The following is a 71,760-nucleotide window of genomic DNA, read 5'->3' on the forward strand; positions in this document are numbered from 1 at the left end:
CCACATAACTAAGAATGTAAAATAGTAAGTAGTACTGTGGTAATATTTGAAAAAAAATCTGCCATCATTCTCTCAGTCGGTTTTTTCCTCCTTGAATACTTATATACTAGTTTCACGTTGGCCAGCATCTATGCTAATTTACTGTTGTTTTGTGAAATTACAGCTGTTCTATTCTTGAGGATAGGGGAACGTTCATATGAAAAAAAGCTGCTCAGTTTGCAATTTGACATTCATTTTTCTCTATGTGAAGTTTTCATGGACACAAAGAATAGCATTTGACTTTTAATATCAATATCCATTAATAATACTGGATTATTAATCACCTGATGCTATTGGAACTACTAGATACAATAACCCTTGAGGTGATACAAAGTGTGTCCCTTGTTTAGAGCATAGAAACTAAATTCTTAAAATGCCAAACCAAATCAATGCTTCCTTAACAAGTTACTTCTTTTTTAAAAAAACCTTAGAAACTTATTCCCACTTTATAAAGCACTCGTTGCTTATCTGTAAAAAGTGATACCTCTTTATACACCACCTAAAGAAAAGGCTGAATGCAATCTGTGCTGTGTTCCTTTTTGGAAAATTATTTTTTTTAGAATATAAATCTAAATTTACTAATGATTTAGTTAGAAATAGATGCAAGCAATGTAATTTTAAAAACATTCTATGAAATGTAAACAAAGCTTCTGCATTTATTTCCCTGTTGTGTTTCTGCACAATTTTGTGCTGTTTTATGAGCAAGAGAAGTCCCACCTGTTGGGTGGAAGTGGTTTCCGTTTTGCTTTTCTATTCCTTAATGATTCATAATGAGACACTACTCATTATGTCTAATCGCCTCAAGTCAGATTTCTTTAGCTCATTCTAATAATGAATCACAGTGACCTTTCATTTGTCACCTCTCAGGAAGGTAGCCAGTAACCAGAAATGAAATATAGCAGTACTAGGAAACAGCAGTGGGGAGAAGGAAACAGCAGTGGAGAGAAGGAGAGAGTCCTAGAAGTGATTATGCCCAACCTTATGGCAAGGTGGAGACTCACAGAAGGTGAAAATTAGATGCTGGAATTCTATTCCACAGTTGTCTCCTCTCCAGTATTTTTTGATCTTTGCCTTTCTATTAGGTAGTTCCTTTTCCCTGTATTGCCAGTTATGCCCCTATATTCCTTAACAAAGCAACAATATTTAATGATAAACTCTACCAACTTGCTAAGTCTGGTGTGGCCCCAGGGTCTGCCTTCCCAGGTCATGGTTCATTATCTCCTGTTGCTCTGTTTAGGACAGCTGTTCCTCCCCATAACTCGTTCCATCCCCCTTCTCTCCCAGTGTTAGTACACGTAGACCCAGGGAAAGGTCCTGGGACTCAAAATATACCTCTGTAAGCAAAGCACAGGGAAGACGGAAGAAACAGACTGGCCACCCTGGTGGAAATTAATAGCGTTTACCAAGGGGAACTTACATACAAAGTGTGTCTTGGGCAGCTAGAAGAGGAAATGGATCCCCAGGCTTCTTGGCAGGTGCCAAAGCATCATAAATAGGGTAAAAGGAGGGAATAGTCACGGGTACTAACTAGTACATTAATGCTACCAGGTAGGGAAAGTTACTTTACATGCTTGACCAGGTCAAGGCAACGGCCTTTACCAGGAACTGGTAGTGGGAGGCAGGAGAGGGGTGCTGATTTATGTCAGAATGAACATGGATTATGATCAGACAATCTCTAATGGGGCTTTGCAGTAAGCAAACTGTTCTGGCTCGGGTCCAGCTCTTGGGTCTGGCAGCGGTCATGTCATAGCACAGCTTCTCAAACTATCTGTGGTGAAGGATCAAGTGTTTTGTTTCATTGAAAAAAAAAATCCAATACATCATGTATTCGTATTTTAATAAAATATAATAGAAGAAAATTACATGAAAAAGACGTGCAAACAAAAAAAATTCCAATACATCAAGGATTGGTATTCTAATAGAATATAATAGAGGAAAATGACATGAAAAAGACATGCAAAATAAAACCCACATTTTACAATGATTAGATTCAATAGTCAACTGTTGAAACAGCTATAAAAATTTCTAAACTCTTACTCATTTCTGTACTTACTTTCTGGTGGATTGAAAGCAAGCAGTTTGTGGGCCATACTTGGAGTAGCGCAGATTTAGGGGATACACAAAAATGAAGCGCAGCTGCAAATCGATCTGGTTGCTGGTCAATTGAGGGGACCACTTTGCCCCCTGGGAGCAATGATCACGTGGTACGAACACGCCGTTTTGGCTGGAGTCTTTGGTTGGGGGTGCTTTCCAGAGACTGGGGCGAGATACACGCAGGCATACTGTAGGAGCATACATCTTTGCTCTTTGCCTGGCGGCCCTGTGAATGCAGCGCCTCAGCAACTTCATTTGTTCAGACTCCTGAGCAACCCCCATATGCTGGAAATTGGAGGCTTAGAGTCACAGCCTGCAGAGTACGTACGTGTTCCATAACACACAGAAAAGAATCTTCACAAAATATGTGAAATGCTCATTCATTTGAACGCAAAGATGAACAAGGTCAGGTCTCTACCCTCAAGAGCTTACAGTGTACACAGCTTTGTCACAGACTAATTTACTTTTCTACCTGGTCACACATGAGAAAAAAGCTCTTTCCATTTCTTAGTGTCCAAACCAAAAAAAAAAAAAAAAAAAATCGTGTTTATAGGCAATGTGTAACACTTTCAGCTCATCAAAGCTGAGTTCCTTCCATGAGTAATTTATCTTTGTATATATACCATCCGTTTCCTTGTGTGGAGAGTCCCTTCGAGGTCTGTATCATAAACCCATCATTCTTCGTGCCCAGCTCGCTAACCGTTGGCCTATATTCAACATTTTAAAAACACTGTTGGTGGTGGTTTGTGTTGATGATGAAAAAGCAGCAGGGATGAGCACTTGGGATCAATATCTAGTTTTGAGTTACCAATCTATGTAATGAAATTAATAACGTGTGTCTACCTCACAGAACTGTTGATTCTAAGAGATAAAAGTAAATAAAAGCATCTAGCACAACACTCAAGTGCCGAATAAACGTGTGTTAAAGCTGTTTAGGAAGTCAAACCATGGAATTGTCAGGAGTTATTTAGTTAATAAGCGAGACTTCCTTGAGCATGTCAGTGGGTATCAGAGCCAAGCATGCTAATTCATGTTTAAAACTATTGATCAGAAAAAGGTGCGTTATGCCTGATGTCATTAAAAAAAAAAGGCAGGCAAGTGAGCAATGAATTTTAAGTTATTTCAAAAAATATGTAAGAATGGAATTCTGGGTAAAGGTGACAGAATGAAGCTGGACCACAGAATCTCCTTCTTCTAATACCTAATGAAATGAATTAAAAATGTTATAGGCCACAAAAGGTTACGTGAAATCCAGATCTGACATGCAAGGAAATGCGTATTTCTGCCAGGTATATTAAGATGTCTTCACCTTCCCCTATAATCATATGACCCTGTGGGAGATGTTTCCCCGTAAGTAAGACCGAGCCGGACCATCAGCTCTAATGCGTCTTTCAGAGCGAAAATTAATATAGAAGATCGGGTCTTATGTTAAAATAAGACCGGGTCTTATATTAATTTTTGCTCCGAAAGATGCATTAGAGCTGATGGTCCGGCTAGGTCTTATTTTCGGGGAAACACGGTAGTTGCCAACAAATATTTCAAAATTAGATTATCAAGTTTTTTTCTTCTCTAGAAAGAGAAGTTCTGTTCACACTGTATCTGCTTGCCCATAATCAGGTACTTTCTAGTTTCCCACAGTTCCCCCACTCCTACCTTGGTCACCTGTCTCGTTCCTCTAGTCAGTTGAGTTTGCAACCTTTAGGTGGGTATCAACTGTCACTTTTACAAAGAAAATTGAGGCTCAGGGAGAACAAGTGGCTTGCCCAGTGTTAAATAGTGGCAGAGGCTGGGTTTTCCACCTAGGTATTTCAAATAAATTCTATACTCTTTCCACTGGACTGACCGAAATGAGACAAATTCACCTCATTTATCTCATTCCACTTACTGCTCTGCTTTTCCCTGAGCCAGTCTATAAACATGGGAGTGGATGTTTCTCCTAAGTGTCATTCAAGTATGTATACTCTGTGCCTCGTGGCTACAAAAGCCATACAAAATAAATTTTATATTCTTTCTGTCCAGAAGTACCTGACTTGCTACATGTTGTATGTTTGTCCTGGGGTAGACCAAGAACCATCTGTGAAACTAACTCAAAACCGCTTATTTTCTTGTTGTATCCAAAAAGCAACACAGGATCATACTTGTTAAGGGCTGCACTTTTAATTTTATTAAAAAACAAGCAAACACCTTCAACATATCAAATGCTTTAATTTACATTTGTCTGTAGGCAATAACCACAACTATACAGACCCAACACAACAAAAGCAATTAACACAGGGTAATTAAGTGGTAGGTACACAGTTCTGTGGCCAGAGGGGGAGAAAGAGCAAGGGGCCCACTGGCTGCCTAGTGAAGCCCCACAAGTGTCTTCAACACTGGATTCAGAGATCTGATTCAGTCAGTTCACCTGCAAGGTTGATCAGGGCCAAGGACCCAGGGGGCTTTAAACGTGTATAAAACAGAATTACAAATCAGAGTGCCAATTTACCTCCAGGGCTCATTTAAGCAGATCAAATTCAAGAGAAAGACTGCTGGCAGAGCCTAGAACTGGAATAACAACAAATGTTCTTACGAACCACTGTCATCCAGATTTCACAAAGGCCCCTCCTTACTCCAGGAATTTTCTCACAGGTAGCCCAATCTCATGTAATTGGGATGCCCTCTTGCCTGGACACGATTAGAGGAACAAGGAAAACCACCTAACTTTCCAGCTCTTTTCACGTCAGTCATGAGATGTGCATTCTGCTTTGACACCGTCCTTCCTTGGTGAGGTAGCCCAGGGCATCCTTGCAGAGACCAGGAAGTATTCTAGGTCTAAGATCAGCAATACAATTCAACTTCTGTATTAGAGGATGACACTTTTTGATTATTTCTCTAGAACCTTGGAACGTACCTTTTTGAGAACTGCAAGTCTCATGAACTGACTACAGTCAGGGCCATGAAGGAAAATGTGTGTGTGTATTTACATAACTAAAATTAAATACACAGACCACTTCTATACTAAAATTAGAAATATGAGAAGCAGGCTAAGCCAGTGATTTACTATTCAACAAAATGCCTTTAAAATTTGTGAAATAGCCAAGTGGCCATATTCCAAGCAGCAACTAACTGAGACCTCCAAAATATTCTTTTCACGAAAAAAAGGGGGTTTCTGAATATGTAAAAATCAGTAGAAAATTAACACGGTGACAGAGTCATTAGAGTAGTGGCCTCCAAACTCTTAAAAAAAACAACACAGTGGAATCTTTTTTTGAAAGGAGGAAATGTTTTATCGACTGAAACCTTGTCTTAAGCAGCACTCCAGCCTGGGGAGGCACTGACTGACGTGAGAAAGAGGAGCCTCTGTGCCGTCCACTCACGGGCTCCTGCAGCACTGCGTCTCCGTCCTCCATGGATCGCAGTCCAAACCCTATGGTTCCCCATCAGAATCTGAGGCACCAATTTTTATGTACTAGAGTTTAGATATGTATGTCAACTTGGATAGGATATGAGCAAGTTTTTCACTGAATTTCTTTTAAAAGAAAGATTTGGGGAGAAGAGGGCAGTTAGTGTAGTGAAGAAAAAAAATTTTTAAGAACATCCAGTTAATTCAGTTTTCCTACGTGGCAGCCATCTGGCAAAAGCCCCGGGGAAACACAAGGCACAGACCAGTAGCGTGAACATTTCAGTGTACACCAGAAGTGCCTGAGGTGCTTGTTAATAAAACCAGAGATGCCGGTGTCCCATCTCCAGAGACACTGATTCACAAAGGCATATCCACACTGCTACCCAGCTCTCAGGTGACTTGGTGGGTGCAGATGGCCTGCAGATCATATTGGAGAAACAGGAGCTAGGCCTTGAAGGGAAAATTTGAGGAAGTCAGGGACATACTTTTAAAAAGCAAAACCAAAACAGCCTTTTCTGTCTTGTTGCTGAGAACACACCTTCATTCAGAATGGGGTAGAGTAACAACACTATTTTTTCTTTTTTAAATGTCTAGATTTTTCCTTTTTAAAAATAAATCTACCTACATTTCATTGTTCCAAGTTAGGTAGAATTAAAAAAAATCCTAATATAAAGTGCTGGGTCTTGCTTCAATATTATCATTTCGAGGAAAAACAACATAAAACTATTACGCATTTTAAGGAAAGTATAACCTTTTCAGCTGAACAAGTACAAATGTATTCGGATCCACAGGAATCTGTAAATTATAACCTTTAAAGTTTTTTAGTTGGTGCAAATTTAAAATTAACATATGTTAAATACAACTTTATATTACAAATGCACACTATCTTTTTTTGACATGTTGGTAGTATTCCTTTTTATAGCACAAAAAAGCACTTTACAATTTTGGAGTCACAGTATACTTTACAACTCTAAGTAGGCAAACGTATTTCAAAAAGCAAATACTACATGTTTTTGACACACCTTAAAAAATAAAATAATTTTGACTATAAAATTTTTATAAACATTAGCTTATAATTAAGGGTTCACAGCTAATTGTTGCAGAAAAACCTAAAACACACTTAAGATTATGTAATCTTCCCATTAGACAACCTATATTTTAAAACACAAGTCAGTTTGATTTCTATTAAACGTAACAAAGTACTGAAAATTATCACCATCTACTTCTATGAGGGATCCATAAGAGCTGCCAGGTATTCAGTGTTTAAGCCACTAAGTTTACCAGGAGTTCGGAATGTATGAGGACAGTAAAAGATGAGAGAAATTGAAACAGACATGGAGATATGCTTTACTTCATATATTTCTTCCTGAGAATATAGAAGCTATGATTTTAAAAAATCAAGACCATTTCAAATGGAACAGGGAAATCTTATGGCAAATTATCTTCTGTAAAGTGTAGAATCCCTGGTAATGTAAACAATTGGTACCTTAATATATAACTTGCAAACATGAGTCTTATAAATTGTAATCATTTAAAACAAGACACATGCCTGTATATATTTATTTGAAATGCTGAATGAATGTGCCTAAAAAAGTGAATTTTGCTGAAATAAGATAATGTTTTATAATATGGTATTCCGAAGTAACTTTCCTAAATAAAAATTAAGTCTGAATGAGGAGGAAGGCAACAGAAAAACTTCATGAAGGGTCAGTGGGGAAAAAAAACACTGATTATGAAAACTGAAAAACCAATTTGTTTAAATAAATGACGGTGTTGCATGTAAACCTGTTCTAAATGCAATGTAACATTATGGTTAGAGTAGTTTTAACAACTAAAAAACTACAGTTATTTTATTTTAATTCTGATATCCCAAATTAACTATATATTCTGATTTTATAATTAGCACTATGAATTATAGATAAAATAGTCTAAAGCAAAGTGAACTTAACAGCATTTTTGTAAAATGTAATATCAACCGATTTTGACCATGAATTAAAGAATAAAACTTGTTATAATAAAAACATGATCAGCTCATAAAAGAAAATCTACAAAACTCCCTCACCACAATAGGTTACCTACCAGGAAAGGTGTATGAATAAGGTGAAACAGATCTGCTCACAAAATCTTTCAGTACTAGAATTTAGCATCTCCCGTTGAGATCTGGAAGAGGTTAATTGAAGCAAAATAAAAAGTATTTTATATAATGTACAGACTACAGTATACAGCACTAAGTTGTTCCTGGACCTGAAGGTGACTGATTTTTAAGTTTACAGCAATTCATGGATGACAGATTTATAATAGATCCTTCAGGAGAGCTAATGGTGTTTTGGGGGATACATTCTAATCTTTCAGAGATTAATGTCATGAAAGACCACCAAGTACACAAACAGGCTATTTGTTAGAAAAACAACAGATGGGAGGCCCAATGAGTCTAACTACAGGACCTGAAGGAGTAAGGTGGTTCACAAGAGAAGAGCACCCTCTAATGGGTAACCATGAGACTAGTCCTTCAGTAAGTGTTTGGCAGTTGAGGGTCAAATAAAACAATGAAACAAAACTGTCAGTTATCCAAAAGCAGTTTGCCAGTGCTTTCGATCCCCTGACGTTTTCTTTAAAAAAAAATTTAAAAAAATTAACGAGTATTTCTGAAGAATGAGAACATCTGTCAGGAGAATTAAATTACGTGTTTTAATTACTTAGTTAATAGGCTACCTTTCTGATTGTGACTAGAATTTATGTGATCAGTTTAACTTATTAAATAAAGCCATGTATTGTAAACACTAAACATGTTACCACAATGAAGAAAATAAATAAGTAAAAAAAATATATCTCTCTCATTTTAAAATAAATATGATATAAACATTTTAGCAGAGGATTTGGAACTTCCCCAGGGGAAATTCTGTTAAGTACTTTGGCTATAAAAAACTACCGTATTTTAAACTACTATAAGATCACTGAAGTTTTAAAACTTATGAAGCATTATTTAACTGTTTTTGAGCAATTAATATGACTAGTAAATTTTCTTTAGTACATTTTTTTTGAATGGGTGACATTGTCTTTTAGTCAAAAGAGATTGGTGTGCCCAAAAGAGATTGGAACCCATGACTTTCAGAGTGCTCTCTGAAAATTTTTACCAATTCACCTATGTGGTTCTCTTTGGGCTATATTGGGTTGGAAACAAGGTACTGAATTTCAATTCAACATGGTAATTTCCAGGGGTAACCAAACAACATTTGGGGGTCTGGAAATGCTCCCAAAATAAAAATCATAATACAGATTTTAAGTATTGTCTTTCTTTTACATTTCTCCTTGTAGGATTTCCTGGAAATAAATACGTGTGGACCCACATGGTGCTGGGCTATATGTGGGCATCTAAAAAGGCTGCAGGAGGGCATCCTGCATCTGAAACCGACCATTTCCATTCAAAAATGTAAGTTAACTTTTAAACGTTATGGTGGCACCACATTACAAATTAAGATGGAAATGATGTTTCCACTCACATCTTGCTTGGTGTATAATATGTCCCTCAAACGAATAACGGGTGAGAGTGTACCCTTCAAAGCGAACCTCACTCTCAAACGTAAAGCCATGAAAAAACACTTCACCTTCACACAACCTTCTGTGACTTTTAAAAAATGAGTATTATGTGATCAAAGTGTTTTGCTGAAAAGAACAGGCATTTGTAAATACCTGGAAGTCTGGCTGTTTTTGGAATGCTATTTACAGAAATGTATACTCATTATACTACTGGTGAAATTAAGACTAAATAGTTGACAGAGAATTTCTACTTTTGGATGACAGTGTATCTGCTTGTTCATAAGGATTCTATAAAGTTTCATTTCCTCGTCCAGCTACTCAGTTTCTTTTATGTCCTCTTGATCTGAAGTACTAGAGACATCATCATCTGTTTGTTCTCCAGAGAAATATAGCATCAGTGCACGTGTCTTGTGAGTTATGGTGACAGTACAGGGCCCTTGGGCCCAGGGCTCTCCATCTACTTGCATTGGCATCCGGGAGCACTTCAAAATCAGCTGGTATCCGGGAACAAATAATGAGAAAACAGTCAGTCCCCAAAAAGTTCTGAAAGGTCTTTCTTAATTACACCATCCATAGTCCTTTAACCCTTCTTAGGGACATTTCTTAGCAAATTAATCTGAATATATCTTTATTTACTGATTGTTTCAAGGAGTCTTTTCCACTGAACGCTTTATTTCTTCAACTGGATCAAGGGCCTTATTTCCTGTTTCTCCCCATCCCACTCCAGCTCCTGATGGAGGGCGATCAACAGCAAGGGCTGTAAACCACTGTTTAAGGAAAGCTATAGTATGTCTGTTTTTTTGTACATTTCAATGGCTTAGAAATGGACTGGGACAAATTAGCCTGTTAGAGTAATATTCACCTACCCGCACTGTATGCGCTTGTCCTATGCGAAAAGGATTTGCCAGTTTCACTTGAATCTGAGCACAGTGGAAAGAGCCATATACTCCAACAATTTCCAGTAAACCATCGTCATGCCTAAAATTGGAAAAAGGAAACATGGATTACATGATGAAATAACATAAAATCAGCCAAGTCAAGACAATTAGTTTTTAAGGTGGGTGGACCTCAGTTTATTAAACATTTATATTAATGAGATATATGAAAAAGAAAATTTGAGGGAACAATTTTTAACAGTTGAGTCTATAAAGAACAGACTGCTTTAATGAAAACAGACATAGACAAACAACCAACCAGATTGCAAACGCACATACCTGGCTAGAGGGTAAGTCTCGTCTCCCATCCCTTCCCAGAGCCTGCAGCCGCCGCCCCAGTAACCGATGTTCAGAACTATAATACCTTCCAAATTCGGCAGTTCTACTCGCTCACCATCCAGTTCTAGCTTTAAAGAAATCCAAGTAGTTAATTACTACAGGGTACATGATTTCCAGACATATCCACTTAGAATGGACATCCATTTTCATATACATGAGATATGAGAGGTGCACATATAAGAGAAGACTACTTCCTGCCCCGTACTCAAGGTAAACTGGCTTTCCCACTGGTCTAATGTTTATTATAAATCAACTATAACAAACTATTATTATTTTTTTTCTTACCAAGGTCAACAGTGATGTCCTGTTTGTTAAATTCCATTATTTTCTTCAGGCCTTACCTGCCTTGCTGTTTCAGCAGCACCTGACACTGCTGACCCCTTATCTCTTTTTCTGAAATACTCTCTTCTTTTGCTTTCTGGGCACCAGACTATTCCTCTGGATATTCCTCCTCAGTCACGACGGAGAGCTCCGTGTCCTGCCTCACGCTGCTGGCATTCCTCACAGTTATCTACCAGCCTCCTTTCTCTTCTCATGCTACAGACTCTGGAGGAAAATCTTAGCTACTTCTTCTGTATTGTTAATTGCCATCTCTGTGCTGACAGCTATATATTGCTGTTCCATGAAAGTGAACTGGGCCAGATCTGTGTATCCAACTGCCCACAAAACACTTCCAACTGACGGTGGCACCTAAAACTCCTACATATAAAACTGAGTTAAGCATCTTCTCTGCATCCCTCCCTACCAATCTACTTCCCAGGGAAGAGTAGTACTGCCCCCCAACCCCCCAGGTGCCTAAGCCAGGAATCCAGGAGTTCTCTTTGATTTCTTCGCCTTTATACTCCATGGCCAATTAATCACTAAAAACAACTGATGTTACTTCCAAGTCTCTGTCCATCTCCATCCTTCCTGATGGCACCCTAGTCCAGCATAGTGTCACTCTTCCCGAAGATGTTCCTCACTGCTCTGCCTCTAGTTTTTCTCTCCTCTTAGGCATCTCTCACAGAGCAGTTGAATCAACACTCATAAAACGCAAATTTGTGTCATCCCCCAATCACAACCCTTCAATGGCGTGACTCGGTGCTCATGATGAAATCCAAGTTCCTCAACAGGCCAATAGGAACCCCTCTGCCATTTGGCCTCTATTTCTCTGTCCAGCCTCAGCTCTTGCCACTTTCCCTCCTGCAAGCTATGCTGCAGCCTGAACTCACTTGAATATGCCATGTTCTCTCTTGCCTCTAGGCCTTTGCACATACTGTTCTTGGCTGAGAACAATTTTCACCTCCTTCTGCACTTCGCTAATTCTTAATGCTTACATTCCAGCCTGTCACTTCCTCCAGAAAGACTTCCTTGTTACAGTTGTTGTCCCTAGTGTTTCTCCAACCCCTAGTTTATGTATTACTCTTATTTATTCCTGTAAGACTACATGCCTTCCTGCCTTCCTTAACACATCACTTTTCAAACTGTATTGCAATGTGATACAGTTTCTTCTCTTTAGACTATAACTTAGAGCAAGGGATTTTATCACTGTATCCCCAGTACCTAGGACAGTGCCTGGCATTTGTAGGCGGCTTCACACGTATTTTTTTCTATAAATAAAATACCAGACAAAAAATAAAGCGCTACCTTCTATGCTTCATCTACTAATGCTGTCAAAGGCTAAGTCAAAGGAAATATGATGAATCAGAAGGAAACTTTTTAAATGGAAAACCTTGCCATTTTCCCTGTGCTATAGCTGCAAAGGCTGTGAGCTAAGTGTCTGCCTAACTGGCTTTCCTTGGCTTATGTATAATCAGGCTCGTCACTCTCTGCTCATTCTTGTCACTCTGTTCCCAAGCTGTTGATTGTTTAGCTCTTCCCCTTTTACTTATTTTACTAATTCTAGGTTTCCCAGTATGATTGTCTTTGTCATTGCTATTAAGCATTACAGCTTCTTCTTGGAAACAAGTGAGGAATATATACAAGACTTTGCCACATCATGATGTCAGGGATACGGTAGCAATAAACAATAATTAAATATCCCACTTTTACTGCTCATACATCTTTATTTTGCTTTAGTGTGTAAGAGAGCTACATCACCGCCACAATATGAATTGAACTTTGGGTTTAAACTTCCTCTGAGTGCCATGATGAGTCCGGCACGGTGTTAGATACCCTCACATTAGTCATCGCATATGAACGCAAGCTGTTTAGCATGAGAGTTAAACAGACTCTAGAGTTACATAAACCTGGGTTCAAATGCTGATTACATGTGTATGTGGGCAATTCTGCAAAGTGGGACTGTAACAGTACCTGCCTTATAGGGCTGTGGGGAGAATTTAGTGGGATAATGCGTATACAACACTTAGTAAAGTGCCTGGCACACAATAAATACTCCATATATGTTAGCAAAACATGTTAATAGATAATTCAGCACTTTTATTTCAAAATGTTCATAACACAGAGACCACCTAAACTTTAAAAGCTTACCTCAACTTTTTTATTCAAATCTTTACATTCTTGCACTAAACAATCTTTGGTTCCATAGAATAAGTAAACGGCCTATGAGAAATGAACAGAAATTGTGATATGAAAACAATCTAACAAGCCCTGCAAGAAAAAGACACTGTACCAAAGCTCCCAGACATGAGTGCTAAGTCATGTTACCTTAAGAGTGGATTAGATACTGATGGGAAGAAGGGGCCCCATTACTTTGGAGTTCAATTAGCCATTTTTTAGGGGAATATGGGATAGGGGTGGTTTGTGCCTAGATGGTGTTTTCTCCCCGTTATCAAAAAAGCTACATTTTTATAAAGAAATACTGTATTAAAATTAGAAAATTCCACCTTTTTCTAGCACTTCAGATTACTTAATGAAAGTAATACAGATAAATCTAGCAAACATTTTATAGTCACTTTTGAATATTCAAAGGTTGATGGAAGAGCTGAGAATGTTAATTACCAATTGTATAAACAGCGATACTTACTGCTTTAGGAAAACCTATATCAATAAGAGGATACTATTTGGAAATTCGAAATATTTGTAAAATAGAACCAGGAACAAAACTGTTTTTGCATTTATTTTTCACATCCTATTGCTCAATCACCAACAGTCATTAAAAAAAATTCCAAGACAAAACGTCCACCAAAGGAATCCACTGTATTAGAAACCAGAGCAATGATCCCCGTTAAAAGCCACGGTAAACAAACTGCTCCTTCTCTTACCTTTTGGAGTGTTTTCAAGCCAATGGAATCTATTTTTCCAATAACAACTTCACCAAAAATTTATCCTGCCTAAAATTTCTTTCCAATTTTAGTTGCCATTTAAGTAAGATAAGCTATCATATATTCCACTTAGTTGCCCTCTAAGCAAAATATGCTGTAAAACATTTCAACTTTAAATTTAAAAAAATGTGCTATGATAAAATACTTTAATAAAATACATTTAAGGATCTAATTTGACAGTCTTACACAAAGCAGAGGTCAGTGTTCTCATAAGTTAGTTCTATCTGAATCTACTTGAGAAAGTGCTAGATAGAATTGAACCATTGATTTTTACTGTACCTTCGGTGATAAGCAGGAAATGTTATTTTATCCAACACACCTTATTAAGAATTCTGCTAGAAAACAGAGATGGTGACTTCTCACGATGAGCATGAAAATTGAGAGCCATGAGAGCATCAGGTCCAATAGAAAAATAGTTGTTCATTGTGAATTCCTATGGAAAAGGGTAATAATAAGCACCAGATTATGCTTCAGCCCAAGTCTGTGTCAGATATTAAGTATGTAAATCTTAGTCTTTATGTTCTTTGTGAAAATTTAATACTTCCTGCATTTACCCTTCACATAGAGCTATTTTATGCTATCTAGTAATAAAACTTCAGTTCAAAGGCTCATCAGTATAGATATGAATTTCCCTTCCATTTCTGTTTAATATGCTAGACCTCAGATCTTATCACCTAGGATGGCTCTACTCGGCACCCAGGCTTTCCACTCCTGCGGTCCCGTTACATTTGCTTCTGTCAGTCTCAACCCAGGCTATTGGTCCCACCTTAGCTTCTGACTACCCAACCAGCCTGGGTTCCTCAGTCTACATCTTCAGCTCTGTCTTGTTCCTGAGCAATAAGCCTGAATCTCCAACTTCTTGTTCAAGGCGCCACAGCTTCAAGGTTGATAGGCCCAAAATCTAACTCATTTTCTTCCATCTCAAACCTGAAAGTCTCTCTATTTTTCTTATCTTAGTTAATGTCCTTTCCATACATTCAGCCATAAAAACTAAAACTCTGGTAGTAATGTGTTATTTTTTCTCTTCCTCTAATACCAATGGGCTGTCAAGTCTTGATCAAGTCTACCTCTAAAATGTCTTTGAGTTTTTCTCATCCTAAGATCCCCCTTGTTTTGTTCTTGCGCAGGTTTCTAAGCTCTTTTCACACTATCTCCAGAGCATCTTTTTAAAAATACAGATCTGCTCTCTTTGTATTATTTGCTATTTGCTAACCAAGAACTGTACTGTCTGGTCTTTATTTCCTCTGCTGGGAAAGTCTTGTTCTTTTCTCTGTTGATCTAATTTTATTTACCTTTTAAGGACCGAGTCACATGTGACCCCCCCTGAAGTCTTTCCAGCCTGATCTACCAGGGCCGAACCGAGCACCCTTGCCCTGGCTCTCTCCCACAGCACTCTTTACAATCCCACTCGGGAGCTGTGCACATGAGGATCTCTTCTGCTCTCTAGAGAGAAGCACCAGGCCTGTGTCCCATCTCAGTGCCACGTCTCATACAGTGGAGGCACTCCATCATGTTCGCTGACGCTACCTGCAACCGAAGCCCTAAAAACATACCTTGGGTTTTCTCAAGTTGTAGTATCCTTTATTTGTTACTTGAACTTTCCACCTAAAAAATAGAAGTTAAAAAAAACTTTTGATGATTTCCAGATTTCCAACTTAACTGCCAGTTAATTAAAATTATTATCAATCAACTCTAGGTGCCTGGGAGTGAGGTCCTTCCATTAAAATAACATTTGAAAAAGTAAGCACATCTAAGTGAGTATGTGAGTACGCAAAATTTGAGATAAGTTAATTGGCTATCTTATGACTTCAGTCCTTTATAACAACAAAATATACAACCACAAAATAAAACACCAGCAACTACATGTAAGTACAACTAACGTAATCTTTTACTTTTAAATTACATTTAACTTTCACAAGAGTTTATTTATAAACCAAACAATACTCTCAAAGCTCAAGAAATCTACTTTTTGGGGGAAGTGTAACTTACCTGTCCAGTTTAACTCCATCTGCTTCCATCACATTTCTTAAGACCTGTGTGACTGGGATTTCTCCTGCATAACCTGTACCCCAACCCAACGTATTGGATAGATCGTTGCCTGTTCCCAGAGGCAAGACTGCAACTTGTGGAATGTATTTTTCTTGTCCCTAGAATATGCAAGACATAGCTTAGATTTTTCTCTTCAGACTGTTTGTAGGTCAATAATATTTGGTCAATAAAACTTAAAGACCAAAGCAATAACAGATACAAATATAACAACTGTATGTTGTTTTGTTAATGCTAACTGCTTAATGCAAATATTCAAAATTGGTAATGTCTTCTCAAATTCATCTGCATAATAAACATATAACAAAAAAATATATTGTACAGTTATCTTGGAAGTACTTCTGTGAAAGGCAAGTATGTTGTAAAGGTAGATACCTTAATCTTCATTTCATCGACTGCATCCAGGACCCAGCCCACAGTCCCATCCCCTCCACAAACAAGTACTCGAGCAGAGTAGTGAGGAAGAAGAGTACAGAGTTGTAGGGCTTTGAGAGGGGGAGTTTTAGTTACGTCAAAAACCTAGACATGAAAGAAAAGAAAACACTTATTTTCATCCAGCACTGTCCTCCATTTGTGAGGAAGATTTCCCTCGAGATGAATACAGATGTGGTTAAATAACAAGACTGCCTACAATACATCCATCTTTAACAATATGCCAGGCTCTGTGCCAGATTTCTTTTTTCCTTTGCATCTTTTAAAACTTTAAAAACAAATTAATTTATTTTCCAATTATAGTTGATATACAATATTAGTTTCAGATGTATAACATAGTGATTAGACATTTATATAACTTATCAAGTGATCCGCAACTAGTCTAGTTCCCATCTGACTCTATATAGTTATTACAATATCGACTGTATTCCCTATCCTGTACATTATATCCCCATGACTGTTTTCATAGCAGGCAATTTGTATTTCTTAATTCCTTTCACCTTTTCATCCATTCCCCTAACCACCCTCCCATCTGGAAACCATCAGTTTATTCTCTTGATCTATGAATTTGTTTCTGTTTCGTTTGTTCCTCTATTTTGTCTTCCAGAGTTCACATGTAAGTGAAATCATATAGTATTTGTCTGTCTCAGTCTGACTTATTTCACTTGGCATAATACCCCCTAGGTCCATCCATGTTGTTGCAAATGGCAAGATTTCATTGTATTTTTTTTCTTTTAATGGCTGAGTAATAGTCCATTGTATATGTACCACCTCTTCTTTATGCATTTTTCTATCGATGGACACGTAGGTTGCTTCCATATCTTGGCTATTGTAAATAGTGCTGCCATGAACATGGGGGTGCATGTCTTTTCGAATTAGTGTTTTGGATTTCTTCAGATGAATACCAGACTCTTAATATTCATTGTGGCTCATCCCAATACTGTCCCTACAAAGCACGAGTAAGCCTCATTCTATTCACCAAGAATCAAGACACAGAAACGTTCAACAGCTTGCCTACGATTCCCCTGCTAATTAAGTGCTGACATACAGAGTCAATCCTATAGTCTATTATACAACATTCCTTCCTTCCTGTTCACACGAAACCAGAATTTACTAAGTTCACCTTTAACTAGTACTTCATACTTTACACTGGATTTAAAAAATCCAGTATTAGTGTTAAGTCAGTACACATTTCTGGAAAACAATTTTGCAATATGAATAAAATGCAAGGTTATATAAATGCAAGGATCCTTGATATTTATAATTCTGTAAATGATCTAGGAAAATATTCCAAAAGATAGAAATACCATGAATAAAGGTATTCAATGTGGTGTTATTTATAATTGCGTAACCATAGAGACAAACTCAACTTCCAACAGGAGACTGGATAAACATGTTATATCTATTCTAGTGATTAGTTATTACATCTGTAATTATGAGGACTTTTTTATGACATGACTTTTATACTTTTATACTTTTATGACTTTTATACTTTTAAGTAAACAGAATGCAAATTTGTACTTAGATTATTGTTACAGGAACGTTAATATGTAAATGTGTAGATAATTCATGGAAAGAACACAAACAAGTGAACACAACTGAGGTGTTTATGTGGAGAAACTGCAGGTGATTTTCTCTCCTTTTTTATTATTTTTATAATTTCCTTAAGGTGTGTAATGTTGAAAGGGAAAAATACAAATTAGAAGGAAAAACATTATTGCATTTCTGATCATTGCACAATAGGTTCTTTAGTTCTTTGAAGTAGAAGCTGCTAGCATGTAACCTCAGTCTTAATGTTGTGATCCTTTTATTCTTATTTTTTTAATTGAGGTATAATTTACATATAATGAAATCCACCCACTTCAAGTAAACATTTAAGTGATTTTTAGTAAGTTTCCTGAGTTGTGCAACCCCCACCATAATCCAGTTTAGAACTTTCATCTCTCCACTGAGATCCCTCAGTGTCCATGTGCGTGACTTCCAATTTCCAGGCAACCATGAATGTACTGTTTCTACATTTGCCCTTTGTGGGCAGAGCACATTAACCGAATCATACAATAGGGACCCCTTGGCTTCTTTCACTTAGCATGTTTTTGACGTTCATTCATTTTATGATGTATCTATCAGCAGTTAGTTCCTTTTTATCACTGAATAACATTCCACTGTATGGGTACGTAACATTTTGTTTTGATGGACAGTCCTGTTGTTTCCACTTTTTGGCTATTATGAATAATGCTGCTATGAACATTTGCATAAAAGTCGTTATAGAACATATGTTTCATTTCCCTTGGGTAGATTCCTAAAATGGTATTGGTAGGAGGTATGGTAAATATATGTTTAACATTTTAGGAAATTGTCAAACTGTTTTCTAATGTGGCTACACCATTTTAAATCTCTACCTTTTTCTCCACATATTCAAATGGTTTGATACTTTTATAATTATCATTCTTTTTTATAATCATTGATTACTGGTCTAAAGCATTAACAACTATTACAATTTAGGAAAAATGAGAAGCTAAAAATGAAAAGATTAATATGGAAAGGAAGGTTTTCTCTTTAGTTACCTGGACTGGATTTAGAAGGATCCTGAATTCTCCCAACAGCCCTTCTCCCATGTTAGTTCCACTACGAGAGTTGGCCAGGATTATCAATGGAGTCCACTGCTTTCCAAGCTTAGAGGCTAGCTAAAAAAATTGAAATGAGTGAAAATGGTTAAGAATCTCAAAACTGGTGAGCAACAAAGTTTTCACTTCCTGATAACAACAGTGCTGTAATTTACTGAGAGAAAAATAACTATCCTAGTACATTCAATACAATATAAAAATCAAAGAATTCTAAGAATGAAAAGGGACCTTAGAAATGAACTAATTTAACTTCCACTTAATGTATCATATAATCCTCTTTCAGATTATTCTAGCTAAGTCCTCTAGTATACGCACGGATACTCATGTAAGAAGGAAATCACTAACAGACAGCCCCATTTCATTGCTAAATCGAATTATTAGAAAGTTTTCAATTAAATTGAGTTAAAAATATGTCTTTCAATAAGTTTTATTCATTGTTCTAATGTTGCATCCTGAAGCAAATAGAAGTAATTGCAGTCATTTTTGTTCTTCCCTGTAACTGTTATGCTCAAACACCTGAAGCATTATGCCTTTCGTTAGTCTTGTCTCCTAGGCAATGCATTTTAAGTTCTTTCAACCCTTCACAGAATGGACATTGAGTTTCTCTGCTCTTTTATCTTGACTGTCCTTTTCTGGATATATTCTAATGTATTTTAGTTTGTAACTCTTTTTTGTTTTTTAAATTTTAAATGGAGTCCTCAGAAATAGGTTCAAGAATCCAGATTTGTATAAAGTCCAAAGTCAAATGAAATTGTTTTTCTAACCTAACAATGTCTTTCTTCTCCCCTTCACTTGTGGATATAAACACTAATGAAGGTGTTCTGTGGTTTTTCATAGTGGTTCTCATCCCTTGTGATTGCAGATTAAATTCAGACTCGTAAGGGGTTGTATATTTAAAAAATATATATCACAACATTAAACATGTTTTTAAACTTTAAAATGCCTTTCTTTTGCAGGAATATTGACAAAGATGACATTTAAGATATAAAATCCTAACTTGGAAAAGACACAGTTTGATTTTAAAATAGTTCAACTATTTTGGCATACTCAAACAGGAAATTAATGCAAATTTTTATAGTGATTCCTAAGAGCTACATAAAGACTGAGAGATATATTTACATTGGTTTTCACACAAACATACTGTAAAGTGTTGTTAACAGCTTTAATGTTCAACATTATTTGTGGCAGCATTTAATGTGCAATGTAAACTTATCTGTAGGCACCCTATGTAGAGCTCCAAATGGAAAAATTCTTTCAGAACAATTTGTTTTTTTTTTGTTGTTCTTTCAGAACAATCTATGTTTTCTTTTCACTGACAATAATCATGAATGCCAAACTTGGCTCTTCATCAGAATCATCTGAGGACCTTAAAAAAATATGGATTCCTGGGACCTTCCCTAGACCTACTAAATCACAAATGGTGATTGGGGTGGATTCAGGAATCTATATTTTTAAAAAGCTCCCCAAGTGATTCAGATGCAGGCAGTGATTTAGAAACCACTAATATAACACTTCCAATTTCCCTTTAGACATGAAAGAATTTAAGAGCCAAAATCTGTGGCACATCTCTAGGAACTGGGTAGGGTTTTATGGTTTACCATGATTCTGCTCACACATACACAGTCATAACTGGCTCACACATGGACTTAAACTACTTTCTGGAAATCAATTACATAAGGAAAAATAAACTCTGATTACCACTGCATAATCTGTTCTTTTGTCTTTACGCATCTGATGGATAGAGGTTAAATAACTCGGTGGAATGATGAGGTTTTTGAATTCTCCAAAATCACACTTTTCATTCTTTATGCTATTTTTCATGCACTCATCATGTACTGTTTTCTGACACCAAATGCACCTGAAGGAGGGAAAAAGCAAAGACAATAATTAGTTTAAAACGATAATCTTACTGATCTAGAGACCTATAATTTTTCTCAAAAAAAAAAAAAAATTAAAACAGTAATTTCCTCACTATTGAACATAAAATCTGGCAAATAAAAGATTTATAACTGTATTTACGTAGTGAAAACAGAGCAATGAAGTTTGAACATACTGGGCGGTTTAATTTAACAGTGGTTCCTAAAGTGTAGTCCAGGGTCCCCAAGATCCTTTCAGGGCTTCTGTGAGGTTAAGATCATTTTAATATTAATAACAACACTAAGATGCTATTTCACCCTCATTCTCTCAAAAGTGCACAGTAGAGTTTTCTAGAAGCGGTATGACATATGCTGCATCAATAAATTGAATGCAGAAGCAGATAGGGGAATCTAGTTGACTTCAAAGCAAAGCAATATACCAAAAATGTAAAACAATGTCACTGTTCTCATGAACTTTTCATCTGTTTTATTTTGATAAAAATACATTATTTATGTTACCATTATCAATCTCTGAAAAAACACTTAAACAACTTCTCAGTTTAATAATAATTTATAACGTGGTGAATATCAATGGATATAATCCACATAAACAAAAGGTGGTCTAGAACAGTCGTTCTGTGTATTATTTATTTGTGCTTTGGCTGAATTAGGTCTGTGAGGCCTAAAGTCCTTACTGCTTAAATGCCCCACTGGCCTGCGTCCTCGAAACGTTCCTCAGGGTCCAGTTTGAAAATATCTTCACTATATAACCATCTGTGAACATTAGTCAATATAGTAAAATAGTCCATTTCTTATTGGCAGTTAATACAAAACTAATCTATAGGCTTGCATGTGAAATGACAGACAGAAGACAGGTACGTTCAGTTCTGCCTCTACATTTGAAGCCAGCAGGGACTAAGCTGGCAAAGATCCCGGTTTCTATTGCTAATCTGCTAGTGTTTCATCCTCTCACAGCTAAGGCAGCTCTGTTCGGACAAAAGCAGGCCAGCACAAAATAATGGTCATAATTAAATGAATAATTAAAAAACGAGGACAAGGGCTCTTTCACTCCAAGATCGACTCTCTTGGTCTTCTATTTTAAGGTTGTTTTTTTCTGGGTGGATGTTCAGATTTGTCAAGTAATTACTGCTGTTTACTGCTGAAAGAAGAGTTATCTGCATGATCCGTTAAGGAGAAAACTGCAAAATAACTTGCACATAAGCTTTGTTGATAGTTGTTTTCAAACTGTAGTCGATTACCTGTGCGGCTCAAGTTTGGTTCCTCCGCCCACTGCTCTACTATTGACTTCAACATAGTATGTTGTTATTGAAAATAATCTGAACGGACACCTACCGTATTATTTCACAGTGGTTTCCTTTGGGAAGAAAAGTGGGACTGAGGGATAAGAACATTCACTTTTTACTCTACATTCTTTTATAAGTTGTTTGAGTTTCTAAAAACCAGAATATATTCGTGAACTGCTTGTGTAACTTTTTAAATTGCATTTTAAATTAGATAATATCAGCTTATGCTTGAGAATTTAGGAAATATGGAAAAACACAAAACTCATCCAAATATAGTTACTCTTAACTTTTTGATGTACTTATTCTCAGTTTTATACCACCTAAATGTTTGGTTTTCAGGTTAGGGATATGATATATATGTATCTGAATAGTACTTTTCTTCCCACACTGTATCATGAATATTGTATACCATTAAATATTTTTTAAAAACATGGTTTGTAAAGAATATATACTATCACATCATATGGACATACCATCATTTATTTAACCCGTTTTTGTTTTTTCCCCAAACATTGAGATAGTTTACTTTTCTAAGGATAAATACCATGGTGAAAAACCTTAAACATAAATGAAATTATTTTCCTGGGATCTTAGAAGTCAAGTTACTGAATCAAAGGACATGCATTTTCCTAAGGTTTTTGATACTGTGTTTCCCCCAAAATAAGACCTAGCCGGACAATCAGCTCTAATGAGTCTTTTGGAGCAAAAATTAATATAAGACCTGGTCTTATATTGTATTATATTATCTAAGACCCAGTCTTATATTATAGTAAATAAGACCGGGTCTCATATTAAGTTTTGCTCCAAAAGATGCATTAGAGCTGATTGTCCAGCTAGGTCTTATTTTCAGGGAAACACGGTATATCTGTCCAATGTGCCTGTTATCAGCGCAGGAAGATATCCACCATATCTAACACCTGCTAATGCTGTTCCTTAGTACTTAACATTTTTTCTTTAATAATTTGATAGACAAAAAAAGTATTTTGTTGTTTTAATTTGGAGGTCTTTGATCACCAGGTGAAGGTGAATTTTCTGTCATATTTATTGCAAATTTATTTCAGTTTTCCTTTAAAGTTACTTTTTAATATACTTAAGTTTATTTTTTTTTTGATAGATCCACATTTCCCTTTGTGGTTTATTTAAATGCTTTTATACTGTGAAGTCCTTTACTATTTTCAAATTAGATAAATACTCACCTATATTTATTTCCCCACCCCCCCGCCTCACAATTCATTTTTCATATTTATGTCTTTAATTCAGTGCTTCTTAACCTTCTGGGGCTATAGTCCATTGAGAATCTCATTAAAGTATCAGGCTTTCCTGGAACCTTATCTACCTATGAACTAAGATCCCCAGTTTTAATCTATCTGGAGTTTATTTTGGTGGATAATGTGATAATTGGTGTGATACAAAGATCTAACCCTTTTTCCATCAGCGAGCACTTGTCTTAGCGTGATTTATAAAATAATCTTTTCTATCCCCACTGATTTGTGCCACCTTTATTATTCATTACTAAATTCCCTTAGATTTTCAGAAGAGATTCTTTTACCCAACATGATGGCTATTACCATCCTTTGCTCTGTAAAGGTAAAGCCAAAATACTTACTGGTTATTCAGCACTACACTTTTCCTTAGAAATACCATTCAAAACTGAGACCTGTTCTCTTTAAATCTTTGGTAATTCGTATTTAACTGGATATAAATTTAACTTGGGAAAACAAGCCATTACTAATAATGTCTTGATATTTTAGTTTCAGTAATCATGTCATTGAGTAATTGCTTATGATCATTATTTTTCCCCAACTTTTTACTCTGAAAAATTTTAAACTATGTAGAAGTCAAAAGAATAGAAAAATGAATAACCTTAGACCAACCTTTCACTCTGATTCTTAATTACATTCTCCCACAGTTGCTTTTTCTCTTTCAATATAAACTCATTTTGCTGAATCATTTGAAAGTAAATTGCAGACATTACGAGATCTCACTTTTCAATACTTCAGCTAGCATTTCCAAAAAACAAGCATAGTCTTCTTGCTTTTTAAAAATGTTTTACATTAAAATTATTTTTTTATATTGAACACAGGTATATTTAATCCATCTTATTTTTGGTGCATTTCAAGTAAATTACAGATATTAGAATACTTTCTAGATACCTCAGCAAGCAGGTGTCATTACCTAGATTCGTTATTTGTTTATAGGGTGTTTTATTTTCATGTAAAATTTACATACAACGAAATGTACAAATATGTCCATTTGCTGAGTTTTGACAAATGAACATATTCTGTAACTCAAACCCTCATCAAGACATAGAAAATACCCCATGTGCCATTCTTATGCAGGAGTATGACTGCTTTATTTAAAAACAACAACAACAAAATTTCATAAGGGCGGGGGGAAACTGCTGGCAACACTGCTTGTTATTTTCTCTACTGTTACCTGTTCATCATAGCTCTCTTCCATAGTATGCTAGAAGCAGCTGCAAAATTATATGAGAAATTGAGATGATCATTTTTGAAATTCACACTAGAAAAGGGGTCAACAAACTATGTATACATCTGCTGCCTGATTTTGTGAATCAAGTTTTACTGGAAGATAGCTACGTCCATTCATTTATGTATTGTCTATGGCCGGTTTTGTACTACGATGGATGGTAGAGTTAAGTAATTATGACAGACCATATGGTCTGCAAAGCCTAAAATGCTTAGATATGACTTTTTACAGAAAAAGTTTGCCTGTCTCAGCTCTAGATGATTTGCTATCTTTCATTGTTTCAGATAATTAATGAAATGAATAAACACATATCAATGGAACACAGAAATATAAAATTGAAAATCAAAGCTGAGACCAAAGCTGCCAATGTAATTACCTTCTAAGAGTCAGAAGCTTTATTAATCACTCTGTGTGTGTTTATGTGTGTGTGTGTGTATGTGTATGGAATGGAATGTAATGAACAAAGGCCTTATAAATAAAAAGGCACCTTAAGTTTTCTTAATGAGACAGAACACTATAAGGAATAAAGGTTTATTTAATAAACGTAATGAATACTTAAAAATATAACCGAATTTCCTTTTAGTTAGATGAAAAAAAGGAAGTATAATAAAGAAAGCGTGATTAAGACACTAGGTGCAGAAGTATTTTGTAGTGCTTGGGAGTAAAGGCAGGAAAACACTCAGGCACACAAAAAGCTATAGGAAAAGTAGAATCCAGCACAGTGTCTAGCACAAAATAGATGCTTGATATATGAAAACTAATGATTGATAGAGTATAAATTAAAAGGCCTTTGTCACTTATCTGCAGTTTAACTGGGCTGCAGACTTTAAAACCAGGTATCACTTGTCATTACCGCCCTTTGAAATGCTGACTTGTTGAACAGTCTTCATAATTCATTTAAAATCTCAGACTGAGACCCCCCTCCACCCTGCCCCCATGCTTGATAAAATCCAGAGAGAGACAGTCTGGTCTATGTTTAAAAGTTCTAAATAGATATTTATCTTGTTTCTCATTCTAAAATATGTCATTCCTACAGAAGGTCATAGCTGATTGTAATACTGAATAAAATTACTGGCTAAAATAAATCAGAACACTGCAGACTATGTACCCCTTCAGGATACGGTGCTCTTCTCTCCTGGGAATAATGAACACTTCCTAAATTACACAGAGATAATTTCTACCATGGGTGAGGGATTCTAGCATGCTTGGAACATTCTGCTAAGTAACCAGTAAGAACAAGCTGATAAGGAAAAGGACATCTGTCATCACAAACATTCACTGTGCTCAAAGAGGAAGGACACAAAATTAAGGACAGAGGCTCATGTTTAAAAAGCTACATAAATATCCGCAGTGGTTCTCCAACTTCAGAATTACCTGCAGGGCCTGTTAAAGCAAAGATTGCTAGTCCCCAGCCCAAGTTTCTGATTCATTGGGTCTGGGGTACAGCTAGCGTTGCCAGGAAAAACAGAAGATGCTCAGTTAAATTTGAATTTCAGATAAATAGCAAATAATTTTTTGGGGTAAGTGTGTCCCAAATAGAGCAAAAATTTTATTTTTATTTTGTTTGCTAAATCTGGCAACCTTAGAATGTACATTTCTAACAAGTTTCCAAGTGATTCTGATGCTGGTGGTCTGTGGTCCTTACTTTGAGAACCACCTAGAAACAGGACATTATGTCATCAAGAAGGAAAAATTGGGGGCCTGGGGTGAGTACATCAGGCAAAGGTTCCTGGAGGAAAGGGTATGTGATAAGTCTTCAAGGAATCCTAGAAGCTAGCCAGGAGAAGGATACTTAAGACAGAGAGGAAAGCCTTGAGAAAAAGGACAGAAAGAAAAAGTCTGATATTTTAGGGAAACTACATCCAGCCTGAGGTTGCTGGTATACAAAGTTTAATGCAGATGGTGGTAGGTAAGAATAGGAGGGCAGGCCAGGTCCAGAGAGCACGTAGGACCTTGTGTACTGTGTCAAGTAAGCACTTTGGAGTTTACACTGAAAGGCAATCAGTGCATGTGATGGGGGCAACTGAAGGGTTTTCAGTAGAGCAGGGACCGCATCGGATATGAATTTCTAGAAAGATCATTTGAGTGGAGGATCAGAGCACTATGATTATTTGTGAAGGAGTATGTGAAATGCAGTAAAGGTATTTATGGAAGCCACTTTTATCCAATTCTGCACAGACACAAAGAAGGGAAGGAAATAAAACATACTCAATTCACGTCTTGTTTCGAACTAATCCCAACTCTCGAAGACTAATGCGTATCTGCAGAAAGAAGTATGAAATTGGTAACCTCGCTCTCACTCATGCTAAAAGGACAACATCTAAATTTCAGAGACCAAACAAAAATGAATGGTCACAAAACTCTGTAGTTGTTTAAAATATATTTTTTGGAAAAGTTTTCTTAAGTCTAAAACTATTTAAAATGAGATTTAAAGAGAGGTGTTGACCTAACAGTGCTCACGCTAATTTTTTAAAAAAGGGATTTAAAAAAAAAAAAAAGAAAAGTAACTTGCTATCTAGTGCCAACTTTCTATTTCAGTTCTTAAACATGTTCAGCAGGCTTTCTACTTGTCAGAAATAAAACCCATCACAATGAAGATATCCAGATTTAGGGCTGAGACAAGGCTAGGTATTAATATTATTCCTAACCCTGTTCTGGGGTTTAGAATTTCTGGATGCCTGTTCTATTTTATCACTGAGTAAAATTCTCTCAACTGTAAAATGAGTTAGAATAGAAGATTTACAAAGCAGCAGCATCCCCTTTTATTACCAATCTCTAACATGAGCAAAGGACATCTTCACCTATTTTCAGACAAGATTTAAGAACACAGATGTGTTTCCCACAGTGTATTTAAAAGTCATTAAAATATTCTTGGCTTAATCAAAATCACTCGCCTAAGATGCTACATGTCCCTTTAAGTGTACTCCGCCACTATAGCACCAAAACCTATATTTGAAAAAGGTGCTTAAAGCGCTGCTTTGGAATGACACTTGTTTTCCTCGTACATTCATAATACAACACTGAGGGTGAATGAGTGTTGCGACTGTAGGGAAAAGTTAATTTGCCCATAGTTCATGTTTCCTTCCGTAAAAAGGAAATAATCAACAGGAACAAAAGCTAAACTATAACATACAGTGGTCATGAAATATGCAGCACTTAAGAGACCTCCGTATGAAAGCCAAGAGCCTACAAAACAGCAGACAAAACAGCAGACAAAACAGCAGGTTGGCTGAGGAGCGAGGCCAGATGCATCATCTCGGCATATGACTTGCAAAGCTGCCCTGCTTGTACAATACCAGGGATATTCATTAGCTTGTTTCCGCCAAGTGGGCAGTTTGAGCCATTTGTAGAGATCAACGCTGGCCTCTACACCCACGCCATGAAGTCCTGACTCTTACCACGCATCGTGGAACAATCAGCACTCACAAAGGTCGTACCTGTAATCGCAGAGCTTGGGCTGACTGCCGCACTGCTGCTTGCAAACCACACAGTAGCTGCACAGGGGGACGTTGCCCCGGATCCAGTGGTGGGGCATGGCGTCCAGGGCCCTGCCGTCATTCTTGAGCATGATCTCCTTGCACTGGAAGCGCTTGTCGGCCTTCTTGAGGCAGCCCTCGTCCACGCGCAGCCCGCAGCAGTCGCAGAAGGCGCCCTGCAGGATATGCTGCGCGCACACGCAGCAGTAGGTGGGATGGCTGAAAAGGTCCGTGTCCCGCCACCCGTGCTTGCTCTTGCGGAAGATGTCCTTGCGGTGCAGCTGCCGGCGCGACCGCTGAAGGCTGCACCAGAAGGTGATGAACACGGGCAGCAGGACCGCGCACAATGTCCACAGGATCAGGTGCCCGTCCGCAAACAGGCCCTCGGAGGGCTGCGGCCGCTTCTCCCCTTCCATCTTCTCCAAGGACGATTCCTAGTTAGGAGAGACACAGGCGGGGTCCACCGCGGGCTCGCTGTGTCAGCCCCGATCTCCTTCCGGATTTCAGGGGATGCTCAAGTGGCTCTCAGCTCCCTTCAAAGGGGGAGCACGCGCCCCGACCTCAGAGCCTCCCGTTCGCCCAGCCCACGGACTGGTCGCGCCGAGGGGGCGGTGCCCAGCGCGGTCACGCTCGGTCCCCTCCCTCCTTCTCACTCCCCAGCCGCCGCCGACTCACCTGGCCTGGCACACGACAGGGCGCAGTAAAAATTGGCTGCGCTCCGCCGCAAGCCAGGGGCTCCGGGCGCGATGGCGCACGTGGGCCGCGCGGCGCGGGATGGCGTCGGTAACCGTTAGCTCCGGCTCCGCACTCCCCGCGGGGACGCCAACAGATGCAGCCGGCCGCTCCGGGCTAGTGCGGCCCCCGGCAGGCCCCCTCGCGCCCTCCCGCCAGCCGCGCCGCCCCGCGCCCCCGTTCTATCGTGAGGCCTCGGCGACCTTGGCCTCTGCCCCGCTCGCTTCTGGGGCCCTTCCTCGCGCTGGGCGGAGGCGCGGTTCCGGGCGCCAGGCCTCCGGCCGCCCTCTCACCCTGGCGACGCCGCGCGCAGGAGCCCGATTCCCGGCTTTCCGGGGGCACCGATACCGGTGAAGAGGCCGAGCGAGTCCGCAAGCACAACGAGTCCGGGTGGGTAGGGGCGGGGGGCGAGGGGCGGAGCCCGCGGCTCGAGCCTGGGGTGGGGCGGAGGTGTGAGGGATGCAGGGGCCCTTAGGCCCGAGGGGGCGGGGCCTTGGGAAGAGGGTGGGGCTGGACGGAAGGGGCGGGGCCACGCGGGTTTGGCTTCGGGAGAACGGTGGGCGGAGTAACAAGAAGGTGGGGGTGTTGGAGGGGATGGGTGGTTGAGCACTTTAAGTCTGCAGCCGTAGGGAACGGGGGGCCATCAGGTAGGTTCCCAATGTTTTGTTTTGTTTTTAATAACTTATTTATTAGCAACACAGTGTTTTTGCTCTCACCCAAATGTTTATGAGATTCTTAGTGAGTGGCAATGTGATTCGATGTGCTTCATTATTCTTGAAAAATCTTGAACACTTTGATGCAATTCAAAAGATTTGTTCTGAGTTCATTTTCTCTTAATGCTTAGTTTCATGGTTTTGGGAACTAAAAAGGCACTTCAGAAAGAAATGTGGACCCAAATGGAGAACAGGCCATAGAAAGTTCTAGTATGAATTATTTACAGTGTGGGTTAAGATTATCTATGACCCTCAACTTCCCCTCCTTACTGTCTGATGGAGGTGGGAGCTGGCACAATATTGATGTTGGAAGGGAGAAAACTGGCAGTTTTGAGAGTATTCTGTACTAATAGAGTGAGACAATCCAAGTCAAAAGTTGATATATGTCACTTGCGTTTTTGCTAGTTATTTATTAAACTCATACTGGCTGAGGGCTTGCTATTGTGTTTCCCCCAAAATAAGACCTAACTGGAAAATAAGCCTTACCATGATTTTTCAGGATGACATCCCCTGAACGTAAGCCTGGATGCGTCTTTTGGAGCAAAAATTAATGTAACACCTGGTCTTATTTTTTGGGGAAACACGGTATGTGCCAAGCACTGTGCAAGGAGCCCCAGCTCTCACAGTTCCAGGCATACTGAAACATCCCTACCTAACAAGAGGCATTTATTACACCCCAGCTTCCATCTCTGTACTTGCTAGGCACCATGTTGAGTTTATCATCTCCACTTTACAGATGAGGAAAACCAAGGCACAGAGCAGTTGAGAAACATGCTTAATGTTATAAAGCCAGTGTTGGGACTGAGATCACTTTGTTTTAACTTGGTTATTCATGTTACCTAAAATCTAAATTAAGCCATCAATGAGAGACTTTCTCTTATTATTGCTGTTTCTCTAAGAAACTTGCCCTGATGATCTTGTTAAAATGTAATTCCGATTCCGTTTCTTGGGGAAGAGGCCTGAGAGCCTGCATTTCTAATAAGTAGTCAAGTGATGCTGATATTGCTGGTTCCTGGACCACATTTTGAGGAGCGATGCCAAAGTAATTAACAATCTGGATTGTCACGATTGAGGGGGGAGTGTCGTGAAATGGGAAGAGCATTAAATGGGATGGTGAGGCCTGGGATCAGATCCTGGCCCTCACACATCTCTGTCCTCCTGTGCTTGTCAGTTCCCTCTCTGAGCCTCAGGTTCCTCATTCGTAACATGGGAGGGTTAGGTGAGATCTCTAGCGTTTCTTTTGCTCTCATAGCCTGTTCTGTACATGGAAATGTCATCGTCTTTTATGAATCCTAGTTGAGGTAGAGTCCTTAACTTAGTTTAAATTTAAATTTAAAAGGGTAACAAAAGAATATACTTTTAAAAAGTGAGATTATGAGTTACTTATGGGCTATTACGTATTTTGGAAGACTCTAAGTCTGTTTAGACAGGTGTACATACTTGCCAAAACTCATTAAATTATACCTTTAAAACTGGTGCCTTTTAAGGTGATTGGATGCTGCTTTTCAGGTAACTTGATGGTGTCTTGTTGGCTCACAAATAAACTTCGGATGTTCCCAGGGAAATCCTCGGGGGGCCAGAGCTTCCAGGAAAATCCAGGCGGTCATCTAGATGGTTCTCTCCTGCCTCAACTGAAACAGAATTGTTCCTCTTCTGGGCCCGGAAGGCTTTGCAAAGCAGAGATAAGGCTGGGCCATTGAGGGAGCCAGGAACAAACTACGATAGCTTCACCTCTCAGGCAAAATCTGGAAGGCTTCTGAGCATTTTGAAAATCAGTACCTGTGGGGCCGTGGTGTGTGAGTGTCTGTATGTCGTTGTATTTTTCGGAGCAAGTTTTCCTTTGAATTGGAGCCGGTGTTTTCACAGATGGGGTCATAGCAGTTGCTTGAGATATCACCCTCCTTGCTCGTGTACCTATCTGTCATGCCCAGTTCTGTGGGTTTTGATCCTACTAGTTGAAAACTAAAACTGTAAATCTTTCCAATCAGTGAGCAAGAACACGGATAGCCACCAGGGAAGACCGGCCTCGGCTGGCCGGAATTGACAGAAACCTTTGTGTAATTGTAGATGGAACTGGAAAGGGAGCACATGATTTAGAGATGCCTGTTCTCCATTTGGGTCCACATTTCTTTCTGAAGTGCCTTTTTAGTTCCCAAAACCATGAAACTAAGTGTTAAGAGAAAATGAACTCAGAACAAGTCTTTTGAATTGCTGCATCAAAGTGTTCATCAAGATTTTAAAAAAATAATGAAGCACCTTGAATCACATTGCCACTCATTAAGAATCTCATAAACATTTGGGTGAGGGCAAAAACATTGTGTTGCTAATAAATAAATTATTAAAAACAAAACAAAACAAAACATTGGGAACCTACCTGATGGCCCCACACTCCTGCCCTGTCAGGAAAATACTATCCTAATCTTTGAGTTCTTCATTCCCTTGCTTCTCTTTATAGTGTTACCAACCCTGAAGGTATCCCTAAACAATATAATTTTGCTTAGAAAAACAAGCCAAACCTGGCTCTGTCAGAAAATAGCAGTAAAGTCACTAATATATGAAGGCTCGTTGGAGGACATAAGCTGAATGGGGCCTGGGACCGTCTGGATCCAGCTTCCCAGAGAAGATCCCACCTGGGGAACTCAGTGGACTGGGCTTGGTCCTGAGAAGATTGCCAGTCACAGTGGGGACAAGTGGGCAGGACTTATAGTTTGAACATCAGGCAGAAACATGGCCGGGGGAGGGGCTGCTTTCCATTTTCCCTCCTTAGCTCATTAGGATCTCCCATCAAGTTCTTAGCAAAAGGTTAACATGGTGCACTCCTCAGGGAGAAATTAGCATCTTCCGCTAATCCAGGCAACAGCACAGGGCTGGAGGAGCGGGAACCTTATCAGCTCTTGGTTGTCAAGAGAGACAAAGTACAAATAATCTGTCCCAGGTTCACCCAAACAGTCTGTCCTCTGTGTCGGCACATCATGGTGCAGATGGCACCTTGTGACAATCCAGACCATCTGCCCTGTATGTCGGAGCACAGTGATCATCCTGGGATATCCCTTTACCACCCTCCTGTTTGCATCTTCTGTTTCCTGGGTCCGTGGCTTCCTCTTTCTTTTTTTTTCTTTTCTTTTCTTTACTTTCTTTCTTTTTTTTTTGTGGAACACATCTGCCAGTAACTTTTAGGCCAAGGGTACATGGGAGGCATGTTTTTTAAGTCCTTGCATGTCTATCTTTGCTTTTATCCTACCCTGCATACCTGATTATTTATCTGGGAATAGAATTCTAAGTTGGAAATAGTTACCCTTCATGACAACGAACACATGGCTCCCTTTCTGCTTGCTCTTAATGTTGCTGCAGAGATGTCTGGGGTGATTCTTTCTTACTCCTTATCCCTTGAATGGGACTGGTTTTTGCTTTCTGGAAGCTTGTAGAATCTTCTCATTTTCTCTACTGTTCTGAATGATCAAAAAGATGTGCCCGGATATGATTCTGTTTTCATTTATTTTGCCAGTTGGCTGGGCCCTTTCAGTCTAGCAGCTCATGTGCTTCTGTTCTAGAATTACTTTGTTGACTTCCTCCTATTTTCTGTGTTCTCTTTTTTGAAACTTCTCTTATTTGGATGTTGGACTTCCTACACTGTTCTCTCTCTCTCTCTCTCTCTCTCTCTCTCTCTCTCTCTCTCTCTCCCTCCCTCCCTCCTTCCCTCCCTCCCTCTCCTCCTTTTTTTTCTAGGGCAATTTCAGGTTCACAGTAAAATGGAGTGGGAAATCCAGAGTTCCCATATCCTTGTCCCCTCACATGCACTGCCTCCCCACTATCATCTTGGGGCACCAGATGTACTTTTATTACAACTAATGAACCTACATTGACACACCAGCACCCAAAATCCATAGTTTACATTAGGGTTCATGCTTAATGGTGTACAGTCTATGGATTTGGACAGATATATGATGACACATATCCACTATTATGGTATCGTACTGAGCAGTTTCACTGTCTTAAAAATCCTCTGTGCTCCACCTAGTCCTCTCTCGCCTCCCTTCTAACCCCGGGTGACCACTGATCTGTTCATTGTCTCCATAGTTTTGCCTTTTCCAGAATATCATATAGTTGGAATCATACAGTCTGTATGCTTCTCAGATTGACGCCTTTCACTTAGCAATATGCATTTCAGTTTTCTCCATGTCTTTTCATGGCTTGATAGCTCATTTGTTTTTAGTGCTAAATAATATTCCATTGTTTGGATTGTCTTTTTATCCTTTCATCTACTGCAGGACATCTGGGTTGCTTCCAAGTTTTGTCAGTTACGAATAAAACTACGGAAGACGCCTGTGTGCAGCTTTTTGTGTGGACGTACGTTTTCAACTCATTTGGATAAATGCCCTCTCTTTTTAAAATATTTTTTTCTCTCTTGTTTCTTTTTTAAAGATCTCTCTCTTGCTCTCATTTTTTTCTAAAAAATTTCCATAGCTCTAGCCTTGAGTCTTTTTACTGACTTTTTCATTTATAGTATTATTTTTTAATTTCTAAGAACTTTTAAACATTGATTTATTTACTGAATATTCCCTTTTATAGCATCCTGTTCACGTCTCATGGGACCAAAACATTTCCTTTATCTCTCAGAGGACATTGTTAGTTGCTGTTACTGTTTTTCACCTCAATTTGCATTATCTTTGCTTTTTCCCTTGGTTTCTTTTGTCTTAATCTTCCACTTTCAAGGCTTTCTCACATGTCTAGTGAACCTCCAAGTGACTGTTAGCACATTAAGTTTTGAGAACTGCTGCCAGAGTGTCTCTTAATCTCTCCAAAGCATATTATCCCAACTGAGATCCCACCGAGAAAACAACACATATTCCAGTATTTTTTCCCCCAGAAGAGCCAGAGCGTTTCTCTCCCACTTAAAGGCCTAGCACTTTTCCTGAATGAAATGTAACATGACAGTAACCTTGGAGACGGTTTTACAATGCAGTCAGTCTGTGCCCCTGTATTTATTTGGGCCACCTTACATTCCTACACCTTTGCCAGTGCTCCTGTCATTGCTTTGTAGGTTGGCGAGAAGCCTGGTACTGGCCATCAGGAACCTGATGCTGACCTTGACTCCCCTTACCTGCTGGGCAGACGTAAGTTGAGGCCAGTGTCCTGGCCGAGAGCAAAAATTATAGCCCCCTTGGGGAAGCATGCAGCAGGCCGGAAAGGCCTCTGTTCCAGGCCAAACCATGTTGCCATTGTATTGCTGCTCCAAACAGGAAGGCTTGTGTTTGTGTAGAAGTACTGAGGGTATGAAAATGGGACCCAAGGGCATGGGGTGTGGAGACAGAGGGGGAAATCAACTTGTATTTAGAAGGGGCCATATTTTCTTTTTTAACAAGGGTGTATATTTATTTCAACAACATGTAAAATTATGTATTTTCATATGTATTTGATAAATCTCCATCATTTGGTCATTCTAAAGATATTTACAGACTTTCTATCATGTGCCTGAGATTGGGGTGCGTATGCACATATGAGTAAGGGTGATTTCACAAAGAGAAGAAGGAATAACAACAACAACAGTGGTTTCCAAGTATTAGATCCTTACTACATCTGTCACATACTTTACATATGCTTTCTCTTTTAAGTCTCAAAACACCTTAAGAGGTAATTTTCATTGTAATAATTCTTTTTTTTTTTTTTATAAATGAGAAAATAGTGATTTGGACAGCTAGGAAGTTTGCTCAATGTCATACAGCTTCAGTGTAATGTAGGTAATAAGTTTCCGAGCTAGGATTCTTAAACCCACAGTCTTGGCCGTTATACCACATGGCCACGTAGTAGATATTTATTCACTTTTGAAGGAAGCTTCTGCCAGGAATCTATGATTAACTCAGACCCAACAGCACCCAGATTTGGACACACTAACCATCCTGGCAGAACCCCCTGTGTCAGTTAGCTGTTGTCAGAGTAATGCTGTGTAACAAACCACTCCTAGACTCGGTGGCTTAAAATAACAATGATTTAATCTCAAGGTTCTTCAGGTTGGTGGTGGCTCTGCTTCAGGCAGTGGTAGCTGGGAGCCAGCTGAGTTAGGCCGGGCTGGGCTGAGTGTGTCTACTGTACGCTGCACATCTGTGCAGACTTGGTTCCTTGCTCAGGTACTTTCCATGTGGGTTAATTCTTAGACTTAGCTTGAAGGCGAGCACCGATCTTGGGGAAGCTCTTTTGGTAGCAATGGCAGAAAGGCAAGAGGGCCCACCTTATTGCGCAAGCGCACTTCATACCCCTGTTTGTGCATGTCTGCTACCACCCTATTGTCCCAAGCAAGTCACGTGGTTGAGCACATGTCAAGGAGCAGAGGGGCAAAGTCATATGGCAAAGAGCATAGATATACAGGGGTGGTTGTGAAGAACTGATGCTAATGAGTCAATGCAAACCTAACAGTTGTGTGCATAGTGTGCTTGCAAATTAATGTGTGTATGTGTGCCGTGCAGTTTATGGAGTTACTATTATAAAAATTATAAAAGAATTGTATGTACATTGTAAAAATATAGATCTTATAGTCCAGCGGGAGAGGTAGATAATAAAAAAGATGAAAACAACTACGAAAAAGGATGTCAGAATTTATTTAATTGACTCTGGGCCTAAAGAATGTGGCCACACTATAAGTCTCTTGGGACAGATTCAGCATCTTTCTATAGTTAAAGAAAAGATGATCCCTTGTCCCTGAAGTTTCTCTAGCTCACAGATTTGAAATTACTGTCTTGTCCTCTTAAAAAGAGTATCCAGGGTGACGATGTCAAGAGCGCAATGATGTCAGCTTTATCACTGATCCTTAAACAACTGTGCAGTTTGAGAATTCCAAAAAAGATGGGAAACCCACGCAAGTGAAAATATTAGTTGTGTTAGGGTGCTGTGAATATGGGTGGTAGCATTCTTTATACAGTCTCAAATTGGTAATGCAGCTTTCCTAGGCCCCAGCGTCCAATGAAGACCTCCAGATCAATTAGAATTATAGTAAATCAGCCTTAGGCACTGCAGCACCATCTCTCTTCACTTCTCAGTGGATTTCCTGGAGTTTCTGGCAACTTCTAGAGTAGTTAACCTTGGGGGGCCTTGAGTTTCTTTCTCCTGACCCTTGGTTGTCCCTAGTTCTGCTCTTTACTCTGCCACCTTGTGGATTTGGGGGGAATTGCGTCTTTTCCTGTCAGCCCTGTTGGCTCACCTAATTAATTGGTCTGGGAGCGGCTTTGCCGGGGAAGGAAAGTGGGGGTTAGAAGAGAATTCTCCCTACTAGAGTAACACTCACAACAAGGTGACCTTGCTCTTTCAGTTTTCCTATAGTCCCCAGGAGCCCAGCTGAAGGCCATTTGAATGGCCCTGCCAGTATCACACCTGAAGGGCCCTCTCCACCGGAGACTCTGAACCAGCATCCCAGGGTAGGATACGGGCCCCTGACTTTCTCTGGGGGTATCTTTCCAGTCCACCAGAGGTTCCTTCCCACCCCCACCCCTTTTTAAATTATAAAAGTAATACAAGCTTACTTAGAGCTTACAGTGCAGTGAAGGAGACAGATTTTAAAAAGTAAACAAATAAAGACAATATTTACACATATGGTTAGTAGACAGTAATAGTGGTGGGTGGCAGGGAACCTTTATTAAGTAGGCTGGTAAAGGCAGGCTTGCCCGAGCCAGAGGAATTTCAAACTGAAAGTTTGAAGGATGAGAAGGATCTACTCATTAAAAGAAGAAGGAAGAGCATGTGCAAAGGTCCTGAGGTAGGAGAGAGCTTGTTAAGCTGAAAGTCACTAAGTGTGACTAGATTGGAGTGAACTGGAGGGGAGTGGTCCCAGTGTGGTTGGAAAGGGCAGCAGGCACAGATAACACAGGGTCCTATAGTGCATGGCAAGGATTCTGATTTTGTTGGTGTCCAGTGGGAAGATAAATAATTCTTAAACAGGGAAGTGATGAGGTCCTTCCCTCTTGAGTATAAAGTATATATTTTATACTTCTATTTTAAGATCATCACTGCTGTTGCATGGAGAATGGATTGAAGCAAACAGAGAGGGAAGCTGGGAGACCAGTTGGGAGCCCAGTGCAGGAAGCTGAATGAGAGATAACAGTAGCTTAGACTTCAGTGGTGATAATAGAGATGGAAGGATCTAGACCCATGCCAGTCAATATGGTGCAACAAGACCCGTGTGACTAGTGAGCATTTGATATATTAAGTGTAAAATACATACCAGATTTTGAAGACTTGGTACAAAAACGTGAATGTAAAATATGTCATTCATAGTTTATCTTGATTACATGTTAAAATAATAATATTTTGGATATTTAATGTTAAATAAAATATAATAGAAAACATTCTGATTCACAGAAGATGTTTATTTGATATAACAAAACGATACAGTTATGTTTGATCCAACCACAAAGAACAAAAGAAATGAACAAGTTGACAATGCACATAAAAAAACAATGCACAAGATGTTTAATGTGACAAATGTATGTCCCTAAAATAGTGCTCCTAAAATTACTAAGTTATTGAAAATTATAGGAGGGACTATAGGAAAACTATAGGAAAACAGAAGGATATTAACAGTGACAGAATACATAAAATCAAACATCTAATTTTGGGCAAATTAACATACTAGGCAACTTTGTTAACAATGCATGATATTTTTTCTTGTTTACAATCTGTCCAGACTATCTTTATACCAACAGAGTGGGCAGAACATTGAGGTTTAATATCAGTTACACAACATTAGCATAAATTCAGACAACTACAGATAGGGTATTGTTTTCTTTTGAGCTGGCAAAGTAACCACAGAAACATTAGATCATTTCTCTGAATCGAGAATTTTATCCCAAATAAATGCCACATACTTCCCAGACATATTTTTATAATACATATTTAATATCTTGATGTGATATTGATACATGATTTGAATTTTAAAGGGCTTCACCTTACTGGGGTTTTATTTGTTTTTGTGAAAATGACTGAAGCGTGGGGTAAGACTGTTCGTAGTCTGACAGTGTATTGCACGAGGCCCTTTTGGGGCCCGTGGGAAGAGCACTAGGCTTTAAAAACAGAAGAATTTGGCTCCACTGTAGCGTCCGTAATGTGTGAACTTGGACATATCTCACTTGTCTGAACCTCACTTCCTTATTTGGAAAACGGAGATGCATCATGGGGACTAGTGCTAGCTGACATGCAGTTCATACCTTATTACTCATCCCAGTCGCACTCCACAAGGTAGGTACTGTCATCTCCTTTACACAGGAGAGGAAACCGAGGCTCAGAAAGGGGAAGTGATTTACTGACAATTACATTGCTAGAAAGAGGTGAAGCCAGGATGCAGATCCTGGATTTTCTGGCTCCAAAGTTAGGTGAAAAAAAATGTTTTCATTCTTATTATGCCCCTTGCTAATTTCCCTGTCTGCCTCTGAAATTATTGGGAAGGTCAAATTAGACTGGTGAATGGGCTTTGGGAAAATGTCATAAAATATGCAAATACAAGATTATTTCTCAGTGAAAGAGTAGGCACATACGCTGAAGCTATAGATGAAAACTCATAAATGACTAGATGATGTACTCATATATATATATGTTTAAGTGAAATGAATATCACATGCTGCTTTCTCAAATTCAAGCTCTGAAAGTCATATTAGAAAGGGATAACTTCCTGCCTCAGGATGGACGTTCATAGGAATTCAGAGGAAACTATTTTCGTGGTCATACTAAAAACTCAGAGTCAGATGTACTTAGCATAATACCGTAAGCGCTGTTAGTCAAAGCATAAACAAGCTTTGGGCCAGAGGTGGCTTCCTTCAAATAGGCTGGCTCACTGGGGTGAAATTCATTCTGCAACAGGCGGAGAGAGGAACCAAGGCAGGATGAAGAAATTACTTCTGCTTGTATTCTTTCTTACCTTGACTTTCTTCTCAGGTGAGCATTAACTCCAAAAACACAGCCTACTCGTATTTCTATGCTGACGTGATAAACTGAAATAAGTCTATTTTATGTTTCTGGGTTATTTTTTTCATTTCAAATAAGATGTATACTATTTGTAAAAGTATATGTAAATGTATAATGTACAATAATTCCATGCTTTATTTCTCTTAGAGCCGGCTCCCAGAATCACTATTGTTATGGATAAACTTTTGTTTTTTAATCTTTAAATGTATTTGAACACTAATTCTCAAAAATGCCAATCAATGTTCAGCTGTACCTCCTTTTAGAATTCATATGAGATCACTAAAATTCGATAGACTTTTATTTGATGATTTATTTTAGAGTTCATATGTGATTATCAAAACAATATACTTTTATTATCATAATATCTTCTTTGAGGGACCATGTGTGATGATCAAGTTTAACACAATCTCTTTACCCGGCATCTTCCAATAACAACTTTAATTTGATTTAGCGTATTGGGGATTAAAAAAAATCCCACCAAAACAAACCTAAGTGATGAGAAACACATTGACCAGAAAACTGAAGAAAATATGTTTGAAAAAACGTATTAAATTAACACCCACTTATAAAGAAATGGGCCATTGCAATAGGTAAATATATTTGTTGTGCGGCATTGGCTCTGAGGTAACCATATTAGAAACAATTTAGTATTCCTTTCTGAGCCCTCTGGAATGCCATGTCCCTTGGGACAGGTCCCTGTGAAAGAACTTTTGTGTTTTGACTGAAATTGAACTTGCTAATCGTTTGCCTTGCTCTGTGAACTCGTGTGCCCCCAAGAGTCCCTAAGGCCGCGTCCTGACTTTTTCAGGGGCCTCCCCAATTCTGACTGAAAAGCAGGCCAAACAGCTCCTGAGATCCCGGCGCCAGGACAGCCCAAGCAAACCCGGGTTCCCTGATGAGCCCATGCGGGTGAGTGTTGTGCTCCGGCTATTTGAAGGGAAAGTGTGATCACTCGAATGGTCCTTCGTTATAAAACCAAACTGGATGCTGGTCCCGGCCCAGCTTGGGCTGTTGGATGGAGGTTCTGTTAGAGACTCAGGTGTAAGGTGACCTCAACCTTTCACCTGTGGCTCTTCTCCCCCTAGGGAGGTGGGGAGTGTGGGGGGGGCAACTCCACTCACCTACTGTGCACATGGTATTTAAAATGTAACCAGTGGGGCCCATGGTGAGTCCCAGGATTCTGAGAAGGGTGCCCTGAGAAGGTGTCACCCCTGAATGGGTTGCTTGGGAGCTGTGCCCTGTAGCTGGTGCCAACGCCTCTTCTCCTTCTCTTGGGCGCTGGGTAGGCTGGACCAGTGTCCTTAGCCAATGATGACCCTCTTTCTGGGCAGGCAGAATCTTTGCTCCAGCTGCCTGTGGGGTTCTGTCCTCACCTGGTTCTCTGATTTTGGTCTTTGGCCTTAGCTCTGCTCTGTAGGTTCGAGGTGTCCACCTGCCCAGCCTTTCTGAACTAGGACCCCTCCCCTGCCTTCATTTTGTGACTCGAGGTGGGTGTCACTAGACCCTGCCATGCTGGCCCCGGGTCAGTTTGGGCCTGGCTTGTCTTCCCCGGTCGTGGTGGAAGTGCTGACATTCCTGTGATTTGTGCCCTGCCCAGGAGAAGGTAAGTCGCAGTGACCCAGGCAAAGTTAGCATGTCTGGGAAGCCGTGTCTGTGTGTAGGCTGGTGTCCCACCCGCCCACTGCAGCCGGGCTCCAGGCTCGTCCTCATTTCATGCGTCTTCACGTCCAGGTCCAGAAGGACCTGTAGCGGCGCTTACCTTCACTCGCTCCAGGGTCCCGTAGATAATTTGGTTCATTCATTTAAAATATTCTTACTCAGATGCAGTATCGCACGGTGATGAAGCATGCTGACTGTCTGGGTTTGAATCTCCCCCTTTTGTAACTGTGTAACCTTGGGGAAGTTTCCTTACATTTCTGTACCTCAGGACCCTCAACTATAAAATGGGGGTAACAATAAATACCATTACTTCCATTATTATATTATGATGATAAATAATAATGTAAAAGAACTACTTTATGAGGATAATATGAAGGACTTCATAGTCAGGCACTTAACACAGTACTTGGCACACGGCGACTACTTGTTGAGTGCTATGTATTTGGGACTGGGTGATGTGCAGACGCTGCAGAGATTGCCTGGGTTTCTCTGCGCAGCGTTGGCGGCAGACAGAGAACTCGGCACGTGGCTATTGTACAAAGTGGTTTAGAAAAGAATCAGGGACTTCAGGCTGTTAAGGGTGGACATGGCTTTGTTTTCTTTGGTAGAAGAAATGAGAGGTGGCTCAGAATATCGAAGCACAGGGTGGAAGGCGTCTGGGAGGTGGGCAGGCACAAGATCAAGAAGGACTGGAGTACATTCAACTTTGTCTTGTGTTCAGTAGCGCACAATCGAAAGAGTTTTTCAAATGGGGGAGTGCAGACTGGGGCTTTAGACAGATGGTACGAGGTGCAGTTAGAAGACAACAGGCCCCAGATTGACATCTGGGACACGAGCACTTAGAGGTGAACAGAGGAGAGGAACCTGATGAGGCTGAGAAGAAATTTGGGGAGATATGGGGGAAACCAAGACGGAGTACGGTCTCAAGTATGGGGAAAGAGGGTTAGGAGGGCGGTGGGCATGAGTGGGGGCAGGATGGCTGGTGCGAGGGTCCCTGGGGGCTCCCACTGGTAAAGCAGGAAGGTGTGGTTCCCCACGAATCAAAAGACCTTAGACTTCAGACACCTTGGACCCTGTGCTGGAGAACGTCAGCCCATGTAGCTGTGCCACTTTTGACCTTGACTCAAGTATCTGAGCTATATGGAATGACGGGCGATGGCCACAGAAAGTTCTCTCAGAGCCAGGTCGGAAGGCCCTGGCTGTCATGGGGGAACTGACTTTCATTCTGTGCTCAGCGGGAGCTGTCAAAGGACTTTAAGCAGGGCAGGGACGTGATTAGAGCTGGTGTATAGGAGCCATTTACAGGCTCAGGACCCAGCCTCTGAAATGCTGGCCTGCGCAGCCCCTTACACATGGGAAATGGGAAATGACATTTTTGGACACGTTATTGCACCTCCTTGCCATGGTACCCAGGAGACAGACGGGAGGGCTGGGACAAATAAGCATTAGGTAGTGATCTCTGGGGACTGCGTGTGCCCTTGGGAGCTGAGCCCAGAGACTCGTGTGCTCACCACTGACTCGAAATTACGCAGAGATGACTGGTTGGATTATTTTATTTTGCTTCTCCTCTCTGAGGGACTGTGCAAAAGAAAACTGTTTTAGAGAAGGGAGAGGTCACCGGTGAGGGTGAACAAATGGTGCTTTGGGGAGGTATTAAGAATTCAAAAGGAAAACAAGTGTGAAGATTTGCAGTAGCCTCTCTCCAGGAAGATCTATTAAAGCAGTGTTTATCATTTTGACACTTGGCTTAAATATTGGCAGATGTGGGCTTCTCTGGAATTATAGGCTTTTTGGAAACAGGTTCCAGACTGGACTGTTTTGACCGCATGCGTTTTGCTGATTCACTGCAACAAGTGTCCTTTTCTGATTGTGTAGTGAGAAGGACAGAATGCCATTGGGGATCACTGGTGTGCCCTGCATTTGGGGAGGGTCGGCTCTCACCCAGAGGGGTGTGAGCACCTTGCTGGCATCCTTGGTGGAGGACAGTAAGGCCCCAGTGTGGATGGTGAGAGAGAGACCAAGAGGGATATATGCCCCAGGGAAGAAAGCAGGAGGGGGTTTGAATTTATGGAAGCAGCTGGGGGTGAAGAGGAAGAAAGGTTCAGTGATGGTCAGATGTGAAGAGGGGTCAGAAAGGGAGAGAGAGGGGTAGGTGGGGGCCTAGGGCTTAGAGGGCACACCTCTGAGAAATAACCTATGGTAGGAAGTAGCTGATATACTTATTTTATGGCAATGCCTGACATTGAGTTTGAAGTTGTTTTCTGCTCTGTGCTGTTATTACCCTCTGCAACCCTCAAACCTTAAAAAAAAAGTCTGCTATACACAGCCACCCTATGTTAGTGGTTCTTTGGAGGAATAAGAGATGGCATGTGTTGAATGAGTGAAGGTGGTTGACAAAAGAAGAAGGTAATAGCTCGAATCTGGAAGCTGCAGTGGTGGAGAAACAACCTTATGAGAACGAATTCAGGAGAAACATGGTCTCCAAATCTTCAAAGATTTGGAGGAGTAGCATTGTAGATGTCACAGGAATGGCTTAACCATTCCCAGAAGGCTTTTGTTCTGGGACATCCCATCTGGGGACATCTAGACTTTAGCTGGATCGACTTGAGGTGTTACTTTAAGACTCACTGCGTTGGTTCCTAAAGACCTCATCGAGATCTTCTGGGTATCATGAAGCCTCAAGAACCTAATGGAGGGAAAAAAAATTGCCTGGGGAGAAATTGACGACGACAGGGCCATGTGGAAAGAAGGACTGCATTGGTGTTTAGAGGAAAGAAGGTGGAAAAAATATTCTGAGCTTTCCCTGACCATTTCATGCCCCCAGTCATGACTGTGCTTATGTTGATTTTCAAGGTTTGGGTCTCAACTCTTGCTCCTTGAGATGTGGTCCCAGACCAGCCTCGGGTTTCCCAGAGCCTCTGGCTCCTCCCCACACCCACTGAAGGCACACTGCACTTTCACAGGTTCCCTGTGATCTGGGCGCACATTTACATTTAAGAAGCACTGTCCTAGAGAACAGCAGACGTGCTTCAGAGCCTCTGTTGCTGGCGTCCTGGGGACCAGGAACCAGCCCACGGCTGCTTTGTTTTGATGCACTTGGCCTCTCTTCTGTCCTGTGGGCACTCTGCTCCTCTGAATTCCAGTGTCCCAGGACACCTCGCCCCCAGCTTCTCCTCCTGCTTCGTGGTTTGTGCTGTTCCTTCTCCTCTGTTAGATTCTTAGCCTCTGGCAGCGCTCTGTGTGTCGAAGCATCCCAAGACTCTGCCTCCCGCCCCGTCTAGTCCCGAGAGTTTAAATGTCACCTCGGTGCCGATGGCCTCACACTCCTGCCTCCCGCCTGACCTCTCCCCATGAGTTCCAGATTCCTGTACGAGACTGTCCACTTGACCGTTTGCACGGGAACATTTAATAGGCAGTTCAGGCCTAACAGCCCCTCGTGGAAGTCCCGATTGCGCCCTTACACCAGCTTCCTGCCCTTGCCTTTCATATCGAGATAAGTGGTGCCACCTCCTCCTAGTTGCGTGGGCTCCAAATCCAGGATCTGACCACTTCTCGCTGTCCACTGCCACCTCCGGAGTCCCTAGGGTAGACTGAGCAGCACTGTCTTACCCCATCTCCTGCTTCCTCTCTGCATCTCTCCGTATCTGTTCTCAACACAGCAGCAAGAGTCAGTTCTTAAAACCTAAACCAGATGCTGTCCCTCCCCTGCTTAAAAACTTCCAGTGACTTCCTGTCTGACTCTAAAATCCATAGTCCTGCAGCAGCCTACGAGGCCCTAGAGGTCTGGCTGTTCCCTCTGCCGCCGTGTTGGTCTCTACTTGCATCTCATCCCGCTCCATCTTGAACATGTCCGGCTTACCTGTCCCTTCACTGATGAACTTCAGGCTGTGTGGAAAGCAGGGTCATGTTTATTCGCAACTTGCTTTTTTTTTTTGCTCAACAATATGTCTCATTGCAGCTCATTTTGAACTGAGGCAGAGTATAAGTGTATTATGCTATGATTTGCATGTTTGTGTCCCCCCGCCCCATGCAATTCATATATTGAAATCCTAACTCCCAAAGATGATGGTATGAGGAGGTGGGGCCTTTGGGAGGTGATTAGGTCAGGAAGGCGGAGCCTTCCTGAGTGCGATTAGTCCCCTTATAAAAGAGGCTCCAGGGAGATCCCATACCCCATGTGCCACCTGAGGACACAATGAGAAGCCTGCGTCCTGAAAGAGGGCCCTCACCTGACCAGGTTGGCACCCTGATCTCGGACTTCCAGCTTCCAGAGCGGTGAGAAATTCATTTCTGTTGTTTGTAAGCCTCCCGGTCAGTGGTGTTTTGTTACAGCAGCACCGACAGACTAAGACGTATCACCACTTGTTTATTTAGCCCTTCCTGGAACGGTGTCCATTTCCGTTATTTCCACTGGAATGAAGAGCCTTATACATATGTGTGCTTTACTGGATTTGATGATAAGAAAAGGAACTGCTGTGTCAGAGGGCGCATGCCCTTCCAGCTGAAATGGGTACTGCCAAATTGCCAAACTGAGTGTACCAAGTCCGCCCAGTAGGAGGTAAGAGAACACTCGGTTTCCTAGACTCTTGCCAGTACTTGACATCATCACACTTTGTATACAAAACTTTCGAAATAGAAAGAAACCAAGTTTTAAAAGAAAACTCACCTTATCACTCCTCTTTCCCTGTACGTGTACGGAGACCTGTTGCCGAACAATAATGACGATATTTTCTCAATGATGAGATTCGGGGTGAATTTATACTTTCATCTGCATACTTTTCGCTGTTACTCAGGGTGTTCGTTTCCTGGGGCTGCCATAACAAAGTACCACCAGCTGGATGGCTTGAAACAACGGAAATTGATTCTTTTACGATTTGGGAGGCTAGAGGTTCGAAATCAAGGAGTTTGGCAAGGTTGGTTCTTTCTGGGGGCTCCGAGGAAGAATCTGTTCCGTGCTTGTCTCCTAGCTTCTGGTGGTTACTGGCAATCTTTGCCCTTTCTTGGCTTGTGGCTGCATTACTGCAATCTTTGCATCTGTCTTTACACGGCCTTCCTCCTTGTGTGTCCCTGTGTCCACATTTCCTTCTTCTAAGGACGCCAGACATTGGATTAAGGCCCACCGTAATCCAGCCTGACCTCATCTTAACTTGGTTACCTCTGCAAAGACCCGATTTCCAAATAAGGTCACATTCACAGATTCTAGGCAAACATGACTTTTGGGGGGACACTATTCCGCAGTACACTTATTTTTTTATTTTTAATAAGCACAGGTATAATTTTCACAAACACAACACAGGAGAGTGGCTAAGAATGGGGCAGCACGTGGCCAGGTCTGAATCCCAGCTCAGCACTTTACTGGCTATCACACGTTGGCCAAGTCTCTTAAACTCTCCAAGTCTCGGTTTTCTCATCGAGAAAACGGGGCATGCATGATAATGTAAACTCACCTGATAGGCTTTTTGTGAGAGAATGCATACAAGTTGCTCAGCATAGTGCCTGACATTTAGTCATAACCTTAGCTCTCATTCTTCTTGATTTTTAAAGAGTGGTAGCGTAATAAATACTTCTTAAAATATAACAAAATAAAAACCTTTATGGCTCCTCACTACTCATAGAATACAGGCCAACCAAGTAGGTTGGCCTGGGAGATAAAGCAGCCATAAGTCACCAGTCTGTCCCGTTTCCTGCCATTCTTCCAAGGCAATTTAGGCTCCAACTCCCCAGAACTTCACTTTATTTTTTAACTAGGCTGTCAGCTCTCTGGTCTCAGCATATTTTCACAAATGATTCCCCTTGACTGCAATACCTTTCTCCATTATTTCTGCCTGGTACCCTCCTCTTCATTCTCAATGTCACTTTCTCTATTTCCCCTTAATTGACCCCGCCCTCCTAGTGCTTACACACAAAACAATACTATATATTTAATAAGTACATCTATTAGTTTGGTGCAAAAGTAATTGCGGTTTAAAAGGTTAAAAATAATTGCAAAACCGCAATTACTTTTGCACCAACCTAATGTATGGGTGTACGTGTTTAGAAATAGAAATACGATCAGTTGACTGTTAACTGTGATCTCATCAAGGAGACAGTGATTACAAGTGGTGATGTAGGGAACTTTATATTTGACGTTTGAATTTTAAACAACAGTACTATGTTCCTGTATTGCTTGTGGAATTACAGATGAAAATTTAAACCGTTCACTTTTATTACAAAAAAATTAGAAACTAAGAAAGACTCAAAAGCAGCAAAGAAAATCAGGTGCGATCCTATTCCCTCTCCTCAAAGACGGCATTGCTATTTTTGATGTATTTCTGTCTAGTCATTTGTGTATATTTTTTTAAAAGTGTGATCGTACTCTATCTACCATTTTGTATCCTACTCTTTCTCTTAATATTATAACATACACACGTCCTCATATTATTATAAACTTTTTATACAATAATGATACTGAATCAGCCTCTTTTGTTAGATAGTTGATTGTTTCCACTATTTTTCTGTTATAAACAACACTCTGAACATTTTTGTTCTAAAGTGCTTTTAATGTTTTTAATTATTTGCTAAGGACATAGTCCCAGGAAATAAATTACTGATCCAAGGACATGAATTTTTTAAAAGCTTTCAGTATATCATCCAAGTGCTTTCCAAAAGGGTTTTTAAAAAAAACAGTGCATGTTCTTGTCTTCCAAGAGAGTGTTCCAGTAGGAGTTTTAAGGTAAAGATCTGATGGGATAATGATTGTGGTCCTTCTAAATTGGAGACAAGTTGGGCCGTTTCTGGGGCAGAAGTGTGGATGCAGTGAAAGAGGACTAGGGATCAAGAATAACTTATAGGTGTCTGTATGGACACTTGGGCACCACGCGTTGGCATGAGAAACCTATGAGAAGAAGCAAGCTGCCTGGAATGATGGTGTGTTTGAAGTTCTTCTCTTATAGCACCTGCCTTTGTAACTTGTTGTTTCTTCTGGTCTTGTTTACCTGGTTAACTGTTATTTATTTGTAGAGATTCATCTTAAATGATGCCTTTTTTGAGAGGCCATGCTGATGCCCCTGCCCTCCCACCATGAATTAGAGAATCCCTTGGCATAGCCCTCACAGCAGAAGCTTGCTATTTTTGACTTTTTAAAAATCTGTCTCTCCTACTAGGCTACTCTCTATACGGCTTGGGCAATTGGACTGTTTGTTTCACTTCTGGGTCCCCAGCACCAAACACAGTATTTGACACTTACTAAATGCTCATTATACTTCTTTCCATTCCTTTCTTTGCTTTGTCTCCAGGGGAGACATTTTATAGGAACTACCTCTACTATAGAACCTGGAGTTTTGTTTTTTTTTATCCCAAAGAAATCTTTTCTATTGCCTCCCTTAAATTCATTAAATTTCTCTTAATCGTCTCAAATTTTAGGAAAGAAATTGTTTGCCAACTGCTGGGGCGAAGCATGGAAATTCTTTAAAAAGATGACGAACGAGCTAAAATTATGTCTTTTGTGATTGTATTCGTAAGCGCTTGTGTGCCCTGGGAATATGCTTTCCATTTTGGCCCCGTCTTCCTTTAAGGAATGTTCTTGTTGGGCAAGCATAAATCATGTTAACTTTATTGTCAGTAGTCTTTGCAAAATATGCTTTCATGTGTAGCCTCTTGACAAACACATGTAGTAACTCCATTACCCTTTTGTTCCCCATGATCTCAAAGACCAGTTGGGAGTGACTAAGATATAAATTGTGCACATCACTGATCTGCCTTCTTTTAGGGCTAAGCCTTCAAGTGTCCCAGTGTAGTTAAGTTCAGAGCCACTCTTCTGCCTGTGTGATTATCTTGCTTTTACTAATGAGCAAAATAATTCATCCACATGTTGATGGACCTTTAATTCCACGCATATGTCACAGGACGGATTTTTGCCTTCTTAGAAAAAGTTCCCTCTTTGATAGATTAATTGGCCACTTTATGATTCTCAGCTTAGATCAGGTTCTGGTGGATATTTCATTTCATTATCAAACCACTCCAGTGCCAATTTCCACTCTAATTACTGAGAAATTATTTACTTAAATCATTATCATTGGCACTGGACATGGAACGCAGATAGTGGTTTTTGTTTTGCTGTAATTTTGTTCCCCCTTGAAGACAGGAATCTAAAAAAATTAAAATTTATTTTCCATCTAGCCCTTCTTTCTCGATCCAGGAACATTTGAGATTATCATTAATGCTCGGTCAATTCTAACTCAGCCAACACAATTGTTGAATTTGTGGTTTTCAGCCGATTTGCAGTTTGGCTTTTCATCTTTGACTAATGATTGCTTGTAGGCCTTTGTGGCATATTCATTTTCCTAACATTTTCAATAAATAGTGAAATGTCATGGAAACCAGTGCTCATTTCTCTCTTTCTCTCTCTCTCTCTCTCTCTCTCTCTCTCTCTCTCTCTCTCTCTCTCTGTGCCTGTGTGTGTGTGTTGGTTGTTTTTCTTCAATAATAATTTCAGCTGCTATTTAGGAGTATGAAATATATATGGACATTATAATGAGCAGATTGACACAGGTGTTGAGGAACCTTCCAGGCCGGATTTGGTAAGATTACAGAGAAAGAAACAGTCAGTTCATTTATTCATTCACTCTTTTGTGTATTTCTCTGGTGAGTTTTACTGAGGTCCTACTCTGTGTCAAGCAGTAAGCCACATACTAAGTACACTTTGGTCACCACCATCAAAAAGGCAGTTGGCTATAGGCTGAGTGGGACAGGGGTTAAATGAGTAAGAATGTAAACAAGCATGTAATTACAAACGGTGTATAAATGCTGTATATCAGCAGTGACATTCGTTCGTATCACCACCGATGTCATCAGAAAGTCTTTAAGTATCAGAAAGCTGTCAGGTTCCTGGGAGTAAATACAACTTTTCTAGAATTCTAATTGGAAGCTCAGATTTTATCATTTTGTGACAAGTACTGGCAGTTGTTTTCCTTGAAGAGACAGGCTCACTTCGTCCATTTTTGAGAAGATGTCTGCCAGAAAAGCACATAAAACATGGCTAGTTCAATCCTTGACACCAACAGTCACCCAAGTCCTTTCTTTCCCTCAAGAAAACCTGGTATTTGGCCACACAGCCAAAGGGCTGCTTGCACGCTACCCTCTGCGCCACTTTCTACTGCTTCCCGGGGGTGTTGTTCAGTAAAACTGCATTTGAAGAACACTTTATCTTTATTTATCTATTTTAAACTGTGAGTGATGGTGAAGGATGTAGTGACTGCTAAGGAATTACTACTACGTGACTCTCCCTAAAGTTGTATCCACCAATGCACACGTGAGAAGGCAAATAGTGTGTTAATATTACTCTAAACATATGATGACCTTGTGGACCCCCAAGGGAGCACAGACCACACTTTGAGGCCCTCTGCTTTAGTCGTTCGTTCAGCAGGCCTTTATTGCAAGTTTTCTGTAGACCGGTTCCTGGGAGAGACGCTTGATGCACAACCTCAGGGCATACCCAGGTCTTTCTTATCTAACAGTAACCAGAACCAAGTGAGGAGAGCAACAAGAGAAGATAAAGAATCCAGGGCTAACAGCCCCAAGTCATGAAGGGGTAAGGGAATGCTGTAGCTCTCAGAAACGGAGAGGGCAGGGCTCTAGGAGCTGCGGTCTTCAGGAGAGAGAGGCAGCCAACCTGCTGAGACTCCTTGGGGAGACACCAGGGAAGTAAATACCCTGGCCTCTCTCCCACCCTCTAGCCTCCTGCTGGTGCCTGCTATGTCAAACCTCCGGACAAGGGAGTCTGTGGTTGCACTTCCTCTAGGTCGTCCTCTCCCTGCACAGGGCCAGGTAAAGGAGGGGAGACAATGGGTTTAGAGGAGCAAATGGGGACTACGTATCTGGTACAGAATTTTATTTGTATCATTTCATTTAATCCTAGCAACCCAATGAACTAAGTGTTAGTGTCACCCCCATTTTGCAGATAGACAAATTGAGGCTGGAGTAACGCAATATTGGCAGGGTCTGGATTGGACCCAGACTCTGATGCAGACCCTGACCAAACCTCTTAGCCTGTCCACCACATCGCCCAACAAGCAGGCAACATAGGTACCTTCAGCGTGCTGCTTACACGGAACAGCTGAATAAGTAAAGCTACATGCTGGGAAGTCTTATTAACAAAATTTTACGTTGCCTTCTTGTTCCTCCCAATTACTATTCTTCTGGCCACTCCCTAGGGAGGGCTGGACAGAGCAAGATTCAGCCCCAACTCACACGCATGTCCAGCAAGCCCCCCCCCCCCCACCGGAACCGCTGTTGAGTCCCATGAGGAAACTTTTCACCATCCACCCCGACCGTGGCTGCCCCAGATATGCCCTGCTAGGACACAGGGTACATTTTGATGATAAACAAAACAAATTCAAACTGCATGGGTCCTGGGGGAAAGGAAAAAAATTCAGGAACTTTGGACCCTTCATAATTTATTCCTTTGCACAGTCTTTAAGAATATTTAAAAAATATACTTAATGTAGGATGCAGACTTCCTAGAGGAGTTTCTAGAAACTTAAAAACTTAAAGTTTTAAAATTGACTCTTTATTAAAGCTTTATCGATGCCATAGGAGGGCTTCTATGGTTTAGGAATTTTATGATATCTATACACACCGAAATAATTTAATCTTGTACAAATATTAGCAATATGACTACTCTCTTCCAAAGTGAAAGACCACTTCTCTGGTTAATGGCCTGCTGCTTTGGGTTACCTAAATGTGTTTATATAGATCTGTTTCATGCATACTTTGCAATGGTTCGCATCCCATAATTACAGTACCCAGACTTCTTTCAGGGCAACATCAACAACGTACATCCTCCAAGTTATAATGCATTCTTATCTCCATCTACTCTCTTTTGCAGAGAAAACATCAAGTTCACATGCTAACACGGAGCTGACCCCGTGGCATCTCCAGTGAGCTATATAACGCAGGCCAGTTAAGTCCCTACTCTCAGGGAGCAGTCACTGCCAGACAGAGTGACCAGGGCTATGCTGGGGGAAGTCCAGGGAGCTCTGGGGTCACAGGGCATCTGAGAAGGCTTCCTGGAGAAAGCAACATCTAAGCCGAGGCCTGAAAAGTCAGGTAGGAGTGAGAGAGGAAAAAGAGAAGGCACAGGGGAGTTCCAGGCAGATAGAAGAGCAAGCACGGCCTCTTCAGGGAGGAATGGAGTGCAAAGCTCGAGTGGGTTGATGGTGAGAGAAGAGGCTCAGGAGATGGGTGAGTGTCGTGCGGGGTGGCGGGTGGGGTCTCTGCTCCCGCTCCCCACATAAGAACGCAGGACATGGTGAGGCCAAAAAGGAACACCCACGGAGCCACAGGTAGGGGAGTCACACCACTATACTCTCGCTGGCGGCTGGGTTGGAGACACAGGAAGCAGGAGCCACACAATTCTCAACCCTCACTGTGCCGCTTGCAGACTCAGCCACCATCTTCTTGCTAGCTCCCATTTTTCTGCTAGCCTAGCCACGGCAGTTATATTAGTGCCCAATGGCTCACTGGTTACAGCTGACGGCCAACTAGCCACAGCTGATGGCCATTTGATCACAGTCGATGGCCATTTACTACCTGAGCCAGCACCTTTCTATGTGAGGCCGAGAGCCTGGAAACTGCTTTTTGGGGCTCTGTCCCCACAGTGAGGCCGGATCGTGGAGAGTCCCACAAACCACATTAAGGAATTAGAACTTTCTCCTGAGCCCAGTGGGAGCCAGTCAAGTATTTCAAGTGAGGAAGAAACATGGGTTGATTGAAAAAACAAAACAAAACAAAACAAAACAAAACAAAAACATCACTTCGCAACAGTATCCTGCCAAGACAAAAAAGCAAGAGGGATTTTTCCACTTTCTTCTTTATTTTTACGTAATTTCAAAATGGTAATATGTATCACTATTGTAACAACCATAAAGCCAATAAAGCCTTTTTCATTTTTAATATTTTAAAAACCCACCCTGGCAAAAGACCTGAACATAGACACCTCACCAGAGAAGATGTGCAGGTGGCAAATAAGTGTGTGAAAGGAGGCTCCACATCATATGTCATTAGGGAACTGCAAATTAAGACAGCAGTGACAAACCACCCCATGCCTATTGCAAGGCCCCAAATCCAGAACACTCACAGCTCAAATACTGGTGGGGGTGTGGAGCAACAGGAGCGCTTATTCACTACTAGCGGGAATGCAAAATGTCACTTTCAAAGACAGTTGGACATTTTCTTACGAAACTAAACACTCTTACCATGCAGTCCACCAGTTGCTTTCCTTGGTATTTACCCAAATGAGTCGAAAACTTTTAAGTCCACACAAAAACCCACACATGGATGGCTGTATCAGCTTTGTTATAACTGCTAAAACTTGGAAGCCACCAAGATGGCCTTCAGTAGGAGAACAGAGAAATAAACTGCGGTCCATCCAAACAATGGATTATTATTAAAAATAAATGAGCTATTAAGCCATGGAAAATGACGAAGCGTGTTACTAAGTGACGCAGCCAATCTGAAAAGGCCGCATACTGTCTGATCCCAATGATATAACATTCTGGAAAAGATGAAAACATGGAGACAGCAAAAAGATCAGTGGATCCCAGGGGTTAGAAGGGAGGAGGTATGAATCGGCAGAGCACAGGGGATTTTTGGGCAGTGAATATACGTCTGACACTAGATGATGTTATAATGGTAGATACGTCATTATACATTTGTCCAATCCCATAGAAGGTACAACACCAAGAGTGAACTCTAACCAACGTAAACTCTGGACTTTGGGCGATGGTGTGTCAGTGTGTTCACTGATTGTAGATATGCACCACTCCGGCGGGTGACATTAACAGTGGCGAAGGCTGTGCGTGTGGATGGGGACAAGGGGGCATGTGAGTAATCTCTGTAGTTTCTGCTCAATTTTGCTGTGGACCTAAAACTGCTCTACACAATGAAGTCTATTAAAAAGAAAACCAAACAAATAAGCAAAAAAAAAAAACCAAAACAAACACAAAAGCAAAAACACCCACCCTGGCTGTGGGTGGAATGGAGGAAAGAGGTAAGAGGAGAGGCAGGGAGAAGCCTCCAGAGGAAGTGGCAGGAATCTCACAGGAGGGCTGGGGCCTGAGATGGGGTAGAGGCAATGCTAGTGGGAGGAGTCCAGGAGCATCCCTGGGGTTTAGGGGTTCCTTGGACAGTGGGAGTGGGAGATGAGGAAGAGGAGGGGGCCTAGCAGTGTGCTGAAGCTCCTGGCTTCACCAGCCACGTGGGGCCGTGATCCGATATGTGGTGAACTGTTGTTGCCGGTCGTCTCCTCAGTGCCCACGGGCCACTTCACTGTTTGCACCAGAGGACAGAGAGACAAGGGATGGAGGAAAGGAAGAGACTTTTGTAACCAAGGCAAGGGAAGTATTAACAACACTTCACTCGTATTTCAAAAGCAACCTGTTAATTTATCATTTTTCTGTGTCAACGAAGACCTGTTCTATTTCACGTGGTTTCTATGAGATAATGCAATGAGACACAATACACAGAAAACTCAGCCTGAACGGGTTTTGTTGAAGACTAAGTCTTGTTGGGAAGAGAAGGCCCACCCTGAGCCTGGAAGTGACCCTCCTGTTGATGAGGCACAGAGCATGAGCAAGCTGAGAGAAGAGGGGAGAGACGACCGCCGCATGTGGGGAAACAAAGGGTCCCCCACCCCCTGCTGGATCAGTATATTCAGTGGCCACCAGCTCCTCTGCAACAAACATCAGTACCATCTGTTATTTGTGCTCTCTGCCCCCTTCTTTTGGCACCAGCACGCTCCTTGTGACTCATCATCCCGGGATGGCTCCTGGTTTTCTCCACTCCGTCTCCCAACCGTCCTCCACCCTGCTCTGCCCAGCTCAGGAGGCTCACACCTTGTGGCCCACATCACTGGGTTCTCTGACTGGCTGGCTTCTGTATGGGATCTGCAGGAGGTGGAGGGAAAGAGGAGAGAGAGGGTGGGGTATTTGTGCCCCACTTCCTCCCTGTTCTGCGGAGGCCCTGCCCCTCCATGACCATGCAGCCCCTTCCCTCTGGGCCTTGCAGGTCTAAGCATGGCCACAGCTTCCCTTTATTGCTAGTCCTGGGTGCTGGAATGTTCTGTGGTGGTTCCCTTAACCCTGTTCCCATGGCTGTGAATAGCCCTTTCGTTAAAGACCCTTCAGGTGAACCATCTGAGGGAGAGTTTGTGGTTCTCCAGAAGCTCAGAGATCAACAAGGGCTGTCAGTGACAACCGTGGACCAGGGCAGGAGCGTGGCGCTTCTCTCTGCTGTTATGAAGAGTTGGGTAAGGTGGCAGATCCTACAAGGAACTGCCCTCACCTGCTGGTTACAGTGACATTTTCCAGAGCCACAGACCAAACTCAAGGGGCAGACTTAGTTGTCACCTTCTGTTTCCTCTCAGGCAGGCATGCCGGTGAAGGCCTGAGGGGAGCAGCATTGTGGACAGATCACTTGGTCAGGGTGGCGCCTAGATGGTGTGGGAGGCAGAGCGTGGAAGGGAGAAATGGGAGGCAGAGGGATGGATGGAGGGGTGAGGAGGTGTGATAGCTTGGGTGGGCAGCGATGAAGACCCAACCTACAAATGTGGCACGTGGAAGCAATGCATTTGAGAACTAGTCAGGAGGTAGACTCGAATCCTGATTCTCAGTCTTATGTTGAGTTTGAGGGTGAGGGATGATGGTCTGTGTTCCGGCTGGGGTTCCTGAGCTGGTGGAGATGCTGACCCGAGAGACGGGCAGCAAAGGACAGCCAACTGCTTTCTGTTGTGAACTTGTCAACATGGGGCCGGCTGTATTTCACAGACGTGGAATCATACAATATGTAGTTCTTTGTGACTGGCTTTCACTTAGCGTAATGTTTTCAAGGTTCATTCATGTTATGGCTTGTATCAGTACTTCATTCTTTTTTTATGGTCAAATAGTATTCCATTGTATGGACATACCACATTTTATTTACCCATTCATCCATCGATGGGCATTTGGGACATTTCTACTTTTTGGCTACGATGAATAATGCTGCCATGAACATCTGCGTTCAATTTTTTGTGTGGGCATACATTTTCTTTTGGACATACAATTGCTGGCTCTTATTGTAACTCTGTATTTAACATTTTGAGGAAATGCCATTCTGTTTTTACAAAATGCTCCTCTGTCCTGAGTGACAGTTTTTGTTTTGTTTTGTTTTGAAGTCTAATGTTGTTTGAAAATAGTGTAGAAACTTCAATTTTCTTATATTTACCCTTTGCCTTTCAAAAAAGATGATTTTATCGCACATGTGTGCAGCCGTAACAAGTATGTTATTAGTTATGCACGTTTTGAGCTTTACAAAAATGGTGCCACACTGTAAATGTCATCTTGGACTTGCTCTTTTACTCAGCATGCTATTTCTAAGACTCACCTATGTTGTTGTATGTAGCTGTAGTTCATTTATGTTCATTGCTGCATAATGTTCCACGGTGTGACCCTATCATAATTTATTTCTCCGTCCTTCTGTCAATGGTATGCGCATGTGTCCAGTGTTTTTCGACTACACATTGATTGCTGCTATGAACATTCTTACACACATCTCCTGAGAGAAGAGCTTCTCTGTTCTCAAAATGACTAACAGCATTGGCATTGGCTGGGAACTTGTTAGAAAAGCAAATTCTGGAGCCCCACTCCGGACTTACTGAATCAGAAACTCTGGGGATGGGGCCCAGCAATCTGTGTTTTCACAATTCCCCAGGTGATTCTGAGGACTGTTAAAGTTTGAGGACCACTGCTCTCGGGTATAAATGAGGAGTGGGATTTCCGGATTGCTGGCAACCCATTGTTTTTCAAAGTGGTTGTTCCAGGTTATATCCCATTAGCTGTATATACGAGTTCCCATGGATACGTACTCTCTCAGCACTTAGGGTTGTCCGATATCTGGACTTTGCCCATCGAGTGGATCTGTCTGGTCTGTAAGAGAGGCCTGGGCATGGCTGTTTCTCCTCCCTCAGTCTGGCGGCGTCCTGTCTCAGAACCACAGCCATACCACGCACATTGGCAGCTCAGCTGTCACTGTGGATAAAAGCCTCTCTTCTATGTGGGTTTGTTTTGACAGGAGTACATGAACCACCTGCTCCGCCTGGAGCACCGCGCCGAGGAGCAGTTCATGGAGCACTGGCTGAACCCTCACTGCAAGCCCCACTGTGACAGGAACCTGGTCCATCCCGTGTAAGGGGCTTGGGACCAGCCTCTGGTACGTTCCTTCTCCCAAGGTCTTCTGTGTTAGGGAGGCGGCCGTGGACAACACGTGCATATGCTCAGAGGTCTTTGAGAACGTGGTATTCGGGGACCCAGCTAGTTAGCTTGAGTTGAGAGGTGGGAAGAGCGAGGCAAGAGAGACAGGTGGCAGCCAGGTTGAGAGAAGCCCTGGAGGACACGCAAGGGAGCCTGCCCTCTATTGACTCACCAAGAGATCCCAAATAGGGGAGGAGCGTGACTCTCTTTGCTATCCAGGAAAGGTCATTCTGAAATACAAATCTGGAGAAGTGTGGCTTGTTTAGTCTTGGGTCTCGAGGTGGGGTCAGCAGTCATGGGCTTGACCAGTGTGACATTTATCACCGTCATTACTACTGGCACCAGGAGTAAGCACTGTGGTACCGCCTTCCCATAGTCTTCGATGCTGGGAATCCGCCAGGCTCACCCTGTCTGCCCTCTTGCTCTGGGTTTGGTCTTTCGGTCCCCTGGAACTGGACTGCTCAGGGTTCCCAGCATGCCTGCGTATCCACCATGGCACCTTGCTCCTACCTGAAGCTCTTTGCTTCTTTCCTGACTGTCTACATCCATCTCCTTCCCCCTTTCCAAATCCTATTCGACAAAGTAGCAAATCCCTGCAGAGGCAAAGCCTAGTGAATGTCATTTCTCCCTCTGTAATTTGTATGGATGAAGCAGGACAGGATATCTTTGGGCAGTTTGTCATCTTTGGTTAAGAGAAATCTTATCTTTGTTGTTTATTTTGTGCTACTGTGAGTTAACACGGAAAGGAAAGCTGTCTTGAGAGTATTGCTGTTTATAACTATCACCTAAATCCTCTCTTTTGAGTCTCTTAACGCCCCCGTGTCATTGCAGGGCGTGCATTTTAATCCTGTTTCATAGAGGCGCTACCTGAGCCTGATTAAGCTACTAACTCATGCTAGGCAGTGGTTAGTATGTCAGTCTTCTGGCCACTCCAGTCCTGCATACTTTTACATGGATGGTATTGCTGGGTCCTGCACATGTGTGTGTGTGTGCGTGTGTTGGAGGGGCTTTACCAGATAGTGAGAGGAGCATCTGCTGGGAGTGGAACAGAAGTTCTGCTTTTGAGGTGTAGGGGGTGGGCTGTTCTGGTCCTTCGAGCCTCTGGAGCCCTGTTCTCGGTCAGAGCTTGTCCCGCCCCTGCACCAGGGACCTTTGTCCTCCAGCCCTAGAAGCCCTCGCTTGGCTTCTTCCAGAGAACAGAACTGTGGAGCAGTTCGGAGCTCCGACTCTGGAACTTGGCAGGCTTAGGTTCAGCTGTGTTCCTGCTCTGTGGACTTGGGCACGTCGCCTAATCTCTGAGTTTCCATTTCTGCATCTGTCAATTGAGACAATAATGGTAACTATGGAGCCGGACCCATAGTAAATGACTCCATGAATGGAGGCACTTATTACCAGTGTGCAGGCCAGGCAAGGGGAAAGTTCCTGGGGTTGAGCAAGCCCCATGGCAGCACCCTCTCAGGGCAACTGCGGCCTCTGCCTCGGCTCGGATAGGCCTGGCTGGTCAGTGGGGGGTGGGCGTGGCTCCTGCAAAACACAGGATTCCACAGAGGCCTCACGCCAGGCATCTCCCGTTTACACGGAGACAGTGGGTGGAGAGAGGCCTCCACTTGGACTTTGAAGTCAGATAGCGTTCAGATCGTGATCCCACCTGAGAAAAATTGCCCAGCGTCTCTCTCAATTTCCTCATCACAGTGAGGATAGGAAGCGTTTCTCCCTCATATGGTGGTTCTGAGCTTTAAATACGTCAATGCATGGAAAATAGTGCTGCTGTGGGACATCATAGGAGGTGTTTAGGAAGTGACGGCTTGATGGCTGCTTCCTACCCCGGTCCGCCATCCGTCTCCTCTTCTTCCTCTTCCCCTTCTCACCTCCTCTTTCCTTCTTTACAATATCACTATCACGTTAACACTATTTTCTCATTCTTTTCCAGCAAGCACCTTGATAATCAACCACCTGGATAATGTCAAAACAGGATGAGGCTCCTTCTTTCATTTACTTTTCAGCTGCGGAAATGGATATCTTCAGACCTTGTGAACTGTGGCCATGGCAAAGGTTGCCTTGGGGATTGGTGGCAAATGCATATGCTGCTTCATTTTACTAACCTGCATAACTCATTGAAACCAAAAGCTTCAAGTATAGACACCCCCCCGCCCCCTTCAAATAGCCTCCCTACCAGTTTGGAAGGATGGGCAGAATGAGACTCTTGCCTGGAGCTGATGGAGCTGGTCCTCCAGAGCTTGGAAGCAGGCTGCTTGCTCTAAGCACTGCGGGAAGTCCTGGTCAGCATTGTGCAGTACCACTTAGGGCTGCAGAGGTTTGGGGACACCTATTTTTCCCTCCCCTTTTCTGCTCTAATAAACACAGGTGTTAAACCTGCTTTCTGTGGTGTCTCTTTTCCTTTCTCTCCAAGAAGAGAGCAGAGATTTCCACCCCCCCCATTGTTTATCTTTGTGAATCTAGCATCAGAAAACACATTGTTCTTGGAATAAATGATTGGATGGAAATACAAATACCCAGCAATTTTTCACAAGAGGCATCTTTTTTATGTTTTATTTTTTGGAAAGAGATTATTTGCCCCAGGTCAGCTCTGGAAACAGAGCCTTAACTTGATACCAGGTACCCATCCTGGTCTTCCAGCCAAGGAGGTGTTTCTTGTGGAAAGTGGGTGGCAGCTCCTGTATCCTCGGGCCCCTCGCCTGCCCACAATGCCCGTGTCAGGGACTGGACTATCCAAGGCCCACAAAAACAGAAATTGGAAGGACAACGGGCAGTGAGCTGGATGGTCTTAAGGAGAACCTGACATCTTCCAAAACAGGTAAGGAGAAATGCTCACACACCCTGGGCAATGAGGAGAGCCTTTCCCATGGAAGCCCAGGAGGTCTTATCCAGGAGAAAGTCACTGAACTTCTCAACAACAATGATTCCAAGATTTATTTTATGTGTCAAACCCTGCACTAGGATTTTTACATACAGCAAATTTAATCATTGTACCTACTCTATGTAGTAGCTGTGGTCATTATTCTCACTTTATAAATGAGGAAACTGAGGTTTACAGAATTTAGATAGTGTATTAGTTTTCTATCTCAGCTGTAACAAATTACCAGAAATTTAGTGGCTCAAAGCAACACAAATTTATTATCTTACGCTCTGCAGGTCCGAAATCTAACATGCGTTGTACTGGGCTAAAATCAGGGTGTTGGCAGGGCTGCATTTCCCTCTGGAAGCTCTAGGGGTGAATCTGTTTCCTTGCCTATTCCAGCTGCTAGAAGCTGTCCGAATTCTCAGCTCATGTCCCCCTTCCTCCATCTTCAAAGCCAGCAATAACGGGTTGAGTCTTTCTCATGTCTTGTCATTCTGTCTCTTCTGCCTCCCTCGTCCACTTTTATGAACACTGGGCCCATTCAGATAACCCAGGACCATCTCCCTACCATAAAGTTAGTTGATTAGCAACTTTAATTCCCATCGCCATGTAAGATAACATCGGTTCCAGGGATTAGGATGTGGGTATCTCCGGGTGGTGGGGGACATTATCTGTCCACCACAGGCAGTTTGTTCAAGTTTGCACGACCATGGGTGGAAGAGCTGGGATTTGAACCTAGGGAGTTCCTCATTGCCCTGCCCCCCTAGCAAAAGCTCTGCACCTGTGCCCTAAACCTGAAGTCCTTCTGCCTTCAATTAAGTGGTTTGTTCAACTGAGGTCCTTAAGGGCTCAGGATGTGTCTTTACTGGGACAACCTTGCACCGTCACCTGGGGTGGGAGGGGTTATCAGTTGAGTGTCAGACCCCTTCCAATACAATTAAATTAAAATTGACAACTTGATTTTTGTGTGTTTCAGTTTTCAGATGGTTTAATAGATAACAGAGAGCAGTTATTCACAAAGTGTGTCCCTCACCCCCACCCTGGGGCCCGCAGGACGTACAAATGCTCAGGCTCCACTTAGACCTTCTAAATCAGAAACGCTGGGGTTGAGGCCCGGTCATCTGTGTTTTAGTGAAGCCCACCAGGCTGTTCTGAAGCACTTGAGACTTTTGAGAACCACTGGGTTAGAGCTTCCTGGAGCTTCTTGGCATTGTGGGAAAAACTCAAGACTGAGAGCTGGGAGGCCTGGGTTCTGGTCTACTTGACTCATTTCTCCAACAAATATGTTCTTAGTATCTACTGTGTGCCTTGTTCTGCTGAGCTAGGCCCTAAGGACCCAGAGATGAACAAGACAGGCAAGGCCGATTTAAAAAAAAAAAAATTGGAAAATTAATATAACAAAATTTGCCACTTTAAATTTTAAAGTATAGAATTCAGTGGCACTAAGTACAGTCATGTGATGCATAATGATATTTCATTCAACGACAGCGTTTGTATAGGACGGTGGGCCCCTAAGATTACAATGGAGCTGAAAAATTCCTGTGGCCTAGTGATGTCATAGCTAGTGAGGTCATAGCACAAAGCATTACTCGTGTCTGTGGTGATGCTGGTGTAAACAAACCCACTGCGCTGCCAATCATATAAAAGTGGAGCACATACAATTACAGGAGTAGGCTGTACCACCCAGGTTTGTGTAAGTAGGATTGGTGATGGTCGCACAACAATGAATCGTCTACTGATGCATTCCCCAATGTTAAGCGGCACATGACTGTACGTTCTCAATGCTGTGCCACCATCACCACTGTCTAGTTCCAGAACATTTGTCACCCCCATAGGCAGTCACTCCTCATTTCTCCCTCTCTCCTGGCAACCACCAGTCTGTTTTCTGTCGCTATGGGTTTGCCTATTCTGGACAGTCATATAAATCGAATGACACAGTATGTGGCCTTTTGCGTCCTGCTGCTTTCATGTAGCATGTTTTTAAGAGTCACCCATCTTGTAACATGTATCAGTACCTCGATCCCATTTGTGGCTGAATAATATTCCATTGTATGGATAGACCACATCATGTTCATCCATTCATCAGTTGATGGACGATTGCGTTCTTTCTACCTGTTGGCTATTGTGAATAGCGCTGCTGTGAACGTTCGTGTACACATTTTTGTTTGAAGTCCCTATTTTCAGTTCCTTTGGGTATATACCTAGAATTGTAGGGTCAAATGGCAGTTCTGTGTTTATCTTTTTGAGGAACCACCAAACTGTTTTCTACAGTGGCTGCACCATTTTACCAGCAATGTGTGCAGATGCTAAGTTCTCCATGTCCTTGCCAACACTTGCTATTTTTTGTTTTGTTATTTTTTTTATTATAGCATCTGAGTGGGTGTGAAGGGGTATCTTATTGTGGGTTCGACTGCATTTACCTAATGACTAACAATGTCGAGCATCATTTCTTGTACTTATTGGCCACTTTATATCTTCTTTGGAGAAATGTCTAAGTCCTTTACCCATGTAAAAATTCAATTGTCTTTTTGTTGTTGAAAGGCTGGTGTTTCTGTAGTAGCTAAGAGCAGAGCTTATCGAGGGTGGAATCTTGGACAAGTTACTGAACCTGTCCTGCCTCAGTTTCCTCTTCTATAAAACGAGGACAATAAGATTAAATGGAACTTTGCTTGGCCCATGGTAAGTTAGTGTTCCGTAATCGATAGCTCTTATTATACAGGAGATGAAACTAACAATAGTAACTAAACAAGAAATCACCAGCTTAATAACTGCTGGGAAGAAAATAAGACAGTGATGCAATAGAGACTGACTGGAAGGTTATTTTTGGTTGGGTGGACAAGGAAGGCTTTTCGGAGGAGGTGACATTTGAGCTGACACCGGAATGACAGGAAGGAGCCAATTGCGTGAGGATCCATGTACAGGAAGAGCATTCCAGGCTGAGGGAATAGTGAGGGCACAGGTCTTAAGACAGGAACAAGTCTGGCCAGTTCAAGGAACTGCTTGAAATGAAAGGGCTGCTGGGGTGGTGGCTGGGTCTGGGCTTTCCCTGTGTGGGGGTCCTGGGTCCTAGCTGGCAGTGACAGCACGAGAGGGTGTGAGCTTCAGAGGCAGGAAGCCTGGGTGTCCGGGTCTGTCCGTATTCGCTGGGACAAATTACTTAGCCTATTTGAAAAATCCCTCTGTTTTCTCCTGATAAAAGTGGGGCTGGTTACACCTACCTCATGGAGTTTCTCTGAAGCTCAAATGGGATAAAACAGAGGCGAATACACATTTGAGATGTATTAATCACAGGAGATGTTCAATTACAGTTTAGCTAATCCTTTGGCATGGGCTAAAAAAGAGTGTGGATGTGTTTGAAAATAATTTTACAGGGGTGGTAGTGGAGCACATGACCTATGCTTTTCTACCTGTGCGTCGGGGTTCATGTAGCCCTTTTAGCCTCCCTCCCACCTTCCCACCTTTCCACCTTTCTTGAAACTTCCTTCAGGCTCCAGTCCAGTTGGGCTTTTATTGAACACCTCCTAGGTGCCAGGCACGAGGCTCTGAAGGTGAATGGCATGATCTGTGACTTCAAGCAGCTTCAATACCACCTCCTCCACAAGGCTTCTTCCTCCTGTGGTAATTAGAACGGCTGCTCCCTCTCCTGCATTGCTGTAGCACTTTGTCCCTGGGGGATGAAGGAGTATGGAGAAGAGTTTGGGCTTGGAATCCTAGAGAGAGTCCTGAAGAGTGCTCTGAAGCCAGACTGCCTGGGCTTAATGCTGGATCCACCGTTCACTAGTTACTTAACCTCTCTGTGCCTCGGCTTCCTCATCTGGGAAATGGAAATAATAGTAGTACTTACCTCGTAGGGTCGTAATGAGGATTCAATATAGATCATTTTAATATAGGTAAAGTGCTAGAAGAATGCCTGGTAGATAAATGCTATGTAAATATTTGCTTATTACAATAAATAAAATCAATAAAAACGTTAGTTTTGTTACCTGGACAAGCCATTTGACACCCAGAGACTCAGTTTCCAAATCTCCATACATTGGGGCTATTTTGGGGCTCCAGTGAGAGAGCGTGTGCACAGTATCTGGCATGAAGGAGTCTCTCCACAAACGCCAGATCCCTTCCTCCTTAGCTGTGTGTCTGTCCTCCTGGGACCCTGTCTGCGTTTTTCACAACTCCTCAAGACCAGACAAACAGGCCTTACCTGTAGGCCGGAACCCTGAAGGTTCCTAGGAAATTGATGCGGTGTGGAATTGGAAAAGGAGAGAAGAAATTGGACGTGGGGTGTGTGTGTGTTTGTGGGGGCGCGTGTGTGGAGTAGACTGTGGAAGGTGGAAACATAGCACCCGCCACCACTCCCAGCCCACACAGAGCTGCCCCAAGGCAGGAGCGCATTTCTCCAGCCCCCAGGCAGGGCGGGGCGCAGGGGCTGCGAGGGCCAGACCCGCCACTAGGGGTCAGTGTGTATCCGCCGCAGGCGCCAGCGCCGCTTACCTGATTGGGGCAGGCGCCACTGACAGTTCCTGACAGTTTGCAACATCGCCGGCCTAACATTAAAAAAAAAAAAATTAATTAATGTATCTTTCTCCGTAGCAGAGAAGGGTGCCCAGACAACCGAAAAAACAAGCCGACTGTCTTTGCAGGAAAATGCAGAAGGTGGTTAAACCGTCCCGTCGTTCGCATTCCTGGGCTGAAGGAATAAGAATCCAATTGTGGTTTCTGCTCTGGTTATCTTGGTGCCGCCGAGGGTGCCACGGGGGAAAATCTGCTGAATTCTTCCTTTTCTATTTTCTGCCTGGGCGGCGAGGAGGAGGGCGTTAATGCCGGCTGGCAGTTACATGAAACCGAGATGGATGGTAATGGGGTGTGTTAACAAACAAGGGCAGGAAATAAAGTGTCATATTTTCTGGAGGGCGAACCGCTCCCCGGAGACAGAGCGGCAGGACTCTACCCAGGAGACACTTTGAAGGAAAAAAAGAAAAAAACTCTGCATAATCTTCTCTGTCTGTCTCTGTCTCTCCGTCTCTCTCCTTCCTTTTCTGGTGCCTCTTTGGTGAGACATAAATTCAGTCTTACCTGGGGGCTGGCTAACAGGCAAGTAACTGGGCACAAAAATAAAATAAAATAAATAATAATAATAACTCGTTCGATGCCTGCTTAAATGTTTAGTGATTCCTTTGTCTCAGGCTGAGTCTAGAGATAAAGAAGACTTCAGGACTTGGAGGTGGACTTCATAACATCAGAGCTGCCTGCCTGGAATCCAGTTCCCGTCTGCAAGTTGTCAGGCCCAGGGACTTGTAGATTGGATGCCCTGAAGCTGCCCCTTGCTTTTGCACACGCAGGAAACTCCTTCACCCCATTTCCCACATCGTGCCACCCTCCTCTGTGGCAACTTCTCTGATTCCTTCTGCAGGGACCCAAGACTCCCACCTGCCTCGCACCCCGCCTTTCCTGCTGTCCCTCCACTAGACCTATAACACAGCCTCTCCCAACAATGCTCTGCTCTCTTTGAAGGCCTGGCTGCGATCTCATTCTTTGTATGCCTAGCACCTGGCACAGCACCTGGGTCATTACTGGGAGGTGCTCGATATATTGCTTGTGAACGAATGAGTGGTGATGTCCTGAACCTGTCTGCTGGAAATAATAATGGCCACCGTTTACTGAACACATTCCCTGTCCTAGATGCTTTGCATGCCTGCTCTCATTTAATTCTGACACCATCCCTGTGAGATATGAATGAGCACATCGTCATCATCATTTCCATTTCACAGATTTGGAAGCTGAGCCTCAGATGAGGAAACTGACTTGCCCACAGACACAGAACTTGGCAACTGCAGAGCAGGGATGCAGACCAGGTGATCAGAGGACCTCTGCCGGCCTGGATGGCCCACTCCCTGGCACCTGGATCCCTTGAATGGCACTTCACACTGGCTGACTTGTACTATTGTAAACCATGTGTGCTCCTTGAGGCCAGAGTTGTGCTTGCAGCTTCTCTTATGCCCTCAAGAGAGAAAAGACCAAATCAGGGCAGGGGCCTGAGGCTTCTGGAAGTAGGCCTCTGGGTTTGGCTTTGGTTTGGACTGAATGAGTCCCCATGAGGCCGGACTATGTCTGGATTCTGGAGCCAGGCTGCCTGGGTTCAAATTCCAGCTCTGCTGCCTAGTAACTTGGCCCATTACTTAACCTCTCTGGGTTTCCTCATTAGCAAAACTGGGATAATGGTGGTACCCACCTCTTGGAGCTGTTGCGAGGATTAAATGAGTTAACGTGCTTGCATTGAATGGTGCTTGGCACGAGGATCTACTCTTTGTTTCAGACACTGGCTACAGAATGTGCATTCTTTGCTGCCACTTCTGAACTGTATGTTTGTCCCTATACAGTTCATCAAATGTCCATGGGCCTCACAACGCCCTTTTTCTCATTTAATAAGAAGTCATGCCATGAAAAACAAACAATACACCACACCAACAACCTTGTGCCTTTGAGATGACAGGGGAAGGCAAGCATTTGGCATTCTGCCTTAGCCATCCACTTCATGTCACTTATTAACAACATATGAATCAACAAGGGACGCCCATATAAGGCCTGGTATTCAATACGTTCGGTGTATGGCTGCTTTGGGTGGACATACGCTCACAATTAATGAGACCAGCCGCTTCTCCGGATGGCTATAAATACTCTAGGAAGAGAAACCCAAGACCAAAGGCTCAGGGCACCCCGTGCCGTCAGCACCAGCTCAGGCTCTTCCTGTGCGGGATACAGCATGACTCGATATTTACTCCTTCCTGAGAGCTGGGTGACCCCACTACGGCCGCATTTTTGTCAGTGTTCCCAGAGTTGTCACCAGATAACCACGTACACTAAGACCAGAATGCATGCTATTGAGTTTTCCTCAAAAGGTGCACCAGGAGGAGTGTGGGTGGGGTCCTCAGACTGCGTGGGAATGACTCTCACAATTATCAGTCCATCTCCAAAGATTTATGGAGAATTTTCTGTATCCTTGGACATTGTATCAGGTGTGGGGACATTGGTGGGTCCCTGTCTCCCTGGAGGGTGCAGCCGAATGGGGAACAACTAGTGGACAAGAAGTGCTGTTATGCTGAGTGTTGTGAAGTGCAAGGCCAGGGTGCTTTGGAGTTTGTGTGAGGGCGAGGGGACCCTATTTTGGCCTGGAGATCAGGAAAGCCTTCCCAGAGGAATGCTGTCTAAGCTGAATGGTGAGGAGTAAGCAGGAGGTAGCTCGGTAGAGAGAGAAGACAGCGTGTTCCAAGCTTGTGCAAGACCCTGAAGTTGAGGATGGCATGGAGGAAGCCCTGCAGAGCTGGAGTGATGAGAACAATGGGGCAGGAAGAGTGAGTGGAGGTGACCTGCAGGGTTCACTGTAGGGAGGGTAGGTCACACAGAGCCCTGATAGCCGTGTTAAGGTTTTGAGGCTTCATTACAAGAGCACTGGGGTTTTTGAAGGATTTTAAGCCAGGAAAATAAGGTAATAAGATCTACATTAAAAGAAAAAAAAATGTTGCCTGTAGCTGAGATGTGGATTGGAGAGGATTAGAGAGAAGCAAATGTGACACCGGGAGGCCAAATAGGAGCCTCTGTAGTAAGTAGGCTGGGGGAGAGATGTGGGTGGCCTGGAGGAGCGCGGAAGGGGTGGGGATGGAGATACTTTCTACAAACACTTAGGTGATAAAAATGGATAAGATTGGGTGTGGGGACACAAAGGACAAAGGGACATCACAGAGGATTTCCAGATTTTGAGTTTGAGCAAAGGAGTGGATGATGGAGGGGAAATGGGTTTGGGGCAGAGCAGATTGTAGGTTCGATTTTGGACACGTTGAGTTTGAGGTCATGGTGAGAAATCCAAGTGGAGGTATTGGGTAGGGTCTGGAGTGTAGCAGATAGGCAGGGCTGGTGTTGATTGGGAGCCATTGGCTGTACATGGCATCTGAAGCCACGGAGTGGATGAGTGGCCCACCCGAGAGAGCAGGTCAGTCCTGGAGTGGAGAAAGTGAGTCCTGGAGCTCCAATGGCGCTCACGGAATTGGAGGGGGCGGGTAAGGGAAGACTCTAGAGAATGGGGTTGGGCTCTGCTGCAGGACAAGTTGGCATTTGTCTGGGGAAGGAATCTTAGGTGGTGAGCCAGTGCTTGCATTCTTATGGATTTAAAAGAAATAGCAGTGACATGGACCCTTGGGATTTCAGCTACACCAGGAGTCTTTACAGTTGTTTCTTAGTCAGCCCTGGGGAGCTGCCTAAACTTTGGTGTGATGTAAAAGTCATGGCTCCTTTGCTGCTGCTTTTCTTCACCATTTTGCTGAAATTCTTCTCATTGATCTTGCTGGAACAAAGACCTCTCTCTCTTGGGTGTTCTTTCTGTCTCTTGATCCATTGTAGTACTCCCCAGGCAGTCTTTGGGGCGAGGTGGGGATTCCTGATAATTGTAAGACTAGGGATAGGGTCTCCTTTCAGCTGGTGGCCTGTCTGATTTGGTATTAACTAGTGGTTAAGAGCTGCTTGGGAGGAAGGGGTGCTGTTTAAGATTTGAGCATTTAAATGTATGACTTGGCTCTTGACTTCTGACCTTTATACCCTATCTATTCTGTCCTTCTCAGTGTATGCAGTGTTCTCTGCTGGTGGCATGAGAGATGATTTTTAAGTGGTAGATGGACATGATGTTAAATAACATTAGGTCATAGAGTGATAAACTTACTTCATTTTCAGCCTTGCTTATGAACAGGAGAAAATCCCACGATTTTTAACCCTTACTAAGCTTTCCTTTCAACAAAGAGTGGGCAGGTCCCTGGCGTTAGACAGCCATTAGCCAGCTCCACTATCAAGTAATAATGCTTTATTTCCATTGATTTTTAGTTTTATTTTTCTTTATGTCACGCGATGCTGGTTTGCTTGTACAGTTATGGTGCTGTTCACTGCATATTTCCAGCTTTCTGTTTTGTAGGGTTATTTGTCACCTCAGCTAACTTGGCTTATCCTGACTACTGCAGCAATGATGTAAAATTTTTTTGAAATAAATGTATTTGAGTAATTTCACAGTCCAAACACATTTATGGCAAATACATATGAAGGCAATAACATGAGAGGCATAGTTTAGAAAATGATGAACAAGATTATAGAATTTTTTAAAGGGGCTGATCTAATTAGGGTGCTCAGCTGTCCTGGTTTTCCTGCAATTGTGTCTCTGGGATGTGAAACTTTCAGTTTTAGAATTGAGAAAGTCCCAGACAAACTGGGATGAATTGGTTAGCCTGGTCCTGAGTGAAACTAACTGATCTCACCAATCAGTCTTTTTTTTTTTTTTTTTTTTTTTTAATTCTTTTTATTTTTTGTTGGGGAACAGTGTGTACTTCCAGGCCTTTTTTCCAAGTCAAGTTGTTGTCCTTTCAATCTTAGTTGTGGAGGGTGCCATTCAGCTTCAAGTTGTTGTCCTTTTAGTCTTAGTTGTGGAGGGCGAAGCTCAGCTCTAGGTCCAGTTGCCGTTGCTAGTTGCAGGGGGCACAGCCCACCATCCCTTGCGGGAGTTGAACCGGCAACCTTGTGGTTGAGAGGACACATTCTAACCAACTGAGCCATCTGGGAGCTCAGCGGCAGCTCGGCTCAAGGTGCCGTGTTCAATTTTAGTTGCAGGGGGCGCTGCCCACCATCCCTTGCGGGACTCGAGGAGTTGAACCGGCAACCGTGTGGTTGAGAGCCCACTGGCCCATGTGGGAATCGAACCGGCAGCCTTAGGAGTTAGGAGCATGGATCTGTAACCGCCTGAGCCACCTGGCCGGCCAGTCACCAATCAGTCTTAATCAACGTCGGGGGGCTGGTGTACTCATCAGAGTCTCCAGGGGCACTGGGTCAGGTGTGGAAGTCAGTGGGTCTTTGTCAGGCTTCCTCTACCCCATATGGCTTAATTCTCTCACCAGACAGATGAGGAAACCAAAGAGGAATAAAGTGATTGATTTGTTCCAGGTTGCACAGAGAGTAAGGCAGAATGCAGAGGAGAACCACATCTCCTGACTGTTAGCACCAGTTAATTTTTCTCCTCCTGGATCTCGAGCTAGAGCTCTTTGTTCTACTCTGTCCTTCCCTCCATAGCCTCTGTTTACTTTCAGATACTTCCATAATAATGTTAAAACAATGAACAATTAGATGCATTTATTAAGTGTGAGACACTGTCCTAAGAGCTTTCTACGTATTAACCATTGATCTTCACAACAATCCCGTGAGGGAGGCACTATTATTATTATTACCTTTTGTCCCACGAAGAAATTGAGGCATCGAGAGGTTAAGTCATTTGCTCAAGGCCATTAGCTAGTAAGTGAGAGAGGCAAGACTTAGAAGCCAGACTGTCTGACTCAGGAGACCCTGTGGCTAACCACCAACCTCCCCTGCCTCCTGGGGCTGGTGAGTTTGGATGATGAGCTCCTTGGAGAGTGATGTCTCTGTTTATGTGGAAAGGGTTCAGGTGTAGGCCTCACGAGATCTGCCTTTGAATCCTGGCTCCAGCAGTCACTTAAAATGCCTGGGACTCACTTTAATAGTGTGTAAAATGGGAAAATAGTAATGGTAGTAATAGATAATATATCTGTTTTTCTTTTCTCGGCCAGGATCATACCCGAGTAAGTCTATGACAGAGCTTTGTGAACAGCAAGTACAAAACAGACCTAGTTAGTTTTTGTAAAACAGACAGTGGCATAATGAGATACTTGTTCAAGGCGTGGTAATGATAGGAAAGTCTACTGTGAAAAGGCAATGAATGGACTAATTAAAAAGGTCCGGATTAAAAGTCTGAATGGCAGTGACATAAATAGTCTGAGCTCAGTAGCATTTGCTGAATGGACAAATGAATGATGAGAGTTGGAAATGAGAACCATGACCAAAATAAAGCATACGGGCCTGGCCAGAACAGACAACAAAATAAAATAAAATAAAAGACTTAATGCCATAGTGCTGTTATTAGCTCTATTTCACAAGTGAGGAACCACTGTGAAGGGCACCGAAGAGCTGGCATGGGACCACACCCCCACTGCTCCCCGCCCTCCCCTTACTAGCTGCAGACTCAGGGGTAGGTCTGCGAGCTCTTTGAGCCACATTTCCCTCCTCTCACATTCAGATGAAATAACATCACCAAGAGCACAGTGCCGGGTACCGGGAATCCCTGTCAATATTAGCTATTATTATTAGTAGTACAAGGACCTATTTTCAAGTGAACCAGCAGTTGCTACAAGGAAGATGTTGATTTGTATTTCTCCATCTCCACTGAGATGCTGGAAAGAGTAGGTAAGGAGGCTGTGAAATCTCCCTCTGATTCCAGACACCCTGTGGTCCTTTCTGGAGGCAGACAGATGCCTTTCAAGACCCTTTGCAGCCTGTCTTTGATTCTAGCCCATCCTCTGGGTTTGAATCTCTTTCAGCCAATCCTTGAACATCTTCGCTTTTTAGTGAAGGGCTACCAGATACAGGAATGAGTGTTGCCCCAGATGCCTGCTGCTTTCCTTCAAAAACGAAATGCTCAGTGCTAACAAAGTGTCTTTCAGACACAGAGGCACAGAACACCCGGCGGCCGGCTGTGAGTGCTGGCTCCCCGATTCTGGGGGCAATGGCAGGCTGTCTCACCCTCCCCCCACTTTCCCTCCCACTTCCAGCATGTTATCTATGGCGATTGGAAAACATTATCAAAACAGGCCCCATCTGTTCCTGAAGTCGTGGAAGAATACTTGTGTGATAAATTTACAGGATCACTGGAAGACCCTCTAATTTTCTGGGAAATGACAA

General features: G+C 42.3%; 2 protein-coding genes and 1 long non-coding RNA gene across 3 annotated transcripts; 2 read left to right on the forward strand and 1 right to left on the reverse strand.

Annotated features, from left to right (window-relative positions):
• Positions 1-4,284: 4,284 nt before the first annotated feature.
• On the reverse strand, positions 4,285-28,627 carry DGKE (diacylglycerol kinase epsilon). Its single transcript, XM_033089435.1, has 12 exons — positions 28,493-28,627; positions 27,779-28,251; positions 20,390-20,549; positions 18,632-18,751; positions 16,011-16,154; positions 15,579-15,736; positions 15,143-15,194; positions 13,909-14,022; positions 12,796-12,867; positions 10,267-10,394; positions 9,919-10,030; positions 4,285-9,546 (listed from the first exon to the last, which is right to left on the reverse strand). The coding sequence occupies exons 2-12, from the start codon at positions 28,231-28,233 to the stop codon at positions 9,367-9,369; spliced, it is 1,695 nt and encodes a 564-aa protein (XP_032945326.1). The 5' UTR covers positions 28,234-28,251; positions 28,493-28,627; the 3' UTR covers positions 4,285-9,366.
• Positions 28,628-28,802: 175 nt separating this feature from the next.
• On the forward strand, positions 28,803-37,105 carry LOC117012914 (uncharacterized). Its single transcript, XR_004421242.1, has 3 exons — positions 28,803-28,939; positions 34,304-34,376; positions 36,563-37,105. It is a non-coding gene; the product is annotated as an uncharacterized LOC117012914 (long non-coding RNA).
• A 1,914-nt stretch (positions 37,106-39,019) lies between these two features.
• C21H17orf67 (chromosome 21 C17orf67 homolog) lies at positions 39,020-59,505 on the forward strand. The gene is made up of 4 exons (XM_033089436.1): positions 39,020-39,177; positions 40,016-40,116; positions 56,950-57,087; positions 59,059-59,505. The coding sequence occupies exons 1-3, from the start codon at positions 39,126-39,128 to the stop codon at positions 57,064-57,066; spliced, it is 270 nt and encodes an 89-aa protein (XP_032945327.1). The 5' UTR covers positions 39,020-39,125; the 3' UTR covers positions 57,067-57,087; positions 59,059-59,505.
• The last annotated feature ends 12,255 nt before the right edge of the window (positions 59,506-71,760 follow it).

This window comes from Rhinolophus ferrumequinum, chromosome 21 (assembly GCF_004115265.2).
Source record: "Rhinolophus ferrumequinum isolate MPI-CBG mRhiFer1 chromosome 21, mRhiFer1_v1.p, whole genome shotgun sequence".
NCBI lineage: Eukaryota > Metazoa > Chordata > Mammalia > Chiroptera > Rhinolophidae > Rhinolophus > Rhinolophus ferrumequinum.

Coding starts and splice junctions, on each gene's coding strand:
- DGKE (XM_033089435.1), bottom strand. CDS start 28,233: ATGGAAGGGGAGAAGCGGCCGCAGCCCTCCGAGGGCCTGTTTGCGGAC. Junction 15,737..16,010: donor TCGATGAAATGAAGATTAAG/GTATCTACCTTT, acceptor TGCATATTCTAG/GGACAAGAAAAATACATTCC. Junction 10,395..12,795: donor ATTTGAATAAAAAAGTTGAG/GTAAGCTTTTAA, acceptor ATTTCTTTAAAG/CTAGAACTGGATGGTGAGCG.
- C21H17orf67 (XM_033089436.1), top strand. CDS start 39,126: ATGAAGAAATTACTTCTGCTTGTATTCTTTCTTACCTTGACTTTCTTC. Junction 39,178..40,015: donor TACCTTGACTTTCTTCTCAG/GTGAGCATTAAC, acceptor TGACTTTTTCAG/GGGCCTCCCCAATTCTGACT. Junction 40,117..56,949: donor TCCCTGATGAGCCCATGCGG/GTGAGTGTTGTG, acceptor TTGTTTTGACAG/GAGTACATGAACCACCTGCT.